We start from the raw sequence: 72089 nt of genomic DNA on the forward strand, positions 1-72089 counted from the left end.
TAACATGGCATTTACCTTCCTCACCACTGACTCAACCTGGAAGTTAACCTTTAGGGTGCTCTGCACAAGGACTCCCAAGTCCCTTTGCATCTCAGATTTTTGGATGTTCTCCCCGTTTAGAAAATAGTCCGCACATTTATTTCAACTACCAAAGTGCATGACCATGCATTTTCCAACATTGTATTTAATTTGCCACTTTCTTGCCCATTCTCCTAATCTGTCTAGGTCCTTCTGCAGCCTACCTGTTTCCTCAACATTACCTGCCCCTCCACCAATCTTCGTATCATCTGCAAACTTGGCAGCAAAGCCATCTATTTCATCATCATTGCTATACAACATAAAAAGAAGTGGTCCCAACACCGACTCCTGTGGAACACCACTAGTCACTGGCAGTCAACCAGAAAAGGATCCTTTTATTCCCACTCACTGCCTCCCACCAATCAGCCAATGCTCTAACCATGTTAGTAATTTTCCTGAAAGACCATGGGCTCTTAACTAGATAAGCAGCGTCACATGTGGCACCTTGTCAAAGGCCTTCTGAAAATCCAAATCTACAACATCCACTGTATCCTCTTTATCTATCCTACTTATAATCTCCTCAAAGAACTCCAACAGGTTTGTTAGGCAGGATTTTCCCTGAAGGAAACCATGCTGACATTGTACTATCTTATCCTGTGTCAACAAGTACTCCATCACCTCATCCTTATTAACAACTGACTCTAACGCCTTCCCAACCACTGAGGTCAGACTAACTGGTCTATAATTTCCTTTCTGCTGCCTTCCTCCTTTCTTAAAGAGTGGAATGACATTTGCAATTCTCTGGCACCATGCCAGAGTCCAATGATTTTTGAAAGGTCATTTCTAATGCCTCCACAATCTCTAATACTACCTCATTCAGAACCCTAGGGTGCAGTTCATCTGGTCTGGGTGACATATGTACCTTTAGGTCTTTCAGCTTTTTCAGCACCTTCTCCCTTGCAATGGCAGCTGTACCCACTTCTCTTCCTTCACACACTACAACATCAGGCATACCGCTAGTGTCTCCCACAGTGAAGACTGATGCAAAATACTCATTTAGTTCATCAGCCATCTCTTTGTCCCTGTTATTATTTCTCCTGCCTCATTTTCTAGCGGTCCTATATCCACTCTCATTTCTTTTTTAGTTTTAACATACTTGAAAAAACTTCTACTATCTACTTACTGTACATTCCCAAACCAAAAGATGTGGATGAACCAGGAGGTATGTCATCTGCTGAAGGCTAGATCTGTGGCATTCAAGTCTGGTGACCCAGGCCTGTGCCAGAAAGACAGGTTTGATTTGCGGAGGGCTATTTCAAGGGCGAAGAGACAATTTTGAATGGTGTTGGAGGTGATAGCAGATGCATAGCAACTCCAGCAGGGTCTGAAAGTCATTACTTCCTACGAAGTGAAACCTAACAGTATGATGTTTCACTACCAAATGAACTCAACGCCTTGTATGCCCGCTTTGAAAGGTAGAACACAACTACAGCTGTGAAGATCCCTGCTGCACCTGATAACCCTGTGATCTCTGACTCAGAGGCCGATGTTAAACTGTCTATAAAGAGAGTGAACCCTCGCAAGGCAGGAGGTCCCCGATGGAGTACCAGGTAAGTCTCTGAAAACCTGTGCCAACCAACTAGCGGGAGTATTCAAGGGCACTTTCAACCTCTTGCTGCTACAGGCAGAAGTTCCCACTTGCTTCAAAAAGGCAACAATTATACCAGTGCCTAAGAAGAATAATGTGGGCTGTCTTAATGACTATCGCCCAGTAGCACTCACATCGACAGTGATGAAATGCTTTGAGAGATTGGTTATGACTAGACTAAACTCCTGCCTCAGCAAGGACCTGGACCCATTGCAATTTGCCTATTGCCACACTAGGTCAACGGCAGACGCAATCTCAATGGCTCTCCACACTGCTTTGGACAACAGAAGTGCCTATGTCAGGATGCTGTTCATCGACTGTAGCTCAACATTTAATACTATCATTCCCGCATTCCTGATTGAGAAGTTGCATAACCTGGGCCTCTGTACCTCCTCTTACAATTGGATCCTTGACTTCCTAACTGGAAGACCATAGTCTGTGCGGATTGGTGATAACATATCCTCTTCGCTGACGTTCTACACTGGCGCACCTCAGGGGTATGTGCTTACTCCATGCTCTACTCTCTGTATCAACATGACTGTGTGGCTAGGCATAGCTCAAACATCATCTATAAATTTGCGGATATTGCAACCACTGTTGGTAGAATCTCAGGTGGTGGCGAGATGGCGTACAGGAGTGAGATATGCCAACCAGTGGAGTGGTGCCACAGCAACAACCTGGCACTCAACATCAGTAAGATGAAAGAGCTGATTGTGGACTTCAGGAAGGGTAAGACAAAGGAACACATACCAATCCTCATAGGGAGGGATCAGAAGTGGAGAGAGTGAGCAGTTTTAAGTTCCTGGGTGTCAAGATCTCTGAGGATCTAATCTGGTCCCAACATATCGATGTAGTTATAAAGAAGGCAAAATAGTGGCTATTCTTTGTTAGGAGTTTGAAGAGATTTGGCATGTCAACAAATACACTCAAAAACTTCTATAGTTCTACCATGGAGAGCATTCTGACAGGCTGCATCACTGTCTAGTATGGAGGGGCTACTGCACAGGACCGAAAGAAGCTGCAGAAGGTTGTAAATCTAGTCAGCTCCATCTTGGGCACTAGCCCACAAAATACCCAGGATATCTTTAGGGAGCGGTGTCTCAGAAAGGCAGCGTCCATTATTAAGGACCTCCTGCACCCAGGGCATGTCCTTTTCTCACTGTTACCATCAGGTAGGAGATACAGAAGCCTGAAGGCACACACTCAGCGATTCAGGAACAGCTTCTTCCCCTCTGCCATCTGATTCCTAAATGGACATTGAAGCTTTGGACAATACCTCACTTTTTAAAATTAACATTATTTCTGTTTTTGCACATTTTTAATAACCTATTCAATATATATAATTGTTTTACTTGTTTATTTATTATTATGTTTTATTTTATTTATTATTATTATTTTTTCTCTCTCTGCTAGATTATGTATTGCATTGAACTGCTGCTGCTAAGTTAACAAATTTCACGTCACATGCGGGTGATAATAAACCTGATTCTGATATTATTTGCTAGTTTGCTTTAATATTTAATCTTTTCCTCTAATGATTTTTTATATGTTTTCTGTAGGTTTTAAAAAATTAACTAATCCTCTATCTTACCACTAATTTTTCTTTCATCGTATGCCCTTCCTTTTGTTTTTACAATAGCTTTGACTTCCGTTGTCAGTCATAGTTGTACTATTTTACCATTTGAGTATTTTTGAAGAAACGTATGGATGGAGTCAGTCATCTTGTAAAGACACTACCCAGAAGAAGGCATTGGCAAACCCCTTCTGCAGAAAAATTAGCCAAGAGCTATCATGGTCAAAGACCATGATTATCCACGCCATACAACACAGCAAATAATGAAAGAGCAAACTGTCAAATCATACATTTTGGCTTTCTTGACAACACTGTACAAGGCACTAAAGACTCAGATGATTTTCCAGCAGTCTTGGGTATTTTGTAGTGTTTCTTTCTGATGACTAACCTACCCCCCTGCATATCCCTTATATTTCACAATCAAAGGCTTCGTGGTGTTGTATATGACACTATGTTCCAATCTTCCAGTCTGTTCTGTTTTCACCGAGTCTATTTTTCTCTTGATCCTACTTTTTATAACCGCCTTGGGATTTGATGCTGCTGTCAGACTTGGAAGGTTTGTTACTGCATTATTGTCAAGTTATTAAGACACAATTATTATGGTTAAGTTTGGTCCTAATTAACTCATTGAGACGTCAGTTCCACATATTGCTTTATTTGTCAAAAGTCCACGCAGACTTAATTAGACCATTAGCAACAGTGTAGTGGACCTGATTTAATACAGACTCTAATTAAGCAGTTGCTTGCTTACTCCCACTGTCAGTGTTGCCTATCATTGGGTAGCTCTTTCAGCTCAGAGTCAAAAGGTTGAGAGTTCAAATCCCACTCCAAAGGTTTAGGCACAACAATCTAGGCCGACTCTCTAGTATGCTGCTAAGGGAATGGTGCACTGTCAATGGCTCTCAACCTCTGGGCGAAATGTTAAATGTTTATAAAATATTTATTCATGTCTCTTTGTACTGCAGCATTTCTAAACATTGAGCATTTTGAGCTCCAGTGTCAGGAGTGTGGCCAAGATGGAAGATGACCAGCATGCAGGCTTGTAAGAGGATCAATAATGTCATAGAGTCACAAAGTCACAGAGCTTGGAAATGGGCCTTCCAGCACATTAAATCTGCCTTGACTATCAAGGACCTTTTTATGTTAATAAATGGTTCAAATGGTACTGTTTAAAATCAGGAAACATATGGTATACAACCTGAAATTCTTATTCTTCACAGACATCCACAAAGCGAGAAACCCCCAAAGAATGAATGACAGAAACAGCAGAGCCCAAAGCTCCCCCTCCCTCCTCCCATGCACAATCAGCAGTAGAAGCATTAATACTCCCCCTCCCCCCACTTGCACCAGCCGAAGCACTGACCCCACCCCCCACCATGCAACAACAGCAGAAGCCCCTCAAAGAGACCTTGATCTAGAGCAGTGGTTCCCAACCCTTTTTTTGGCCATGCCCCACCTAATCACCTCTAAAATCCTGATGCCCCCTGTGGTGATATATAATTCTTATTATTCAAAAAGTGAACTCCTATTCACCTGGAGGAAGCCTAAAAGACTATTAACTTGGTTTAAACAAGCTTCCAAAGAACATGGCATTCATGAAAAAGAAAAATAAAAGAATCAAAGGACTGTTAAAGTTCTGAGGAAGAAATTACTAAGAAATTGTAAAAAAAAAGAACATTAAGTGATATTAAAATAATAATAATAAATAAATAAAACCATGCCGATTCGTTTCTACAGCGTACAAAGACAGATACACCATTTAAAAGAGTTGACGCAATGTACACACCTTCACACCACCAAGAACCGAAAGCTACTGCAAAAAGCAGCATTGGCGCGACCTCGTACAAGTTTCTTACGCGTTTGGACTTGTTCATTCGTTCCTTCCTACATCAGTCAATTCATTAATTTAATTATGAAAGCCATTTGATGGTTGTAATGATGGTGATTCACTATAGATACAGTACATACGCAATTACACATGTACATACACACAAGTATTTTTATGTATGCATACTGTATATACACATATGTATTAACTCACACACATACTCATACTCACACAGACTTACTAGAAAAAATTCACTGTTAATAACTCATTCTCGAATTGCCCCCCTTAAAAATCAAATTACCCCCCTGTGGGGCGTACGCCCCACATTGGGAACCACTGATCTAGAGTCTATCAGAAACTACAGTCCATAACCCAGCACTTTGGTATCTCAGACAGGCTCTTTCTTAGCAGCAAGGGAGAAAGAGGTCATTCCTGCAACAATGAGAGCTGAAAGCAGCAGTTCGCTGTTGCAATGTTACAATCTTTTGCATCTTCTCCATGTTCCCTGACTCAAGGACTGACAGGCTCTCACTCATCATCGAGAGAGAGGAGGGAGGGGGGGAGACAGCGAGAGAGAGGGGGAGAGAGAGAGAGATGACAGAATGAGAGAGAAGAAGAGAGACAGAGACAGAGAAGGACAGAGAGAGAAGGAGTGAGAGAGAGAGAGATATTGCTCAAGTACAGGGGCCTTCTTCCAACAGCACCACCAATTGCCTGCTGACCCAATGTTTCAGTCTTCAGAGAAGCTTCAGTTGGCAAAATCGGCAAGGAAACTGGTTGTCTAGGGTGAGCTCCCCAAAGGTGCATATCATCCAGAACATTCCTGCAGATAGCGGAGCACCAGGCCACAGAACTGGTCCAAAGACCTGCTGCTCATAAAGAACTAGAGTTTAAGCTGTAGATCATGGACTCTGACAGAACCCCAGCCACCTTGAAAAGAAAAGAAAGAAGTAAGTAAGAGAGGGAGAATAAGCTGTTTCATGAACAAACTGGAAGAAGACACCAGGGTCTACAAAAAACATTGGCTCCAACTCTCCTGACTCCTCCTCGCAAATCCCATTTATTCTCCCCACATTCCTCTTGTCTCCAGCCAGATTCTACCAATCACCCCTATTTTAAGGGCTATTAGTCAACTAACTCTCACATGATTTGGCTACGAGGGGAACCCCAAGTACCCAGAGGAACCCCATGTGGTAACAGGGGGAATGTGCAAACTTCACAGAGACACAGCATCACAGGTCAGATTGAAATGATGTCAACGGAGCAGTGTGGCAGCAAGTCCATTGACTGCTGCATTGCATTCCACCTACAATTCTTACATTGCTCATACTGAAGAGAAAAGGATTAAAGATTAAAACCGCATCCACACTGTGTCATTTGCGTCAAATTAAATCAGCAAATGTTGTGCTGGACAGCACACAACTGTTGTCATGCTTCCCACACCAATATAGCACACCACAACTTACTAACCCTAAACCATATGCCTATGGAATGTGGGAGAAAACTGGAGCACCTGGAGGAAACCCATGCAGTTATTTTGAGAATGTACAAGCTCCATACAGGTAGCAATGGCAATCGAACACCGATCGGTGATTGCTAGCACTGTAAAGCCATGTGCTAACCATTCCTCTACCATGCCTTACAGTCGCTTGCTCTCAGTTTAAAAAAAATAATAAAACTTGAAAATAAATGCACCTCAGTAAATATATGCAGAGAAGTATGGCAAATGATTTACTTGCTAGGCTGTATAATTCTCTGCTCATTTTTTAAAGTGCATAGTGTTTCCAAAGCTGATTCCTAAGTCACCTTGGGGCTGAAAATGTCACTGCATCAGCTGGTCAGCTTCTCTGTTCATCTCCCAGTGTGAATATCCTCCATCTTGACAGCAAGTTGCCCTCAAGATGGTTGACGGCTCTGTTGTTATGAGATAGTGCTAATTACTTTAATGTATCTTAAGTCCTTTCTCTTATATTTGGTATGTGGTTGCTTTCAGTATTCATTAAAGCAAAAAGCCCATGGACTTGGTGTTCTGATGATGTTAAATAAATTAAGTGTCCATCCAATTTAAACTATTCCTTAACATAAAATGCCTTGATTCCTAAATGAAGTTCTAATATAAGTCTTCACTCATCTAAGAGGACCACAGCCCTGTTGTGGTTTGAAGGTTTGTCTGCCTCAATGACTTGGAGAGCCACGCAGGCTGAAGTCAGGGCTTTAAGCTTTGACTCTTGGTAGGGTCACCCATGGCAAGCAGGTCAAAGGGTAGAGGACAGAGTAAGGGTGATCCACTGGACCTCCAGGTTCTGGGGTCCAGCTCAAAGCTAACAACACTGACTGGAAAACAAAACTATTATGGGAAACAGCAATGAAGAATCCTTCTACATCTGAGTGCAATGGTATTCCCGGGACTTTCAGACTCACAGTGGTGAAAACTGAGAGAAATGAAGAAAAACTAACAAAATGAAGGAAGCCCTGAACACAGCCAGAGCTGGAGGACCTTCATTGTTGCTCTAAATGTCAGCGGCATAACAGGTGGTAAACATAAGTTTTCGCTGAAACAATGCAGATTAATACTTGCTCTGTCAAGTTCCCTCCACATTCCAAGCCCTATAGTTCCATTGGATCTATGCCCACACAACTGCTTTGGTCCCATGCTTCTTCAACGGTTTGTCAGAAAGGCAGTCTTTCAATCGAAACACTAAACCAAGGCCTTATCTTCCCTCTTGGCAAAAGATCCCATCACATATTTTAATGAAGAGATTTTTTTATTTCTCCCCCAGTGCCTCAACCAAAATTGAACAATCAGCCTCTTTTGACATCATTGCTAAGTAATGTCCATGCAGTCTATCTTGTTATCCAGTGGCCCATTGTGAGAACAGTCTCTGCATTTCCTACAAGTGTTAACACACTTCAAAAGAAAATTTTACTGCAGTGGCTATCAAGCTGCCTTTGACATTCTGAGGTAGTTATGGGAGATGTCTAGTGCAAGTCTTCCCTTCCCTTCATACACTGAGGAGTCTGGTTAAGAAGCTCCATTGTGGGAGTAGAAACCTTTGTCAAGGAGTAGAAAGCAGCTTGTTTACCAAACCAAGCAAAAGCATTCCTCGAATCTCTCTCACCAGTGAGCCTGTGAAGGGGCTAGACAGTGAGATAGTTATGAATCCCTGATTGTAAAGTAAAACAGAACATGGATTTAGAGTTGCTTAAAGATTGCCATGTTAATCTGATTTTTTATTATTATTAGACATGAGGACAAAAAAATGCTATCTTTGAATAGACACCTCCTTTGTCCAGTGAGCTCCCATCAATGGAAGGAAACCATTCATAGGAAAGCTATTAAAGAGCCTACTGAAATCCTAATGGAGAGGCTCTTTTATCTAAGGGGGAAGTGCAATTAAGATGGAATTATGATAAATCCATTTACCATGTGGTAGCAATAGTCATTTAAATTCTTTCTTCCCTCCATCTTGCCAGCTCTTAAAGCAGCCTGTGCCCCATTGCAGCCAAAGCAGGCTGAATTTAAACAAATGCCGCTGAGGCTTAAAGGGCTTTGGGAAGAAAATAAAACATTTTGTATCAAGTGCACTCCACACCACTCGACACTTAAGCCTTAAACTGCAGGGAGCCTGGGAAGCACACACTGCACTGACCCCTGATAGTCAGCAGACAAAAGGAAGTGGGGGGTTTTGAAGGCAAGGGAGATGGGAACCTTGGCCTCATTTACCAGAGCTGTGCCTCAGTACAGATTTTCTGAGAGAACTTTCCACCCGACTTTGTCTCCAACAGTTGCGTTACATCTGACCACTGCAAGAATGAAACTGAGGGGAAATACAGATGATTTTACAACATTGAATATCAAATAGTTGGCATTGGAGACCTGCGTCTGAAAGCCTAGGCTGAATCACATGTATCTAAGCCAAGTGCATGCAGAGAGGATGATAGTACACTGCTTCATTTACTGCCTGATATCCAGGGACATGGCCTATTGATCACCAGACATGAGTTCAAAGCTCACACAGCAAATGGGAATTCATATTCAATAAATAGAATGAAAAGTTAGCAGTTCATAGTTCCGACTCTGTACTGAACAGGTAGTCGTACAAACCCACTTGAGTCACTAACACCCTTCAAAGGAGGAAATATGCTGTATTAACTGGCTTGGATTTCACCCAACACCAAGCCCATGCTCTCTTACCTGCTAGCCAACCAGAAAGTCAATGGGAAGTTAGGGAGATTAACGGATGCCCTAGGTGCAAATTGAACATTGGAGAGTTCAGCAGAGGAAAAGGCCCTTCAGCCCATCATGTCTGTGCTGAGTATGATCTGAGTATGATCAAATTAATCTAATCCCTTCTCTCCATTTCTTATGTATTCCCATTCCTATTTAAATGTTGTATCTACTACCATCAACACTCCTGACAGCACATTCCATGCACTTACCACTCCCTGCATTAAAAAAAAATTGCCACACACATCTCCTTTAAATGTTCCTCCTCTCACTTTAAAACTATGTCCTCTAGTATTTGATATTTATATCCCAGGATAAAAGATTTTGGCTGATTATCCTAACCATGTTTCTTATAATTTTATATATTTCTGTCAAGTCTTCCCTCAGTCTCCGGCGCTCCAGAGAAAACAGCCCCAGTTTGCCCAACCCCTACTTATTGTATTCATCTGTTATATGTCATGTCTTATCACATGAGCAGTCATGGTATTTCCATGATCATGATTGCTGCTGGCAAACTTTTCTGCAGAAGTGGTTTGCCACTGGGAATGTCTTTACAAGACGGGTGACCCCCATCCATTATCAATACTCTTCAGAAACTGCCTGCCTGGCATCAGCAATCACATAACCAAGATCTGTGATATGCCTTAGACGCTCATACAGCCATTCTCCACTAGGTCCCATGGCTTCTTGTAGCCCTGATCAGGGGGCTAAACAGGTGCTACACTTGCCCAAGGGTGAGCTGCAGTCTGGTGGAGGGAAGGAGCACTTTACACCTCCTTTGGTACAGCTGTATCTCCAACCCACCAACCACTACTTATAGCACATAGCCTCTAAACCAGGCAGCATCCTGGTGAACCTCTTCTGCATTCCCTCCAAAACCTCTGGACCGAACTACACAAAATACTTCAAGTGTGATTAAAAAAAGTTTTATACAACTGCATCATGATTTCCCGGCTCTTACAGTCTTTATCCAAAGTGACGAAGGCAAGAGGATGATATGCCTTCTTTATCATTCAGTCTGTTAATGTTGCTACTTTCAGGAGGCATGGATTTGAACCCCCGGATCTCTGTACATCAGCGCCAATAGGGGTTCTACCATGTAATGTCTATGTTCCCCTTAAGTTTGGCCTCCCATAGTATAACAACTCTCACCCTGATTATATCGTATCTATTTCTTTAATCATAACTGTAACTGATCTATATCTTGTTGTATCTTTTCACAACCGTGTTCATTGTCTGCAACTCTAACAACTTTCTGTCATTTGCAAACTTACAACCTAACAATTTGCATTGTTATTCAAGTCATTTGTAAATATCACAAGTAACAGAGGTCTCAGCATGGATACCTGCTGAATGCTACGAGTCACGTGCCTCCAGCCACAACAACACCCTTCCACCACTTTCCTCTGCCTCCTATGGGAAAGCCAATTCTGAACCTAAATTATAAAGCCATGGTTCCAAGTATGTTTATTATTAACGGATGCATATGTCACTAAATACTACCTTGAGATTTGTTTTCTTGTGGGCATTCACAGCAAAATAAAGAAATATGATAGAATCAGTGAAAATGACATAGAAACAAAGACTGCCAAGCAAAACAATTTGTACAAAAGAAGACAAAATGTGCAAATACAAAAAACACAAATAATAATAAATAAATAAATATTGAGAACATGAGTAGTAGAGTTTTTGAAAGTTTATCCATAGATTGTGTTCAAAGTTCAAAGTAAATGTTATTATCAAAGTACATTTATGTCACCATATACAACCCTGAGATTCAATTTCTTGTAGGCATACACAGTAAATACAAGAAATATAATATAATTAATGACAGACCTCCCCCAACAGGACAGACAAACAATCAATGTGCAAAAGACAACAAACTATGAAAATACAAAAAAAGAAAATTGAAGAAATAATAATAAGTAAGTAATAAGCATTGAGAATATGAGATGAAGAGTCCTTGAAAGTAAGTCCATAGGTTATGGGAACAGTTCAGTGATGGGACAAGTGAGTAAAGTTATCCACTCTGGTTCAAGAGCCTGATTGTTGAGGGGTGATAACTGTTGCTGAACCTAGCAGTGTGGGTCATGAGGCTCTTGTACATTCATCCTGATGGCAACAGCAAGAAGAGAGCATGGCCTGGGTGGTGGACATCCTTGATGACGGACACTCTATGTAGATGTGCTCAATAGTGGGGAGAGCTTTACACATTGTGGCTGGGCTGTTTCCATTAATTTTATAGGTTTTTCTGTTCAAGGGCATGGTGCACCCAGTCAATATGCTCTCCACCACACATCTATAGATTGTCAAAGTTTTAGATGACATGCAGAATCTTCACAAACTTTTAAGAAAGTAGAGGCACTGTTGTGTTTTCTTCGTAATGGTACTTACATGCTGGATCCATCTAGTCCGTGCTGAACCATTTAAAATGCCTAGTCCCTTCAACCATAGCCCTCCATACCCCTACCATCCACGTATCTATCCAAAGCTCTCTTAAATGTTGACATTGAGCTTTCATGTGCCACTTGCATGGTGATACATTCCACACTCCAACGACCCTCAGAGGGAAGAAGTTTCCCCTCATGTTCCCCTCAAAGTTTTCACCTTTCACCCTTAACCCATGACCACTAGCTGTTGTCCCACCCGACCTGAGGAAAAAGCCTGCTTGCATTTACCATATCTATACCCCTCATAATTTTGCATACCTCTGTCAAATATCACCTCAATCTTCTACTTTCCAAGGAATAAAGTTCTAATATCCTGACAATCAATCTGTCTATTCTATACTCAATGCATTAAGCTTTCTGCCTCTTCATGCATTCACAAAGTTCAGAGGAAACCACGAAAGATTTCCTTGAAAAAAAAATTCTCCTTTGTTCCTTTCAGATGATTTAAAACAGACCTGTAAATAAAATGGAATCTATGTGAGCAGCTGACTATGCAGCAGTAAAAAATAATTTTGTTCTGTCTTGAAGATAATGCATTGTCTGTATTCTAAGCACCAGCCAGTTATTGGTCTCTTTGGAATAAAAAAAGCCACATATCCAGACAGTTCTTACTCTTGTAGCGCTCTGATCACTTTCCATTGGTTCTTTTTAATCTGTGAGATTGAAATAATTTTATCATTAGATGCAACATTCAGCTCTTGCATTATTTTATCAAAGTCTATTTGTGTAAAGAGGGTATCAAGTGAAAATAAGACCTCACTTTCACGATGTGGTTTTCCTTCTGCCTAAAGTCACGTTAGGAATGGCCACTTGAATGAACATAAGAACATTAGAAGTAACAACGGGAGGCCCTTCAGCCTCTCAAATCTGTTCTGCTGGTCATTAAGATTACAGTTGATTTTTATTTTATGTCCTGGTTTTTGCGGTTTCTTTAATATCTGCAGAGAGTTGAGAATTTAGTCAGTTCCATCAAGGGCACTAGCCTCTGTAGTATCCAGGACATCTTCAAGGAGAACTGACTCAAAAAGTTGACATCCATCATTAAAGACCCCTGGCACCCAGGACATGCCTTCTTCTCATTGCTACCATCAGGGAGGAGGTACAGAAGCATAAGGCACACACTCAATGATTCAGGAACTTCCCTCTGCCATCCAATTCCGAAATGATATTGAACCCATGAGCCCCAATGTTAGCAATAGTGCATGAAAAACTGTTCAGGTTAATTTTTGCTTATTGTGAAACTAATTGGTTACTTCCACTTAAGTTAGACATATTTTCTCAGGAATTCACAATTACATCACTACTAATTAAATTTTATTTTTGCACTACTTATTTAATTTAATTATTTAATATATACATACTTCCTGCAATTCATATAATTTTTCTGTATTATTATGTATTGCTTTGCTCTGCTGCCGCAAAGACAACAAATTTCATGACGGATGCTGGTGATATTAAACCTGATTCTGATTCTGATCCAAAAATGTATTAAATTTTCTCAAATACACTCAAGTGACTGAGTACCCACAGACCACCGGGGTAGAAAATTAAAAATTTACTAACTTCTGCTTCTTGAGTGCAGCTCAACAACACTTAACAGCACAGATACAAGATAAAGACACTCACCTGACCGGATCCCCAGTCACATCACCCTAAACGTTCATTCCCACCCCACTCACCCCACCCCCCCCCCCCCCCCACAATCAGCACCCGTTTGTCCCTTCCAAGTCACGCATCATAGAAACTTGGAAATAAACTCAGTGGCCGCTATATTAGGTGCAGGAACAGAACCTGTTGTGGTCTTCTGCTGCTGTAACTCAAGGTTCAACGTGTTGTACATTCAGACGTGCTCCTCTGCACACCACTGTTGGAACACGTGGTTATCTGAGATGCCGTCACCTTCTTGTCAGCTTGAACCACTCTGGCCATTCTCCTCTGACCTCTTTCGTCAACAAGACATTTTGGCCCACAGAACTGCTGTCCACTGGGTAGTTTTTTCTCACACCAGTCTCCATAGACTCTAGAGATTATTATGCATGAAAACACCAGAAGACTATCAGTTTCTGAAATACTTAAACCATCCTGTCAGGCGCCCACAATCATTCCAGGTCAAAGTCACTTAGATCACATTTTGACCCCATTCTGATTCTTGGTCAGAATATCAACTGGACATCTTGACAATGCCTGCATGCTTTTATGCATTGAATTGCTGCCACATGATTGGGTGATTATATACTTGAATTAACGAGGAGATGTAGAGGTGTACCTAATAAAGTGGCCACTAAGTATAATTTATCTTCTTTTGCACATTGGTTGTTTGTCGGTCTTGTTTATGCACAGGTTTTCATAAATTCTATTGTATTTTTTTGTATTTACTGTGAATGCCAACAAGAAAATTAATCTCAAGGTAGCATAGGTTGAGATACTTATACTTTGAACTCTGAATTTTAATTCCTCAGATCTCTTGGGTAGAAAAATAACAAACATTCATTAATCTGTATTTACTTTTTTTTGTTTACTTATTTATTGAGATATAGGCCGCAATAGGCCTCTCTTTGAGCCATTCTGCCCAGCGATACCCCAATTTTTTTCATTCTAGCCTAATCATGGGACAATTTACAATGACCAATTAACTTACCAACCGGTATGTTTTTGAACTGTGGGAAGAAACTGGGGTACCCAGAGGAAACCCACGCGGTCACAGTGAGAATGTAAAAATTCCTGATAGGCATCAGCGAAATTGAACCCAGGTCATCCATACTGTTAAGCATTGTGCTATTGAGTGTTTCTCTTCAGCACTTAAAAAGATTGACACAAGACAAAGAAGTTCACTTGACCAGCCACCCAACCCTACTCCCCCCACCCCTTTCACATCATCCCTAACATTCATTTCCCCCTATCAGTACTTGTTGGCTCCCTTCAAATTCCACACCTTACTAACATGGAAGTAGCTGTGCACCATCCTCTCAAGAGCAATAGTGATGGACAATCATTATTTGTTTTGCCAGAAATGCCAAATGATTAAAAAACCCAAGATCAGATTATTTGGTCATTGTTACAGTGCTACTTGTAGGATATTGCTGAGTGCAAATTTGCTCCTGCATTTCCTATTTTACCTTCAAGAGGACCACAACCTTGTTGTCGGGCTTGGAGGCTTGTGTGCCTCAATGATCTGGAGAGCTACGTTGGCTAGAGTCGGGACCTTGTGCTTTGGTTCTTGGTAGGGTCACCTATGCCAAACAGGTCAAAGAGTAGAGGCCAGACTAAGAGTGGTTCACCAGCCCTCCAGGTTCAGGGGTTCAGCTCAGGGCTAACAACCCTGACTGGTCAAACATATTTTGTTACGAAAACAGCAATGAAGAATCCTTCTATATCTGTGTGCAGTGGTAGGGACTGACCGAGATGGAGGACATTCATTGCTGCCCTAAACGCCAGCAACATAAAGGGCAGTAAGAAGATATCTTATTTTAGGGCAAGGATTACATTTCAAAAGTACTTCATTGTTAGTAAAGTGCTTTGAGATATTCTTAGGTTGTTAGATGTGCCATTGAAATATTCTTTAATATTGGCCATTAATTTTAAACTTCTCCTGAATTTAGATTTGGGAGTTCATTCATTACAAAAAAAAAGAAAAATGAAAAAGTAATGGATACATGTTAACTGCTCATTCTTGAAACCAATTTATCTTTTCAGGTTTATATAGCTATAAGCCTGCTTTAGAATTCTGATTAAAAAAACCCAACTGAATTTCTAAACATCTTCATTCTTTCATGCAACATTAAGCACACAAGTATGCACTCTATTGTCAAAGTACTTCAGACCACATAAATTGTCATACCTGGGGTACTTTGAATATATTTTTTCTCTGGCAATGTTATAGTTAATATATGTATAAATAGTCTTCTAATAATTCCGTTTGTCATCACTTCACCATTGTAAAAGCCACATCCTTAAACCCCAATTCTATCTTTCTCTCCTTGACACACTCCTTAAACTCGACTTGTTGATTAAGCTTCTGTCATTGGTCCTGACATCTCTGCACAGTGCTTAATGTTAAATTTTGCATGACAGCTTTGGTTACCACAGGGCCTAGCGTGTACTGTTATACTGAAACTGAATGTGCTGCTGTATTTTGAATACTATGTGAACAGCTACTAAATAATAAAAGATGGCTGGGATACACTGGACCACCTCACAACGAATTGAGATTTTCTCTCATTTCTATGGATCAACTGAATGATATCATTACGATAGCAAGCAGGGCTGGGACTTGTTATTATTCTGGTCACTGTACAAATGCAAATCAGTAATTAATTTTTATGCAGTTGGTAAGGGTAAAACAGAAAAGAGATTTATGCAAACCAGCATCCTGCTGATGATGTTAAACCTTTGCTATCTCATTATATTCAGTTGTTCTGCTCCAACGTTCCTCACTTGAATGGAAGAGTAGGTTTACGGTCAACCTTGTGGCTTGTCTCCACCCTCTAGCTCTGGTATTCTGGCACCGAAGTCCCGGGAAACAGTTTTCCAGGCTGATGCTTATGATCCTCATCCAATGGAAAGTTTTGTTTGAATTGTGTGGTTCTTAAAAAAAATGTCTCAATTGGTGGATGCATCCTAAATCGGGACACTAACATCTGCTCATGTTGGCCACTTGAGTTGTTTGCAAGTTGTTTCCAACATCTGTTTTGAAAGAATAAATAAAAAGAAATAGCTGGTTAATCAAAACAAAATACAGATTGAAATTAATTGGCAAAAGAAACGGAAAGGGTGATGAAGATATTTTTCATTACACGCAGAATGGTGAATTTGCAGAAGGAGGCCATTTGACCCATCAACTATTTGACTGGAAATTCTGTGACACCCAATTCTCGGTTCTTTACCCCTAGCAAATTCCCTTTTGAAAGTCTCAAGTTTCCTTTGGTTTTACAGAAAAGCTTTACAGATACCTCTCAGTTTCCAATAAGGACAATCAAAGCTGTCAGGGCTATGTCTGCTTTCGATTCAGCATTTTGTCACATCCCTCTGGTATCTATTGCCGAAACCTTCAACCACTGACTAATGGGAACAGCTTCCCTCTGTGACCCAACCTAAACCAGTCATGATCTTGCAAACTTTTTACAGGCGCAGAATCATTTTTGGTTACTTCACCCAGGCAGGCTAACTCCAAAGGTGGAGACCTTCATTGATATAAAATTCCATTGGTGCTGCTGCAAGTTTACCTGACTGGCTTTTTTACTTGCAAGCTTTGCCCGTGACCATCCATGACTTTTATTTATTTATTTGTTTGTTTGTTTATTTATTGACATACAGCATGTAATAGGCTTTCCAGCACTGTCAGCTGCACTGCCCAGCAACACCCGATTTAACCCGAGCCTAATCACGGGACAATTTACAATGACCAATTAGCCTAGCAACCAGTATATTTTTTGGACTGTGGGAGAAAACCCAAGTGGTCATGAAGAGAGTGTATAAACTCCTTACGGATAGCAGCGGGAATTGAACCCAGGTCGCTGGTACTGTAAGGTGTTGTGCTAGCCACAACACTACCGTGCTGATTCAATTCAAAGGAATTGGTTATGGCAGGAGTAAAATGTGGCTACATGTTAAAAAAATAATTTAATTCACTTTCAAGTTCTTTGGGAAAATCTTGGGGCTCCAAGACACTATCAAATTAGAAATCTCTATTTTCTTATTTAAAGGCAATTTGCTTGACCTTTCTTAGTTCATTATCTTGGACAAGGTGACCACTGAATGGACAGCTCATCTGCTACAATCAGGCAGATTTCAATTAAATTCCAGATTTTTAAACTGTACCAATGCCTTGCCATTTCTTCCAGCACTGAACTGGTTAAGCAATGTTAAGACTGTTCATCTAGGTTGAGAATGACTTGCTCCTATTCCACTTCTATGGGTTCTGGTGTGGCTGATGAGGTTTATGGGGGATCCAGATTCCAGATCACTCACTAATGACTAGGATTGTCTCGATCGTTTGCACAGGGGCTGGCTATTTATTAAAGCCTTGTTCCCTTTACTTGTGGATGGCAATTGGCAGCAAGAGGTGGAACTGAGCCAAACCTGCCTCCTCTGTCTTTGCACCCACCATGGACATCCCCTTTGCAGGATTGTTCAGGATAGCATTTAGAAGTTGGAACCTCTGTCTGGATTTCATCCTCTCCCCAACTCCTGGCTGGCCCTGGATCACAGCAACTCAGAGTAAAAACCAAAGTAATCAGAAGCTTAATGCAGATTTCCCCCGTGGTTTCTACAAGCAGGTGGAGGAACTTGTGAAGTGAAAACTTACAAAGAGATCATTTGGGAATGATGCTTGTGGTGCACACTAACCTGCCGTGTTTAGTCTACATGATTCTTGTAAACTAATTTAATTAATACTCTATATCGTGTAAGAGCATTTGCAATAAGCAAACCAATCCCTTTCTAATCAACCAAATCCTTTCTTCTTCATACAACACGCACAAAATGCTGGTGGAACGCAGCAGGCCAGGCAGCATCTATAGGAAGAAGTACAGTCGACATTTCGGGCCGAGACCCTTCTTTCAGTTAGTCCTGGTGAAGGGTCTTGGCCCGAAACGTCGACTGCACTTCTTCCTATAGATGCTGCCTGGCCTGCTGCTGCGTTCCACCAGCATTTTGTGCGTGTTGTTTGAATTTCCAGCATCTGCAGATCTCCTCATATTGCCTTTCTTCTTCATGTATGTTCCATTTAACCATGTTGCCCACATGAAAGTCCCCACAAAGAGTTAAGGGGTCTGCAATTAATAAGTAATAAATTCAGAAGAACGATTAAATATTAAAAGAGAATGCCCTCTATATTTTCTTTAAGATGCCAGAAAGAATTTTAATACTCAGCTCAACTATTGGTGCCGAAACACAAGACCTCGGTTGAGTTTCCCCTCTGAAAATTAACTTCTGTGACCATCCAGCACCTCCTCACAAATCCAATTCTCCATGTGTTGCTCAAAACAAATTCTGCATTTACTAACGTTACTTCAGTTACTGCCCTTCTGTTCAATCTATTGCCTTTTAGGCATTTTAAATTATAGTTGTCAAGTGAAGTGAAAAAAATAATCAAGTGTTAAAAAAATTAATCTCACATTAATCGCAGTATTAATTGCATTATTAAACAATGAAAAAGGTTTTGTCTTTAATTTAATTTGACCAATAAAAAATGTTGTGCCCTTTTCAAAGGAGTGATAAAAATATACGTATGTGGCATCATGAACATGTTCTCCATCGACCTGCAGCTGGCCAAGAATCCTGAGGCTGATTGGTGATCTGGAGTCAAAGGAACTAAGGCAGGCTGCAAATGGCTTTCAGGAGCTACTGTAGAACTTTATTTGGAAAGTTTAGTTTCCCCTCACCCCCCCCCCCCATTAACATCTGGTGGCTAGAGAAAGGTGAGGTGGTGCTGTGGACTTGCTCAAAAAAAAGCAGCAGACAGACAGATGGTGGGTCAGATCTTCCTCAAGAGAGCCAAGAGGTTAGCCACATGGTGACAGCTAACAGAGGATTCCGCCATAAAATGGCTCTGACTGAAACATAGCAAACCGGATTTTGGTTTGGAGAGGTATTGCATAAGAGCATGTCTAAATGTTTGCAAACCTGCCTACATTTTTTCTATTTAGGAACAGGAATCAAGTGTTAGAAACAATCAATTCATTTGCGACTGTGATAATCATGTGAGTTAGCTATGATTAGTTGACGGTGTATTTCTAGGGCAGGTGATATGGTTGTCCTTAAAAGAAAATATAATTTTTTAAAAAATGTGTCAAAAGACAGATCTTTCATTGTGGTCCTTTTCCTATTCAACTATCGGGCAAAGTCTATAGGCTCTTCATTAAGGGTGTCAAAGATTATGGGGAAAAGGCAGGAAAAAAGGGTTGAGAGTGATAATAAATCAGCAAAGATGGACAGGCAGAACAGAGTCAGTGGGACAAATGGCCTATTTCTGCTCCTATGTTTTAGGGTCTTATGGTCTTTAGTGTTGCTGTTTACTGAGGAATATAATAGAGGTGGAAGTACTAAGAAGGCAACAAATTACAAAAAATTTCACAGCTATGCCAGTGATACTAAATTTGATTCTGATTCTGATCCTGAAGTCCTTTCTTGAATGTTGTGAACACTCAACCTCCAAAGTATCTTGGACAACAATGTGTTAAAAGTCACACCACATGGTAGATTCAGTTCTTAAAGGTACACTTACATGTACGTGTATGTTGAGGTGAGAACAGTTGGCCAAGGACTTCCATAGAGTCATAGAGTGTCACAGCACAGAAACATGCCCTTCTGCCCATCTACTTCATGCTGAACAATTATTCTGCCTCGTACCATTGATCTGCAACTGGACCATAGCCCTCCATAACCCTCCCATCCATCTACGTATCCAAACTTCTCTTAAATGTTGAAATCGCACCTGCGTTCACTACTTCCACTGGCAGCTTGTTCCACCTGCTGAGTGAAGAAGTTCCTTCTCATGTTCCCCTAAACATTTAACTCTTAATCCCCAGCTCTTTTTCTAGCCTCACCCAGCCTGAGTGGAAAAAAGCTTGTTCACTGATGTAAAGTGGGATATGAGGATGGAATCAATGACAGTTGTGTAGCATGCTTCAATGAACAAGACTGCCAATATTTTCTGCTAAGTGTTAATAAAATGGGTACCCAACGTATCTCCAGTAGCATCCTTTCTTTCTCCTATAGTTCACTCTCCTCTCCTATCAGATTCCTTCTTCTTCAACCCTTGACCTTTCGCACCCACCTGGCTTCAACTATCACCTCCCAGCTAGCCTCCTTGTCCTCACCCACCTTTTAATTCTGGCATCTTTCCCCTTCCTTTACAGTCCTGAAGAAGGGTCTCAGCCTGCAATGTCAACTATTTATTCATTTCCATAGATGCTGCCTGGCCTGCTGAGTTCTTCCAGCGTTTTGAGCGGGTTGCTTTGCTTTCTTGTTCCAAATGTTTTCCTCCTTGTAAAAATTGCGTATAATTTATGTTTTTTCTTGTGAAAGTTGTCTGTATAATGCTATGTGCCTGTGATTATGCTGAAAGCCAAGATTTTCATTGCACCTGTGCATACTCGCACTTTTGCATATGACAACAAAGTCTACCTTGATTTTAAGACCATAAGATAAGATAAGATACAGGAGCAGAATTAGACCATTTGGCCTATCGAGTGTGCTCTGCCATTTTATCATAGCTGATTGAATTTTCCTCTCAGTCCCAATCTTCTGCCTCACCCTGTATCCCTACATGCCCTGACCAGGCAAGAACCTATCAACCTCTGCCTGAAATATACATAAGGACTTGGCCGTCACAGCTTCACAGCAGGTTGTGGCAAAGAATACCACAGATTTACCACTTTCTGGATAAGAAATTCCTTCAGGAGAGCACAACACACCATCATTCCCACATAGAAAACATAGAAAATAGGAGCAGGAGTAGGCCATTCTGCCCTTCGAGCCTGCACCGCCATTCAGTATGATCATGGCTGATCATTTAACTCAAAACCCGGTACCTGCTTTCTCTCCATACCCCCCCCCCCCAATCCCTTTAGCCACAAGGGCCATATCTAACTTTCTCTTAAATATAGCCAATGAACCGGCCTCAACTGTTTCCTGTGGCAGAGAATTCCACAGGTTCACCACTCTTTGTGTGAAGAAGTTTTTCCTCATCTCGGTCCTAAAAGGCTTCCCCTTTATCCTTAAACTGTGACCCCTCGTTCTGGACTTCCCCAACATCAGAAACAATCTTCCTGCATCTAGCCTGTCCAATCCCTTTAGAATTTTATACATTTCAATAAGATGCCCCCTCAATTTTCTAAATTCCAGTGAGTATAAGCCTGGTTGATCCAGTCTTTCTTCATATGAGTCCTGCCATCCCAGGAATCAATCTGGTAAACCTTCTTTGTACTCCCTCTATGGCAAGAATGTCTTTCCTCAGATTAGGGAACCAAAACTGCACACAATACTCTAGGTGCGGTCTCACCAAGGCCTTGTACAACTGCAGTAGAACCTCCCTGCTCCTGTACTCAAATCCCACAATCCTGATTGAAAAGTTGCAGAACCTGGGCCTCTGTACCTTCCTCTGCAACTGGATGCTCAGCTTCCTAACCAGAAAACCACAATCTGTGCAGATTAGTGATAACATCTCCTCCTTACTGGCGCTCAACACTGGTGCACCTCAGGGGTGTGCGCTTAGCCCACTGCTCTACTCTCTATATACCCGTGACTGTGTGGTTAGGCATAGCTCAAATACCATCTATAAATTTGCTGATGATACAACCATTGTTGGTAGAGTCTCAGGTGGTGACGAGAGGGTGTACAGGAGTGAGATATACCAACTAATGGAGTGGTGCCACAGCAACAAGATGGCACTCAACGTCAATAAGACAAAAGAGCTGATTGTGGACTTCAAAAAGGGTAAGATGAAGGAAAACATTCCTGATGCACCATCAATAACTCTCGGAGACGTGAGGTGAGAGATAGGCTTTTATTAGCTGGAAGAAAGCACTGTCAGCAGCAAGAGACCATCACACAACATCCTGGAAACTGAGGGAGACCAATCGCCTTTATACAGGGGTCTGTGGGAGGAGCCACAGGAGCAGTCGGGGGGAGGGGGTGTCCAGACAGGTATATGTAGTTCACCACAATTCCAATCCTCATAGAGGGATCAGAAATGGAGAGAATGAGCAGCTTCAAGTTCCTCAGTGTCAAGATCTCTGAAGGTCTAACCTGGTCCCAACATATCGATGTAGTTATAAAGAAGGCAAAACAGTGGCTATTCTTTATTAGGAGCTTGAAGAGGTTTGGCATGTCAACAAATGCACTCAAAAACGTCAGTACTTGTACCATGGAGAGCATTCTGACAGGCTGCATCACTATCTGGTATAGAGGGGCTACTGCACAGAACCGAAAGAAGCTGCAGAGGGTTGTAAATCTAGTCTGCTCTATTTTGGGTACTAGCCTACAAAGTACCCAGGACATCTTTAGGGAGCAGTGTCTCAGAAAGGCAGCGTCCATTATTAAGGACTTCCAGCACCCAGGGCATGCCCTTTTCTCACTGTTACCATCAGGTAGGAGGTACAGAAGCCTGAAGGGACACACTCAACGATTCAAAAACAGTTTTTTCCCCTCTGCCATCCGATTCCTAAATGGAAATTGAATCCTTGGACACTACCTCAGTTTTTAAATATACACTATTTCTATTTTTGCACATATGCTGATCTATTCAATATATGTATACTGTATAAAGTACACGGAATAAAATCTATTTATTTATTTATTTATTTATTCCATATTATGTATTGCATTGAACTGCTGCTGCTAAGTTAACAAATTTCACATCACACGCCGGTGATAATAAACCTGATTCTGATTCTGATTCATCTCCATTCTCAAAGGACTCCATTTTATTCTGAGGCTGTGTTCTCTGGTTGTAGACTCTCTCACCATAGGAAACATCCTCTTCACATCCACTCTAACAAGGCTTTTCTCCATTCATTGGGAGAAGTTGTTTAGCCTGCTGTGCTATACCAGCATTTTGTGTGCGTTTTTGTTTGAATTTCCAGCATCTGCAGATTTCCTCGTGTTTGTTCTTTTCTCCATTCCATAGGTTTCAATGAGGTTATCCCTCATTGTTCTGAATTCCAGTGAGTACAGGTTCAGAGCCACCAAACACTCTCCATATGGCAAGCCATTCTATCCTGGATTCATTTTCATGAACCTCCTTTGAACCCTCTCCAGTTTCAGCACATCCTTTCTAAGATAAGGGGCCCAAACCTGCTCATAATACAGTACTCCAAATGAGGCCTCACCCTCTTTATAAAGTTTCTAGATTACATCCTTGCTTTTTTTATTCGAGTCCTCTTGAAATGAATGCTAACATTGCATTTGCCTTCCTCTCCATGGACTCAACCTGCAAGTTAACAAATTAACCTTTAGGGAATCCTGCACGAGGGCTCCCTAGTCCTTTGCACCTTAGATTTTAGTATTGTCTCTCCATTTTGTATAGCATCTTCTATGAATGCCATGACTCTTTCATAACCTGTGGAATTCTTTGCCACAGATGGGGTGGAGGCCAAGTTACTAGGTATATTTAAAGTGGAGGTTGATTGGTATTTGATTGATAAGTGTGTCAAAGGTTATGGGGTAAAGGCAGGAGAATGGGGTTGAGAGGAAAAATAAATCAGTCATTATTGGATGACGGACAGACTCGATGGACTGAATGGCGTAATTATGCTCCTATGTCTTATGGACTTCAGGATGTCCATTAAATACTTTTACTTATGGTCAATAAGCAGTGTAGCAGTCAATTTGCATCCAGCTCCCTATTCCACAGCTGGTGTTTAAGACCACAAAGGTCCTCCATCTCTGGAGGTGATCAGGAAGTTATATTAATAACTTCCTCTCAGTTTTCACTACCGTTGGTCATGTAAGTCCTGGTTGAAGACTCAGGAATACCGTCCCACTCAGATGTACATCACTCAAACCAAGCTTCCGTCTTTGGACTCACTTTACACCGCACGCTGTCGGAGCAGTGCTGCCAGGATAATCAAGGACACGACCCACACAGCCAACACACTTCTTTGTCCCTCTTCCCTCCGGGAGAAGGTTCGGGAGCTTGAAGATTCGTATGGCCAGATTTGGGAACAGCTTCTTTCAAACTGTGATAAGACTGCTGAACAGATCCTGACCCGGATCTGGGCCGAACCTTCCAAATATCCGGACCAGACTTGCACTACCTTACTTTCCCTTTTCTATTTTCTAATTATGATTTATAATTTAAATTTGTATTATATTTACTTTGATTTATACTTCAGGGAGCGCGAAGCGCAGAATCAAATATCGCTGTGACGATTGGACGCTCTAGTATCAATTGTTTGGTGACAATAAAGTAAAGTAGAAGGACTCTTCATTGTTGTTTTCAATACAATTTTGTTTTACCGGTCAGGGTTGTAGGCCTGAGTGGAACCCCAAAACCTGGATGACTGGTGGACTACCCTTAGTCTGGCCTCTACCCTTTGACCTATTTAGCATGGGTGACCCTACCAAGAGCCAAAGCATGAAGCCCTGACTCCAGCCAACATAGCCCTCCGGGTCATTGAGGCATGCAAGCCTCCAAACCACAAGGTTGTGATCCTCATGGACGATGCATACAGCAGACTTCCAATCATGACTGAGTAGAATTGATAGTGGGCAAAATATTGCAGACAGTAGAGAGAGCAACTCTGCACTTCTTCAGGTTGTACGCTGCTGTTGTATTTATTACTACTACCTGAGAGAGCAGGTGAGCCCTGGGTTTAGTGAAACCAAGTGTAGTTAATGAGATTAAAGCAGGGACGTGTATGTGGGACGCCTGTTAATTAACACATTTCCAAAATCTGGATGTAGGAACTGGTTGTAATTTCTCAGACTGGCCATTTTCCTGGCATTGGGTTGTGCAGCCCAGTCTCACTTAATCGCAACCACAAATTCGCATTTGCTATGCATTTACCTCTGAATTATTCAGTGAAGATAATGTGGAGTTGACCCAGGCTGTTCGGTTGCAGATTCTAATCATTTCTCCATCGAACACCTAGAGCACACTCACATGTGAGAAACATTAGGCAAGCACAAGCGTTGAGCAGCTAATTTAATACCACGCACTTCAGGCACAAGCACCAAGCTGGGCAGCTGTGAGGGTATTCTTAATCAGGCATAATCCAAGCCCCATTCTGTATGTATTAACACATTTTTTTATTAAATGGAGCTTTTAAGTATCAAAATAATAACAGAATTATGATGTAAACAGACGTTAATTGTTTTCCCGTAGCCTCAGTTACAATCTCCTTTCCATTATGAGAAAGAATGCAGCAATTTTATGCCTTTGTATTTTCCCAGGCAAGTTTTCTCTGTGAGGGAAAGACACTGAGGTTAGACATGAAGTCAAGTCTAGGCGGCAGGAGAAATGTGGAAAGACATAGTGATGAGTAATAGAATGGAGAAGTACCAGAAAGAGAACAAGTTAATGGCAAGATAGGTGGATTACAGAAACTAGGAATGCAGCATTATACAAAGCCGATATTATGAGGAGCTATAATCAGAAATAATTTATATGGTAACGTGTGGCTATATTACTAATGTAATAACTAGTTGCCCTAGCTGTTGATTTGGACATAAAAATTTATGTAATTAAAATCTGGAATGGAAAAAGCCTGCTTCCATAATGACAGGCATGACACGACAGAGTTAACTTAAAAACCCATTTGGTTACTAATATCCATTACAGAAAGAAATTGGCTAAGATTATGCAGTCTGCTCTTCTGATCCCAGGAAAAAGTAAATGGAAAACTAAGTGAAGTCAAGGAGCATTTCTAATGCAAACAGTAGTAAAAATTAGTAACTTTCTTTAGCTAATGGCAATCGAGGCTGATTAATGTTAAATCTGAGATTGATGGATCCTCCCTAATTAAAAGGTATATGACAGAGGCAAGTGTATAGTCAGCTCACCATTCAATCATCTCATTAAACAGTGAATTAGGGTTGAGAGACTGAATGCCCTGAAGTTAAAAGATTAACTTTAGTTGTCACATGAGCATCGAAACACCAAATCATACAGTGAAGTGCATCATTTTGCGTCAATGACCAACACAGTCCAAGGATTGTGCTAGGGACAGCCTGCAAGTGTCACCACGCTTCAAGTGCAAAATAGCACGCCTACCGTCTCAATGGGACCTCCTCTCATCTCTATGGCCTTGAAGTAAAAAGCTGTAACTGGCAGGAGAATGTGGTGGAGAGGGATAACAAATCAGCCTTCATTGAATGGCAGAACAGATTCAACAGACTGAATAGCCTAATTCTTATGGAAAGCTCAGCAAAACAGAAATTTTGCTGATCTTTTCTTTCCACAGAAATCATAAGATACAAACAAGAAAACATTTGATCACTTGAACCTGAACGCTGGTAAAATGGAAGGCTAGAATTAAAACTATCCTTTCTCTGACTGGGAGGACGATGTGAGCGCAAATGCACAAATGGTCTTGTGGTTGAGAGCCCTGACAACTACGATAGAGAGGAGACATGCAAACCTGCAGATGCTGGAATCTGGAGCAACAAACTATCTGCTGGAGGAACTCAGCAGTCGAGCAGCATCTGTGAGGGTAAAGGAATTCTCAACATTGCAGGCCAAAGCCTTGCATCAGGAATGATGGAGTTTAATAAAATTTAATAAAAACAGATTTTGTTTCAGAGTTTCAATATTTACTGCGTTCTGCTCTTCACTGTTACAGTATGCTTTTTGTTTGGCTTTTTTAAAATTCTCTCTGTGGCCACCTTCTTTCATCTATTAAACAGGAAGCTCCAATAACATTATGTCACCTGGACAACTTTGACCTGCCTATCTCCTGTTATTCTCTCTACCAATCCCCCTGTTTCCAATCAAAAACATACTTTTCCAGTTCTGATGGAGAGGCATGGACCTGAAAGGTTAAAGGTATAATTGTTCATTGGTTGTGTCTTTATTGCGATTACAAGATGCTGCTGAGTATTAAGAACATCAAGTACTGCAGGTCTACTTGCTCAATAGTATTGGAGCTGGACTTGTTTTGCAGTGTGTTTCCGCCTTCTACTTGTGTTGGCGCGTGACCAAGTGGTTAAGGCATTCATCTAGTGATCTGAAGGTCGCTAGTTCGAGCCTTGGCTGAGGCTTGCGTGTGTGTCCTTGAGCAAGGCACTTAACCACACATTGCTCTGTGCCAAGCTATATGGGTCCTAATGCCTTTCCCTTGGACAACCGTGATGGCGTGGAGAGGGGAGGCTTGCAGCTTGGGCAACTGCTGGTCTTCCATTAAAAAACACCTTGCCCAGGCTTGCGCCCTGGAAACTTTCCAAGGTGCAAGGTGTATCGGGAACTAACGGAGGCCTACACACCGCCTTCACAGGCACCCATGGAAGAAGGTGTCAGAAGTGGTGAACTGACTATGTTTTTTGCGATCTCAAGGTACTGTTGGACATCAGTAATGTAGAATACTGCAAGTCCACTTCACTGGTTCATTGGTATTCAGTGTGCTGTCTGTGATTGTTCACACTGTGTTCTGCACCTTGGCCCCAGAGGAACGCTGTTGTATTTGGGTGTAGTCACATATGGTTGAATGAGAATTCAACTTGAACTTGAACTTAGTTGTTTATCCATGTTTGTTTGTGTGTAGTTTTACATTGATTCTTTGTATCAATTGTGAATGCCTGCAAGAAAATTAATCTCAAGTGATGTGCACGTACTTTGATAATAAATTGTCTTTGACTGTTTCAATTTTTTTAAAGGTAAAAAGTCTTGATTTCTGCAGAACAACCACTGCAATCTTCCTGGCTGGAGAAATCAAAAACATAAGGCGCATTACTTCCTTGTTTTGATGACTGTAGTTTTGTTTGAATCTATTTGTGTGTGCAGTTGAATGACAATTAAATTTGAACTTGATTTTTCTCTCTCTGCAGAATGCTGGATGTTTCAAGTGCCTAATGTTCTGGCAGTTTTTCTTGGCACAATACTTGTCTGATCCCTATACCTCAGAATAAGTCTTCTTTCCCCATTTCATTATTTCAATCAATACATTATGCTGTCCACGCCTTCATCCTGAATGCATTCCCTTTTCTGAACTTGGATGTGTTAATTGTAATTGAAGTGCTCTGTTCCATACTGTGCAAATTAATGCTGACAAATTGACCCATGACCTCCTAAGAGCAGTATTGAGATATCCCAGGTTAATTTAACCAGACTCAATAAATCTGGAAAAATTATTAACAAAAAGCTGCTGAAGTTTCATTAAAGATGCAATTAGTCCTTAAGGAACCTTCTCAGCTCAACCTAACCTGGCTGATTTTCATTTCCAGAATGTAAAGTTGCAATAAGGCCAGTCTTCTGAGTTAATAATCTGGAGGAATGGTCTGATTTTAATTTCTTTATTCATAGTTTAGAATCTAGGCAACAGCTATTATCCATCTCTAATTGCCCTTGAGAAGGTGGTGGGGAATTTGCTTCTTCAATTCAAGCAATCACTCTTTTAAATACTTCCACGGTGCTATCAGGAAAGAAGTTCCTGGACCCAAGGCATAAATTTAAGTCCCTCCAGAGCCCCCAGGGAGTTTAAATTAAGTCAATCAAAGAAAGGATTTTTAACAAAAGAGAATCAGTAACAGTGACGAAGAATGTGCTGAATTGTCATGAAAACCTATCTGATATCTATGAGAAAGGAAAATCTGTTCCTACGGGCATATTCTGGAGTAGGGGTATATAGCAAATATTAAGTTCAACAGCAGTATTTGGGAGTCAAGCTGCATGGGAGTGATTCAGATTTGAAGGTGGATTGCAGATTGAATTTAAAATGCTGCTCTGAACAATGAGTTTCCTGGAGCTGCATGTTGGGATCAATTGCAAAACAAAGAATCACTTCACTTGGACCTCAGATGCCTGCATATGCATGAATGTGGCCTGGAGTCAACGGGGATTAACATTTATTTTGGGTGTCAGGAGCGTGGGCGCGAAGAAGGAGGTGAAAACTATATGTAATTCAAAGGAAGCGTTATAGATACACTGTAACTGTAAAGTTGTCTGGCTGTTACCTTTGATCTTTAGCATATAAAATGTCAGGTAATATTGGGTCGAGCAGGCCTCTTCTTCTAAGAATGTATCAAATTATGATGCCTGTTGCTCGTTTGTGTTAAATAAACACTTTTACATCCATTAGCTTCAGTGTCCCTCGATGACTTTGTTCGCATCACAACAGCCTGGAAAACACATGACCCTAGAATCACTCCCATATAGTTTGACTCCCAAATACTCACTGAAATAGCCCAAGCTCATTTAGGGACAGGCAATAAACACTGGCCATGCTAATAATTTTCATACAGCTTTGCTAGATTATGTTCTTCGGTGCAAAACGCTATGATTACTAGCCTTGGATAATCCCATACTCTGGGGCTTGTGGTCAAATGAGACAAGAGGTTCCATGTCCTAGATAACTGTATGGGGTGGGAGATAGTCAGCAGATAGGAGACCATTATTTCCCTCACCCTCAACCCCTTACCTCAAGTTCATGTTTTTTCTCACCTCTGTGACAACCTCTTATGCCAAGTGTATAGTGACTGGCTTTGGGATTTTTTTAAGAGCTAACTTGCTTCTATGAATTCAGTGTCATAGTTACCAAGCAACTTCACCAGACGTTGGGAAAATGCAAATACAGTCTTTGTGCATAATTTCAAGGTTGAAACTTTTCTGATTGTTGTTTATGTAGATATTGTACCAGCTTGCTGCATGTAATATTTTGCTGGTTAACCAGTTCATTCCGAGATGGATTTCTTCTCCATCTTCTCAACTTTGACTTCTTTGCCAAGGGGAACAGAGTCTTTCAGATTCCCTACAACATCCTTGCATTATACTGTTAAATTTTTCATCACTTTACTCTAACTCAGCACCAGCCCATTCTATTTGACCTCCTGGATATTGTTGGATTGTAAATGGAACAATCAGATTCTGTTCTCTATGTGGTTTGAAAAATTTTCTATACCTAAGCTGAAGGTAGCTCAAGTATTGTAAATCTGTTTGGAGATGTCTTGGAAAATTCTACGTGCTGTGAAATCACTTGTTCAGTAATTCATGGTTTAAGTCTTATTTGTGGTATGCAGGTGATGTTGGAAAGACCACCAATTCATTGTCCATCGTGAAAAGTCCTTGTGAAAAGAATGGGGGAACACCTTGACACAATTGAGTCACTTCAGAGAGAGTTAACAACATTGCTGTGGATCTGAAGTCAGATACAGTATATACCAAACCAGATAGAAAGACAAATTTCTTCCCTAAAGGTCAGGAAGAAGATGTTTTTTTTTTAAAATGAAAATATAACTAAACACTCTTTGTGCCACCAGCATTGTTATATTTATACAGGGAGGAATTAGTCTTGAGCTGGCATGTTGAATCACATGTAACATCTGTGGGTTTTTTTGTGTGGTGTATTTCTGTATCATTTGAGACCAAACAGCTGACAGAATACACCAATCCAGTGACAGCCAAGAGTCTTCCCTTTAAAGGTGTTTCTCTTCCCACTCAGAATGCTCAAAGCCCTCTTGGTTGTACCAGTCTCTGAAAGGTAGTTAAAAATAACAGGCACCACAGAACTGGAATCGATGGACAGAACTGCTAATCCCTTTCTCAGCTCATGGGTTAAGCAGGTGATATAAGCAAACCTCCACATATATCCTCTGATTTTGATCAAAAGTAAGTTTCTTGAGCCCTTTGATTCTCCCCATGTTTGCAGTAGGCTTATCTAATGATAACCCAATGCGGTTTTCCCATGGAAATCCTTCCTTCCAAGAAAAAGTCACTCACTAGGTTAAAAATTCCATTTGCTGTGTAATCAATACTACAAGTTAACACATCCAGCATTCCCAGTCTAATTTCTCCCACAGAAGGTGGAATAAAGCAAACCAGCAAATGATAGAGCCTGTCTCTATGTATCTTGTGACTTCCATCAAGGTATACTGTAAAGGGAATACCTTTAGTCAATTTGATAACAGCATCACAACACTGTGACAAATGAGGATTGTTAATTTTAGCTTCAATCTTACAACTACATGCATGTTGCTTCGTGATACTAAAATCATTGATTCTTCTTCTATATACTGTTCTTTGTCTGATCCACTGTTGTTAATGGGACATTGTACACAATTAAAACTCAGTAAACATTGCTGCTCCTTCAAGTGTCTTCTGACTGGGTCATTGTTGAAAGTTTCACTATTGCTCTGCAATTCTCTGCCAGTGACTGTCTCTCTGTTGCATGTGTTACGTTCGCCATTGCTTTATTGCCGCTATATCAAAATCCAGAATTTAGCAGAAGAAACCTCAATAATAATAATCTTATTGTTCACAGCAGTTCAACATTCACCACCACCTTCAAAGGCAATTGGGATGGAGATTAAATGCTGGCCTGTCCATACCCTGCAAGTGAATAAACACAAGGTCTCCAGCATCCTAGTGTCTGGTGGATGCATTCATTTTATAGAAAGTTTTAAATTTACCTCAGTTGATAACTCTGAATAAGGTTTGAAGGTTTGATTCCAAGGCATGAAATATGAACTCAAAAACCCAGTGCTTAAATCTCCAGCTGACTTGTTGTGTAAATTTATCAGTAATAACAAGGAACCTGTCACAGGAAAGTAGCGTCCATTATTTATTTCTTTATTTATTTATTGTGATATTTCTTCCGACCCTTCAAGCCGTGCCACCCAGTTTAAGCCTAGTCTAATCACAGAACAATTTACAATGATCAATTAACCTGCCAATTGGTACAGCTTTGGACTGTGGGAGGAAACCCACGCAGTCACGGGGAGAGGGTACAAACTCCTTACAGGCAGTGGTGGGAATTGAACCTGGGTCTCTGGTACTGTAGGGTGTTGTGCTAACCACTATGCTACCGTGCCGTCCTACTACACTGCCATGCTGCCTTCTTCAAGTATCCGCACCATCTAGACCATGCTCATTTCTCGTTACTACCATCAGAAAAGAGGTACAGGAGCTTCTCCGTGGATTGTCACCTTGTCGTGGTGGAGAAGCTTGTGTGATCCTGAGATTCCGAGAGCGATGCCGTCTGGAACTATGCTCCTGGTAGGGTCACCCATGGTGGTAAGGTCGAGGGTGAGGTCCCTGACAAAGAACAATCCAACCAAGACCTCAGTGGCGGACGAAGTTACTTCGAACTCAACAGCTGTGAGGGCAGATGAAGGCTGCAACAAATCCATTAGCTCCAATTGTTGTGGTTTCCATTCCATTGGAATCAGTTGGTTAATTTGTGAAGTATCATGTGCTTCTTGGAGTGCAACATCAAGTACATGTTAAACAAATACACGTACAGGTGTCTTCGCTCTGTGGAAACGGAATGAAGACCATTATCCTTGACCTTGAGGGATAGCCACGATGACAACAACAGGAGCCTTGGGTCCCATACCACCAGGTTCAGGATCAGTTATGATCCCTCAGCTATCAGGATCCTGGACTAGCATGGATAAACTTATGGACTTTCTTTCAAGGACACCACAACTCATGTTCACAATATTATTTGTTGTTTATTTAATATTTTGTTTTTCTTTTGTATTTGCGCAATTTGCTGTCTTTTGCACATTGGGTGTTTGCCTGTAATTGTGTGTAGCTTTTCATTGACTCTGTTGTGATTCATTTTATCTCCTGTGAATGCCTACAAGAAAATGAATCTCAGGACAGTATGCGTACTTTGATAATAAATATACTGCAAATTTTGATGCAACTTCTGTTACACTGTATGCCAAAGAACTCTTACCCCTTCCTCACCTTCTCTCTCATGCAGAGGTAAAGAGATGTCAAAGTGTTATTTTGATGAAAGTTATTCAGAGCCCTGCTCAAAATTTATCCAGAAATCACCCTCACTGAAGCAAATTATCTGTGTCTTACCACACAGCAATTTGTGGATATGTTCTACATCCAAAATTACATGACAAGTTTCTGAGGTCACAATGATTACATTTTGAGGCAACTTCACTGGCTTTAAAGCACTTGTGTCAAGTGCCTTGATGTCAACTGGTTCTGCATTTAATACCCAAGAAAGTATTGCTATGTTTTTCAGTTTGTTTGAGTATTGATTGAAGAGAGAAATATCAATTCACTCTCACCTTAAGATAAGTCTCCCAATAACCAAACACTTTCCTGTCCTAATCCTTGTGCCATGGTTGTCTCTCAAAGTTCCATATTTATATTTTGTAGTTTACAATGTGGGTCACCTACTGCAGGGCTAAACTAACTCAGAACAGTGTATCACACTTTAACCAATTTAATTAGTTAACCTCTTAACAGTTTAAAATATTCATAGTAAAGCATGAAAGAGATTTGAGCACCGGTCCGGAACAGATTAATTGAAATAGATCAAACTTAGCTTACATGACAAAACTCCCAGTTACCCATACCAAAATTAAACCCAACACTACCCAGACCTCTCGCAAATTCGGAGATAATTCCTTATCTGTCACTTCATATCCATCTATTATTTTTATTCCTTCCATCTCTGCGATCTCCTCCAGCCCTAAAATCTTTAGTCTGACTCTTTTCATTCTGACAAGGTCATTCCTGAATTCAGTCTCTTTCCCACTGGTGCTTTCAGCTGCCGAGGTTCGATGATCTGGAAATCTCTCTCAAGTATACTTCTGAGGTATAGTCACAGTCAAGATGTGGAAAATATAACAATCAGTTTGTATAAAACAAACTGCTATGAACAGTTAGTTGGCTAATGATCTGTTTTGGAAAATAAAGATCAATCAACTTAAGATAAATGAGGACCAGACAACCAGAGAAAACTTTCCTATTCTTCTTTGGAAGAGTGACATGGGACCTTTCACATGTCCTGAACGGGCATTGAGTGGCCTTGTTAATTGAAATTTCATCGCAAAGATGGCCATTTTGATAGTACAGTGCTTCCTACACTGTGCTATGAAAAGTGAGGTCGATATACGTTGGTGAATCAACCTAGTTTAATTTTGTACTTACGATTCTTGAGTTCAATACAGATGGGAGGGGAATTAGAACGTGGTCTATATTTGAAGCCTGGTAAAGCAACTACTACTACAATGGCTGTTACGCCATTGGTGTTTAGGGAAGTTCCTTCATCTCTGTCTGTCCTTGACCATCTTCTCCACTGTGCTCCAAGTGTAGTTCAGGGTTCTCAGTTACACACAGATAGAGAAGGATTATTCATTGTTGTTTCTGTAACATTTTGTTGACCAGTAAGTGTTATTAGTCCTGAGCTAAACCCCTGAACCTGGAGCACTAATGGATCACTCTTAGTTTGGCCTCTACCTTTTGACCTGTTTTGCATGGGTGACCCGACTAAGAGCCAAGGCCCTGACTTGAGCCAACAAAGTTCTCCGAGTCATTGAGGCACGCAAACCTCCAAAGCCTAAGACAATGTTGTGGTCCTCTTGGAGGGGGTGAGGTAACAGAGAGTGAATAAGCCAAGATGTGCAAACACAATTTTGTCCCTACTTCAAAAATCAGATACTTTAGAGGGCAATGACAATTTTGGACTTACCTTTGCAAATTCTGATTTTAAATTTGAGATGGATAGTTTTTGATAGCCCGAGGTATTATGGCATATTCACAAAGGTTTGAACAGTTTGATGTCAGAAGCTGAGTAGACTCGGGCCTGGTTAAGAGAGACCACATAGAACGGCAAAGTGCAGGGGGAGGGAATGCAGGCACTTTGCCTGATGGTCAAATACAATGTGTAAAAAAAAATGTTGCAGTAGTCTGTGTATTGAGAAAGGGTGGACAGGTGGAGTTGCCTCACAGTGAATCATGCAGCAGGTTTGAATGATTAAGTGACCTCTTCATGTCCTAGTGATAATCTATGTTTTATTAAAATGTGTACACTTCAGAAGTTACTCACTCTAAATTGCTTTGGGAATGTAGGGTGCCAATGATGGAGTGGTTAAATTCAGGGATGGTCAAGGGGAGTAGGGAATCAGAATCAGGTTTATTATCACTGATATATGTTGGGAAATCTGCTGTTTTGCGGCAGCAGTACAGTGCAGGACATTAAAAATTACTATACATAACATAGACAGAGATAGCTGGATCATGCAAAATCACAGAAGGGTAAAACAAAGATAAGAAAGCAGTTTTCTCAATCTGTATGAGGGCAAGAAAGTTTATTTAATTATAGTGTGAACGTTTGTTTGATTTGCTGTTAAAGTTTATTTACTTCATTTACGCTGTTCAGTACAGGTTAGAGTTCAAACCTCCTGGATCCATCAATGTGGCAGGTTTAAACTGTTACGTATTAGTTAGTTAAGCTGGTAAAGTGATCAAGCCTTAAAGGTAGAAGTGCATCTTCCGTGGGCAGTGATTGATGAAGGACATAGTATTCCACTGGCCCAGATATTTGCGGAAGTGCAGTCACACCTCAGTCGGCGTGTTACAGTCGCAGGTATGGATTCTCTTGATTGGTGTCCTGTCATTGTTTATTCTGCACTTGTGTGTGTCATCTTGATTATCTTACCACCCAATATTCATTATCCATCACTGAGTGCTCCCTCTAATGCTGCCAAAACATGAAACAGTTACAGTTTTAATTAGTTTTTCTTCCACTCTTCACTTCCCAGGGTGTCTCTTCGGAAAAAGACAAAAGAGGGTGTATTAATTAAATGCAAGAGCTACAGTTCTCACTTCATGTTTCAACAGACTGGCTTTAGAGGCATTAAAAGATTAATTTGACTGTGATTCATTTAAAATGCAAATGCCTGTTTATTGCAGTTAACTAGAGGCTGCATCGAGAGAAGTGAATTGAGGGAGTTGCAACATTCACCATCTAGTGGTGCTGGTGAGGTACTCTACAGTGTGTGTGTGTGTGTGTGTGTGTGTGTGTGTGTGTGTGTGTGTGTGTGTGTGTGTGTGTGTGTGTGTGTGTGTGTGTGTGTGTGTGTGTGTGTGTGTGTGTGTGTGTGTGTGTGTGTGTGTGTAGGCTCCAGAGTTGAATCTCTGTTTATCATTTGAGTATCTTATCACAGGTTATTGTATTTTGTTATATGGGGCTATAGGAACTAGAGCCTCAGGAACTCGCACCACCAGGTTCAAGAACAGTTACTACCCCTCAACCATCAGGCTCTTGAACACAAGGGGCAAACGACACTTTCTTGCCCATCCGTTGAGATGTTCTCACAATCAATTATCTCACTTTATGTTCTCCTTATCTTGTTATCTCATGTTTTTGTCATTTGTTGCTATTATTTATATTTGCATTTGCGCAGTTTGTGTCTTTTGCACTCTGGGTGATCTTTCATTGATCCTGTTATAGTTACTATTCTATCGATTTGTAGAGTATGCCTGCAGGAAACTGAATCTCAGGGTTGTATATGGTGGCATGTCTATACTTCGATAATAAAATTTACTTTGGACTTTAAACTAGTACCAATCTCACCTACAAGTCAGTAGTTTCCAATATGCATTCCAAGAAACCTGAAAGCACATAAAAATAAAACAAGAGGTTTTGCAGATGCTGGAAGTTCAGAGCAACACACATAGAATGCTGGAGGAACTCAGCAGGAAAGGTAGCATCTACAGAGAGGAATAAAGAGTCGACATTTCAGACTGAGACCTTTCATGAACACTGGAAAGGAATGAGGAAGAAGACAGAAATTCTGCAGAGTAACACACACAAAACACTGGAGGAACTCAGCACATCAGGCAGCACCCATGGAAAGGAATAAAGAGTCAGCATTTCAGGTTGAGACCCCTTATTAGCACTGGAAAGGATGGGGTGAAGAAGGCAGAGGTTCTGCAGAGCAGCACACACAGAACGCTGGAGGAACTCAGCAAGTCAGGCAGTTTCATAGAGATGGACATGGCATATTTGTAAAGAAGAGCAGAGGAACCATATCAGTGAGGTAATCAATACTTATCCCTCCTCAGAAAAAAAGAAAATTTGCTTGATTTACTCTGGGCTGTACATGGAGCTCACTCGGCACAAAATGTCTGCTGCCTTTCCTAATTTACGACACTGACAACACATTAAAGGCGCTTCATGGCTGTAAAGTCTTTTGAGGAAATCTTGACAGGGACAAGGAGATCAGTAGAGTTGCAAGATTTTCTTTTCTTTATTGATGATATTTACTTTAATTCTTCCCATTCATAAATATTTATAAAGATTTTGCCAACTGAAACAAGAATGGTTGAAATACTGTTATATATACAGTCATGCTTGGTTGCATAAAGGAAGATTTGAAGTTCTATAATACTTTGCACAAAATCACAAAGGTTTAAAGTTCATTACAATCAGAGAAGTACTTTTGAAGCGTCATCATTGCTGTAATGAAGGGGGAAGGAAAATTTGCGCACAACAAACTCTCATAATTAGCGTTGTGATAATAAGTAGATTATCCATTCTAGTGGTGTTGGTGGGGAACAAGTCTTGACCAGGATAACTTGCCTTCCAAACAATGTCCTACAGTATTCTACATCTATTGGTGTGATTCTACAACTATCTATTTTAATTCCTCACCCATTCCTCATCCTTCAGTAATGGATCATCAACCTGGGTATTCAAACTTTTAATTTCCTGATGTGGAATTGAATCCATAAATTCTCATCCATTGAATCCATTGAAATCTGACACCAATTGAGCCACAATTAGCTTTTCAGAATCAGATTTAACATCACTGACATACTGCATGTTGTGAAATGTGTTGTTTTGTGGCAGCAATACAGTGCAATACTCAAAAAAGCTATGAAGTACAGTAAGAAATATATATAAAATTAAATAAACAGTGCAAAAAAAAAGCAAAAATATTGAGGTATTCATGGGTTGGTTCATTGTCAGTTTAGAAATCTGAGAGTGGAGGGGAAGAAGCTGTTTCTAAGATGTTCATTCAGTAAGAACATATGAGAAAGGAAATAAGCAAACCAGAAGTAATTGTCTACAATGAAGAGTGGTTGAGGGAGGTTTACAGCCAATGAAAGTGTAATAATAAAAGAAGTATGAATAGGCCAGTTAGCCACTTGAGTATGCTCTATCATCAATGGCCAGTCAAAGAATGCCCTCAATATCAGTGATCTCCCTTGCAGTTCAAATGTCAGTCAAGCTCCACCTTCAATGATCCATCTTCTTAGCTATCTGGGCAAAAAAAAAGCTTGCAAGATTTATGAACCTCCAAGAAATTTCTCCTCAGCCCTGTTTGAAATTATACTTCCAACGTCAGATATCCTCACTGAGGGAAATATTGTCTCACCATTTTAGGTCATAAATCCCTCTCAGAATCTTGTATTTCAGTAAGATTTATTCTGATTTGTCTACGCTCCAACCTGGTTATCAATCCCTTCAAGAATCAACCATGTGAAAGTTCTCTGCACCTTTGAACTCCAGTTGTAATCTAGCCAATGTCTAGTAAATTTATGTCAACGCTTCCTTATTTTCAACTTCTGCATCCCTTGCTTTAAACACAAACAATCCATTAGCTTTCCTAATTACTTGCTATTCGTGCATGCTTACATTTTATGTTTCTTGTGCTAGACTCCCAAGATCCCTTTGTACATTTTGTAGATAGATAGATACTTTATTGATCCCAAAGGAAATTACAGTGTTATAGTAGCATTACAATTGCACAGATATACAAATATACAAATATTAGAAGAGAAGTAAGAAAGAGTAAAAAAATAAGTTACCTCAGTCTAACGGCGGTGGTGGGGGGGGGGGGGGAAGGGTCATCACTTCCCCATCTAAAGTTTGACTCATTATAGAGCCCAATGGCCAAAGATAAGAATGACCTCACATAGTGCTCTTTGGAGCAGCGCAGTTACCGTAGTCTGTTAGTAAAAGTGCTCATCTGTTTAGCCAAGGTGGCATGCAGAGGGTGAGAAACATTGTCCAGAATGGCCAGAATTTTCTGTAGGGTCCTTTGTTCTACCACAGCCTCCAGTTTGACTCCTATAACACAGCCAGCCTTTCTAATCAGTTTATTGAGTCTGTTGTCATCGCCCACATTGATGCCATTTCCCCAGCACACCACCACATAATAGATTGTGTTGGTGACAACAAGCTGGTAGAACATGTGAAAGAGAGGCCTGCATACTCCAAAAGAGCTCATTCACCTCAGAAAGTAGAGGCAATTCTGGGCCTTCATGTTCACAACCTCTGTGTTGGTGTTCCACTCAAATCTGTTGTCCAGGTGCACTCCCAGTACTTGTAGATCCTCACTACATCCACATTCTCACTACCAATAGTAACAGAGGGCAGTTCAGGCTTAGTCTTTCTAAATTCCATCACTATCTCCATTGTATAACTGATGTTCAGCTGCAGATGATTCAGCTTGCACCATTTGACAAGTCCTCCACCAGGGCCCTGTATTCATCCTCCTGTCCTCCCTTTATACACCCAACTATTGCTGAATCATTAGAGAATTTCTGCAGATGACATGACTCAGTATTGTATCTAAAGTCTGAGGTATACAGTGTAAACAGGACGGAGGCCAATACAGTCCCCTGAGGGGCCCCAATGCTGCTTATAGGCATATCTGACACACAGCTCTGAAGCTGCACTAATTGTGGTCTGCCAGTCAGAGTAAGTCCATTATCCAGGATACAATGGAAGTGCCAACCTTCATTGAATGGAGCTTCTCCCCAGGCAGTGAGGGCTTTATGGTATTGAACACACTTTAAAAAAATCAAAAAACATGATCAGAAAAATGGATTGTAGCATCAATTCATTGAAATTTTACAAAACATGATTTAAAAAATTATCAAAAATGGATTGTAACATCAATCCATTGAAATTTAAAAAATATATATGTTACTGTTAAATGCCAGCAAAGTTTCATCCTTCTCTGGCACCATCTTAATTGAAGGAGCTGCCCCAAGAAGGTAAAATTTATCATCAAAAACCCATGATCCGAGCCATGCCATCTTATCAGAGACGATTGAAGATCCACGTCACCAGGTTCCATAACAGTTACTTCCCTTCAACCATTCAGTTCTTGAACCAACCAGGACCACACTAGCCACTAGAGTACAGCAACACTATGACATTTTGATCACTTTGCTCTACAATGAACTTTGCATTTTTTGTTCTAATTGTGTTCTTTCTTGTATAATTTATGTTTATCTTGTGAATGCTGATGCCATGTGTTTGTGATGCTGCCACAATTAATTTTTCATTGTGCACACATGCACTTGTGCGTATGATAACGAACTCGACTTTGACTTTGACTAAAATAATAACTTGTTCATGCATTCATCCTTCGAAGGTAGATAATCTGAAATTTATTCCCATTATGCTCCCTCTGCCAACTACTTGCCCTCTCACTCCCAATATCTTCGTGTTCTTATAACTTACGCCTCAACCTTCAGGCTCCTCAAACAGAGGGGATAACCTCAATCAGACCAGCAGTGAACTGATTCTGCAACCTATGGACTCATTTTCAAGCACTCTATAACTCATGTTCTCAATATTTATTCGTTTATTTTTGTACTTGCACAACCTGTTGTCTTTTGTACATTGGCTGTTCGTCCATCTTCGTTTGTGTGAAGATTTTCAGATTCTGTTGTGTTTTTTTATATATTCACTGTGAAGAAAATGAATCACAGGGTATCATATGGTAACATATATGTACCTGGATAATACATTTACTTTGAACTTGAACTTTACATGTATTTGCAGATTTTGCTATGGTAACCACCCTTGTCCGTAAGGAGTCTATGGGTTCTCCCGGTGACCACGTGGATTTCCTCCAGGTGCTCCTGGTTGCAGCCACAGTCCAAAGATGTACTGGTTGGTGGGTTAACTGGTCATTGTGAATAGTCCCGTGATTAGGGTAGAGTTAAATAGAGGGTGGCTGGAAGGCACAGCTCAAAGGCCCTATTCCATGCTGTATCTCAATATGTAAACAAACTTCATCCAGCTCATCAATATAGATTACTAATAGTTGAAACCCCATCACTGTGGTGCGCCATGAGTTACTGGTTGTACTCATTTGCGCCAAATCTGGCTTCCTTCTTTCAGCTCTGTTATGAATATTTGTTGCCAATTCAAAAAGTAAATCAAAAAAAATCTAAAGCAAATGTCCAACCCTGGATTATCTGTAATTCTGGCTTTGGCTGTGTTTAAAATTGCAAAGGCACGATCTCCTCTTTGAAGTTGTAGTCAGCACCTTTGCTCTCGTCATTCTGAGCATGAAATATTAATGAGCAACAAACTGCCCCCAGGAAGGTATTAACCTACATTTAGGATAGTTCTCCTCATATCTTTTCTGTGCAGTCAACAAAATCTCACCAACACAGCCGTGTGCAGTAAATCTCTGAATTCAATGAAAGATTTATTAAGTAGCAAGTTAGCTTTCCTACTTAGCTTCTTATCCAATCGTTCATTGATCTGGTCAGGTAAGATGGCATGTTATTATGTTACTAGTTCAGCATTCCAGAATATAAGGTGACCAGATCCACCAGTTTAAAGTCCTGAATTCAGCTCTAAGGGGAAACTAGCAGTTTGCGCAACGCTCTTACAGCACCAGCGACCCGGTTTCAGTTCCGCCACTGCCTGTGAGGAGATGTGTGCTCTCCCTATGACTGTGCGGGTTTCCTTTGGGTGCTCTGGTTTCTTCCCACATTCCAAAGACATGTGGGTTAGTAGGTTAATTGGTCACATGGCTGTAGGGCGGAGCAGTGGCATAGTGGTTAGCACAACGCTTTACAGTACAGGTGACTGGGTTCAATTCCTACCGCTGCCTGTAAGGAGTTTGTATGTTCTCCCTGTGATTGTCTGGATTTCCTCCGGGTGCTCCGGTTTCCTCTTACGGTCCAAAGGCGTACCGGTTTATAGGTTAATTGGTCATTGTGATTAGGCTAGGGTTAAATTGTGGGACTGCAGGGCGACACAGCTCAAGGTGCAGGAACAGCATTTCAAAAAATAAATAAATAAAATAATTAGGCTGCACTGGCTCATTGGGCCAGAAGAGCCCATTACTGTGCTGTACCTCTAGATAAATAAAATAGTGTCAAATGTTAGCTCACTAATGCCCTTTATTTATTAATTTTTAATTTAGGGATACAGCATGGTCACAGGCCCTTCTGGCCCAGTGAGCTCACTCTGCCCAATTACACCCGTGACCAATTAACCTATTAACCATAAGTTTTTGGAATGTGAGAAGGACTCTCGTGCGTACAAACTCCTTACAGACAGTGGCAGGGATCGAACCCTGATTGCAGATGCTGTAAAGCATTGTGCTAACCGCTACGCTACCATGCCAACCTTTAAGTCATCATCATCATCGTCATTATGTGCCATGTCATATGACGTGTGTGATTATGGCTGATGACCATAATTATTCGTGGCGAAGTCTACAGTAGTAGTTTGCCATTGCCTTTTTTTTAGATAGTGTCTTTACAAGATGAGTCACCTCAGCCACTATCAATACTCTTCGGAGACTGTCTGCCTGGCGTCATTGGTCACATAACCAGGACTTGTGATATTCACTGTCAACTCATACGACCATCAACCTGCTGCTCCCGTGGCTGCATGTAATCATGATCGAGGGGCCAAGCAGGTGATAACACCTTGCTCAAAGGTAGTCTGCAGGCTAGCAAAGGGAAGGAATGCCTTACACCTCCTTTGGTAGAGATGCATCTGCACCCTGACACCCTTTAGGTATCCACCACAATTGACCTAAACCAGTCACTGCTCTGGTCTATGCATATGAGCATATGCTTAGTTACTCCTCAGCTTACTGAACGACAATTATGCTGCCACTTCCACAGTTAGTTTTTTGTGAGTAAATTGCCAAGTATTTCCATAGACTCTACAGTCCAGCAAGCACCACGATGTGCTTGGCAGTTTCAGATCAGCGGTGCTCTCCGATTTTATTGGGAAAGCTGACAAAGATGGCAGTTGAAAGCTGAAGGTTAGACAAAATGAAAATGTTGGTGGTAAAGTGAAATTAATAAGGGAGAAAGCCAATGCACTGGTGAGAAATGTGACGGAGGGCGGAGATAGCACCTAACAACGACTCCTTTACTTGCATCTTCGGAAACAGCTCTATTTCTATCTTTAATAACTCTTTTTTTCCCTTTTTAGGGTTCTTTGGAAGACCCTGACCTGGAGTTACTCACTGACTTTGGTTCTTTGTAGGAATGGGACCCGCTCTCAGGGCCTCACAACTGGCCATTTTTCAATATGCCGAGGATACGGCCTGGAAGACTAGTGCACCTTCAGGGTTTTTGTGGCTCTGGAGGTGGGTGGATTCCAGGTCAGTGCCGCTGTGGTCTAATGTGTCCTGAAGGTACACGGAAGATTGAAAGCAGCTAGCTGGCTGCTGGCTGTGTGCCTAGAGACCCGAGTTCATTGGGCACAGAGCTTGGAAAAAGTGACACAACATACTTTTAACACCATAAATCAGTGAGTTGTTTTTGTTATGTCTCCCCTCTCACCGTGAAACGGCGGCACCTCTTTTTCCCTTAATAGGGAGAGAGAGAGCCTGTGGTATGTCAAATTACCGGATGAACAAGTAGCCTTTGAGGTATTGCATGTCTGTGTCTTTATTAATGCTTTGCTGCACACTTGAGTGCTTGTTGGGGGTCGCCAATGCTTTTTTGCTGGTGGGGGGCAGTCTTCACTTTGGTGCTGATAATGCATGTGAGGGGAGAGCTGGGGGGCACTTTGGGGTTCTAACATTTAACGGTCAGTCATTCTTTGTGGCACTTCTCTGTTTTCATGGATGTTTGTAAAGAAGAAGAATTTCAGGATGTATATTGAGTACATTTCTCTGACATTAAATGTACCTATTGAAGAAATGATCTTAGCACAGTAGATCATGATAAAGAGTTTGAATCAATGCAAGTTGAGCTAAGAAGATTTTTGGCTGAAAATTATGAGTTATTTCCAGGGCACCAATTAGCATTAGCTTTGGCTTATTATTGTCACATGTACAGTGCAAAATTTAGTCAAGCCATCCATAACAGATTATTTCAAAACATAAGTATTTTGATGTAGTACATGGGAAATCAATAACAGAATGCATAATATAGTGCTATATTTACGGTTCCAGAGAAAGTTCTGTACAGGTAGAAAATAAGGTATAAAAGACATGGCAAGATAGATTTTGAGATTGAGAGTTCATCTTTATTGTACAAGAGGTCCATTCAAAAGTGGGATAAATGCTGTTCTTTGAGCCTGCTGATACATATTTTCAAAGGTTTGTGTTTCCTGCCCAGTGGAGAAGAGAGAATGTCTATGTTGTGAGCTGTCTTTGATTATGCTCTCCCAAGGGTAAGATAAAAGTAGACAGTCTCCATGGAGGGAGTTTGATTTGCGTGATGGACTGAACTGTGTCCGAAGCTCAGCTGTAATATTGAGAGCGGCATAAATCAGGAAATTAAAGGGTATGTAACAGTCATAATACAAGAATCATGGAGCAGTGGGGATGGTTCTTTGTTTAGAAAGTCCAATTAGCAGTAACTGGTTAGAAGATAAATTCATGGGACGTATTACCAAAATGATTTTCCAAATCAATGTGATGAAGAATAAACTAAGGAGAAGGAAAATTTGACCTTGCTTTTGTGACGAGAAAGGGTTAATTTGTAGTCTTATTTTGAAAGGATCTTTAAAGGCGAGCAATCATAATGTGATAGAGTTTGGTATTGAGTTCTAAGATAATGGAATTTGAGAATAACAAATGAATATTCTCAAGGATATCAATGTGAAAACTACCCTCCACCGACTTCCATAAACGCCTTCACTGTTTAGGAAAGGAGGGAGAGTGTAAAAGGGGAACTACTGACCTGATAGACTAACATTAATAGCAAGAAAAATATTGGAATTGATAATGAATAATGGTTTTGATGAACATCTTGAAACAAATAATAAGTGTATTTTTTTAAAAGGAAGATTATTTAATTATTTATTGAGATACAGCATGCTATAGGCCTTTCCAGCTCTTTGAGACACACCGCCCAACAATCACCTGATTTAATCCAAGCCAAATCCCGGGATAATTTACAATAACCTGCTAACCAGTATGTCTTTGGACTGTGGAAGGAAACTGGAGCACCCAGAAGCAACCCATACAGTCACAGGGAGAACAACAAACTCCTTATAGACAATGGTGGGGATAGAACCATGTCGCTAATACTGTAAAATGTTGTGCTAACCACAATGCTAGATAAATAAAAACTTGTCCTGATGAAGGGCTTCGCCTGAAACATCGACACTTTATTCCTTTCCTTAGATGCTGTTTAATCTGCTGTATTCCTCCAGTATATTGACAGAGAAGATCAGAGGAGATTTTGATTTATGGCATTACTGGCTTAATACTATCACATACATACCAGCACATGCAAGAGAAGACTGAGTGTCTTTGGTGGTCAGGTTGAACTCAGAGTCAACCAGAGAAAGGCTGAGACTATGACCATCACTGTAGAGGCTCCTTCTCCCGTCAAGGTATATGGCACATGCAGATTCACCTACCTGGGCAGCATCATTTGGTAGGATGGTGGGACCAAAGATGACATTCAGTGTAGACTCAGCAAAGCTAGGAATGTCTTCAGATCAATGAACACATATGGGGATCAACCAAGAACAGTGTCCACCGCAAGGTGAAGCTGTACTGGAGCTGTGTTCTATCCACACTATTGTAGGGGACAGAATGCTGGCGTATGACAGAGAGCAACCTTGCCAAGCTGGCGCCTTTCCACACCATGAGCCTCTGGAAGATCCTCCATATTTTCCGGCTAAAATCTTGGACCACGCCCTGCTCCTTCAGTGTCACCAAAAGGACATGTCCAGAATCATCATGAAGAAACATTGGAGATGGATTGGGCATGGGATAAGAAGAGAGGCCAACACCAACATCAAGAAAGCACTTCATTGGACCTCCGAAGGGCAGAGGAAACATGGGAGACCAAAACCAACTTGGTGCTGCACTGAAGAGGCAGAATTGAGGACCTGAACAATAGGTGGGGCACAATAGAGAAGAGGGGCAAGGACAGACAGAAATGGAAGACATTCATTGCTGCCCTAAACACCAGCATCATAACGGACTGTAACTAACTAACTAACTGCTACCGGCTTAAAGGGCTGGAATACCTTCTTGTGTTTCTATTTCTTGTGTTCTTATGTTTGAGTATATAAATTCCTGTGTAATACAGTAGATGGAGGATAAACCTAGTACATAAAATTAATCCCAGTCACTTATTGTAGAATGCACAAGCATAATTGACAAGGGAATTGCCTAATGAACACCACTCTGCCTGACTATAATGGTGTTACCTTCTGCAGGCATACAATGAAGACTGGGATTTAGATAATGGATTGGACATTTAGTTCCTAGGTCAGAATACTAAAACAATTTACCCACTTAGTGTATGAATACTTATTAATACACAGATTTGGCAATTACGCCTGTGGTTTGCATTGAACCATCTGATCACATTTAAAGTGATGATTGGTGGCTTCTTGCTCAATAGGAGGTCACGAAAGTGATGGTGTTTTAAAGAGGACGACTGACAGTGCTGTTTCCACAAACAGGGAGAAATCAAAACTAAAGACAATGACATTAATACAGGGGTTCTTAACCTTCTTCATGCAATGGATATTTTTGGCAGTCTGGTGAAGTCTATGGACTCTTTCTCAGAATAATGTATTTAAATATATGAAATAAAATACGGATTACAAAATAAATCAATTATATTGAAATACAATTATCAAAATATTAAAATTGAAATTTGTGATATAATAATGTATGTACTTCTTTAATAATACATGAAATAACAAAATCATATGTTTAAAATATAGGCCAATTAAAATTAAGTTTTGTTTTTTAAAATCATATCAGTGTGAAGGCTGTTGTTGCTTAGTTTCAGAAAGAATATTATACTGTGGGGTGCTCTTTGACAAAGCAACACCCATGTTAAGTTGGATATCCTATCCCAGGGCAGCCTGATAGTTGGCCAGGTACGTTGCAGGAGCATCTGCAGTCAGGAAGGCTGCGAACACGTCTGATCCAGCCATGGGTCTAATAACTATCGTAATTTCAAAGTAGTGATGAGCATGCTGTAAATGATATTTTGAGATATTTGTAACAATTGTAATGAGATATGAAAATATCTGTGATTTCAATTGGTGATAAAGTCACAGGGACTGCTAATACTACTGTGGTTTGTTGCCTATGTTCATAATTGAAGGAAATACTAAATTTCAGAGGCTAGTGAAAATAAAGATGTAAATTTTCTCCCATTCAAGTTCATTGGCTCTGTGATTAGGAATCCCTGCACTAATACAATGACTAAAAAGTCCCAAAAAAGTCCAGGAGACATAGAACACTACAACACAGTAACAGGCCCTTTGGCCCATCAGGCCCATACTGCCCACACCTAGACCATAGTCCTCCATACCCCTCCCATCCATTTACTTAACCAAACTTCTCTTAACTGTTGCAATCACACCCACATCCACCACCTCTGGCAGCTTGTTCCGCACACTCATGACCCTCTGTTTATGGAGTTCCTCCTTAAAGCTCCCCATTAAATATTTCACCTTTCGCTATTAACCTATGACTTCTAGTTCTAATCTCACTCAACCTCAGTGGAAAAAAACCTGCTTTCATTTACCCTATCTATACCCCTCATAATTTTCATCTCCTTCAAATCTCCCCTCATTCGCCAATATTCAAGGGAAAAGAATTCCTAACCTATTCATCCTTTCCCTATAACTCTGATCAACAAGTCCCAGCAACATCCTTGTAAATTTTCTCTGTGCTTTTCAATCTTATTGATATCTTTTCTGTAGGTAGGTGACCAGAACTGCACACAATACTCCAAATTTGGCCTCAGAAACATATTGTACAAGTTCAACATAACATCCCAACTCCTGGACTCAGCAGTCTGTTATCTCTTGAAGCTGCTACATTACTAGTGCGCTATCAGACGCCACCAGATAAACTTCTACTTTTGAAACCTCAATGGACTGACTAGACTTCTCCTGTGCAATGCTGCTGTGTGGGTCAAAGCCATGAATAGAATCAGAATCAGAAACAAGTTTAATATCATCGGCATACGTCGTGAAATTTGTTAACGGCAGCAGTACATTACAATGCATGATAATGGAAAGAGAAAAGAAAACTGTGAATTAGAATAAAATTGTATATCTGAGTTAAGTTAAATAAGTAATGCAAAAAATAGAAATTAAAAATGTAGTGAGGTAGTGTTCATAGGTTCAATGTCCGTTCAGAAATCAAATGGCAGAGGGGTAAAAGCTGTGCCTGAATCGTTGAGCGTGTGCCTTCAGGTTTCTGTACCTCCTTCCTGATGGTAGCAATGAGAAGAGGACATGTCCTAGGTGGTGAGGATCCTTAATGAGGAACGTTGCTTTTTTGAGGCCCTACTCCTTGAAAATGTCCTGGACACTAGAGGTTAGTGAATAGTTGAAGAGTTGAAATTTTTTGGTCATCTGTAGCACAGTTTGCCTTGGACATCAATGCATTATCAGCCCAACACAAAAGTCTAAAAGCATCTGGAGGTCTAATGTGGTATACCTGGCCTCCCATGCTGTTGCTATTCTCACCACTCAGCCCAGAGTTTGTGGACCAGTCGTGTGTTGAGGATGGGGGCTAGAGGCACTGGTATCTGACTCTCAGGGCTGGTGTAAATTGGAGACCCAAAGAGTGAGTCTGCTGACCCTGAGTTAAAAGGCAAGTGACTATCAGAGACATCTCAAGATCTTTCAAAACTTCTTGATGGCAACAAATTGTTAAACACCACCTGAACCATGGAACACATGTCTGCCGTCCAGTCACCACTTGGAACATTAGCATGGTGGGTGGTTTTTACTTCTTCTCTTCCAGAGAAGCTAAGTGATGGGAAGCACAACAAACAGATTCTAGCAGGATCTAGCCCATTGGTTCACTGATCTGGGCCCATACAATATATGAACGGCAACTAATTAGACAAGGTACTGAATGGTGCCTGTTATACCAGAGTGATGGTGTAACACACTCACATACACTCATTCACTCACACACGAACATTGCCTTGTCATTCTGCTGTCATTGTGATGAGTGTAGGCACTTCATTGTCTTGCATGGTATATTCTCATAATCAACCTACTGTTACCCCTTGTGTTGTGACATACGTTCAGAGTTGGGTGTCAAAGTTTAGTTTAATTTTCAAAATTCAGAGTTCGAAGTACATTTATTCCCAAAGTGTGAAGACTAAAACAAGCTTGAGATTTGTCTCCTTATACACAGCCACAAAAGAAACCCAACAGAACCCACGAGAAAAGACCGTCAAACTCCCAATGCTCAGAAAAGAAAACAAATCATGCAAACAATAAAAATAGGCAACTAGCATTCAAGACTGAAGAACCATTCCTGAGTTCAATCTGTAAGCTGATTTCATCCATAAGACAGAAATGTCCTTTTTCAATAGTAACCCACATTAATTCTTTTGAACTTAACTGTAAGTGTGTGATATGTTGAATGTTCTGCTGTTCCACAAACAAGAGAAAATCTGCAGATACTGGAAATCCAAGCAACACACATAAAATGCTGGAGCAACTCAGTAGGCCAGATAGCATCTATGGAAAAAAGTACAGTTGACATGTCAGACTGAGCAAAACATCAACTGCACTCTTTTCCATAGATTCTGCCTGGCCTGCTGTTCCTCCAGCGTTTTGTGCGTTCCGCTGTTTCACACTGTCATGTCCCATCAGTCACATGGTGCCACCAGGTCCTAAACTGAGCTGACGTGCTCAAGTTGGCTTTATGGTGCCTTTCCTGCCAGACACAGCAGAATATTCTATTTCTTTTGTAATGTGGATGTGTAAATATATATATGTTATTTGTATACTGTATATAAGCTAAACACTTCTGTTTATTTTCTAATATGATTGTAACTATATGTTGGGTGCATTATATTCTAATTCATGTGTAGTCTTAAGTTAACTTTGTGGGTAGTTAAAGATGGTACGTCCTGGTGCCTAGTAAACAGGGCTCATCATCCTCTGTATGAAAGTGATTTGGGCTGCCAGGAGTTTACACTGGGCAAGACTAAGTACGAGACCATTATTATGTTTTCTTGTAGGTATCATATTGTAAATAATAGCATTATTCACAAATTTTCACTAATTGTTGTAAGTTTGATTTTTGTCACACCTAATAAATATCATTGCACAAAAATGCTAAGTGACTCCAGCTATTTTTTTTGTTGGTCATAACTCACATATCTAACACCCTGGTACTACACTCCAGCACAGTGGCACAGAGAGGAGAGCTGTTATTTCAAAGTCTGAGTTCAGTCCAAACCTGTAGTGTTGTCTGTGTGAAGTCTGCATGCTCCCCCTCCCCGTCTATTTCCTCCAGGTACTACACTTTACCCCTCCAGTACGGGTGAAGGGTGCAGAGTGAGTGAATGGAAATGCAGAGAGAATAATGGGAGTAAATGATACACCTAGAGGTTCTGCAGATGCTCTTAATCTTGAGCAAAACACACAAAATGCTTGAGGAACTCTGCAAGTCAGGTAAGCATCCATGGAGGGGAATAAACAGCCAACATTTTGGGCTAAGACCCCTCATCAGGACTCAATGTAAATGATTTTGCATGTCAGCGCAAGTGGGCTGAAGGGTCTATTTATGTTTTTATGACTATGAGAAACCCTTCTAACTGAGATCACCATTAGACAGCTTTCTAGAATTTACCATAAACATTTAGTCCAACTGTATTTATGCTCCACTTGCCTCCCTTTGGTGTCCACCCCTATCACCGCAAACTTATATTAATCTTTCTCCCTCATGTACCTCATTAGCTCCAAGTTAAGTGGCTCTACTTCTTGCCTCTACCTTCTTGATTAATGTATGATAAGAAAACCACCAAAAAAAACGTTAATCACAGAAGTTAATTATGATTAATTAACAGACCAAAAAATAATGTAAAGGGCCCTAAAAGGGATGGGCTGAGGAGAAAGATTACAGAAGCTCAAGCTATTCATTCCAGAAGCACAGTCACCAAGGGAACCTTTGCACATAAAATATGTTAAAGTGAGCTCTCTCGCAGCACTGCTTATAGTTGATTGCGGTAGAGGATAGCGTTCTGTGTGCAAGACATAAATTGAGCAGACATTAGCATTTGTTAATCAGAAGTCTGGGTTGAATTCAGAAATAGAGAATTCTTTATTTCATTTACCCTCAAATGACTTTTAGAAAGAGTTTTGGACCTCTCTGCAGAACCTTTGTGAAGGCTTCTCTCATCTCAGAAGAATTTTCAAAGATGAATTTTATTAAATTTCCTTTTACTAAGTTCTAATGGAGGGTCTCGGCCCAAAAAAAGTTGACAGTTTCTTCTTCTCCATAGGTGCTGCTTCACCTGCTCAGTTCCTCTGGCATTCTGTGTGTGCTTCTTTGGACTGTGTTTAGGGATTTTATTAATAGTTGAAAAGGAAGGAGAGGTTTACGAGGAGAAACAGCAGTTTGTGTAAAATGAATAGTAATGTTCCAAAATGGCCAAGATAAGAATGATGGAAGGCATGGACTCCTCCTATGTGATCTATGGGCCAAGAATTAGGATGTTGGCATATGGCTAATACAGCTGCATCACTGGTCCAGGGATTTCGGTTCAATCCTGACCTCGGGTAATGTCTCGGGCAACATCTTGGTGCGTGGTCAAGTGGTTAAGGCTTTGGGCTAGCGACCTGAAGGTCGTTAGTTCGAGCCTCAGCATGAGGCAGCGTGTGTGTCTTAACCACACACTGCTCCTGCACGTTTATAGCCCAGTGGCGGCGGTTGGTGCAGTATGAACAGGACAAGACAGCTTACAGGTACTCAGTGACTGCATAGGTTTCCCACAACAGCCCAAATAAGTGCTGATATGTTTATTGACTTCTGTAATCCACCCCTTAGTCTAGATGAATGGTAAATTAAAGGGGAGTTGATAGGCATGTGTGAAACTGATCAAGTTGCAGCTAAGCAGGGTAATATGGACAAGGGGAACAAGACCAAAAGTATTGCTCCCCTAGAAACTGGCATGGACAATGGGCAGCATGGTGTTGTCATATAAAACTAGTAACGTTAGTTTAACATCAACTTTTTGCAGGAATTAACACAGGAGACCGATAGGCCTTCTTCTGTGCCACAAATTTATCTAATATCGTTAAGAGAGAAATTTGGAGATACCAATCCAACTAGCTTCTTCAGAATAGTCTTAAACCAAAACACCTACTACCAGCAGTGAAAGGTGCAAAGAATATGTCTTCCATTCCACAACAGTGATGTGGTCTCTTTCCTACCACGGCTCAGTCCTGTCAGGCAGTGCTGGCTAATGAAGGCTATGACGCACTGGCATTTCCTAACTGAAACAGCGAGACAACCGAACTGCTACTGACAGAAGGATTAGGACTGGAGAAGGACTTGAAAGAACAAGTGAGTTTACAGGAACTAGACCAAGCTCAGGAGTCCCGGCCAGGTGCTGTTCGTGGGCACCAGCCAATTCAGTCATGACTGGGGTGGTTCTCATCGGAGCAACAGAGATGAAGAGGATCAGCAGCTTTAAATTCCTGTGTGTTGCTATTTCAGGTGACCTACCCTGCACCCAGCATGCAAGTGCAATGGCAAAGAAAGCACAGCATCACCTCTACTTCTTTAGGAGCTTGAGAGACTCTGAATGACATCTAAAGCTCTGACAAACTTCTATAGATGTGCATTGGAGAGTATGTTGACTGGGTGCATCACAACCTGGTATGGGAAACACCAATGCCTTTGAATGGAAAATCCTACAAAAAGTAATGGATTTTGCCCAGTACATCTCAGGTAAAGCTCTCCCAACCATCGAGCACGTCTACATGAAACGATGTTGTAGGAAAGCAGCATCCAGCACCAGGGATCCCCACCACCCAGGTCATGCTCTCTTCTTGCTTCTGCCATCAGGTAGAAGGTACAAGAGCCTCAGATCTCACATCACCAAGTTCAAGAACAGTTACTACCCCTCAACCATCAGACCTTTGAATGAAAGTGGATAACTACACTCAAATTCACTTACGCCAACATTTAAATGTTCCCACAACCAAAGATCTCACTTTCAAGGACTCTTTATCCTGTGTTCTTGTTATGTATTGCTACTTATTTGTACTTGTATGTGTACAGCTTGTTGTCTTCTGCACTGTGGATGATTTTGATTGATCCTGTTATAGTTACTATACTGTAGCCTTATTGAGTATGCCCACAAGAAAATGAATCTCAGGGTTGTATATGGTGACATATATGTACTTTGATAATAACATTTACTTTGAACTTTGAACTTTTTGTACTCTCCTCTTGTGTTAAATAAGGCAGAGAAGTTTATGCTGTAGCTACAGGAGCTGCAGAAAATGAGAACACCCAAATGAACACCTAAATGAAAGGTCTGTTGCTGGGACCAATGCCAGAAAATGCTCCTTGTGGCTGCCCTGAAAATCCAGGCTGAGCCCTCAGCGGAGTTGTGAGAGAAAGCCGCTCTACCGGTGTGGTCTCCTTTCACAAGAGCTGTTTCACACACTGAGGGCTGGTATGGAATGATTGGGCAGAGGGAACTGGTTCAGTGGAATGATAGAAGCACTGGAGTCCATTCATCCCATTGTATTCCTTCTATGCTGTCAGGTGAATATTAAAGATCCCACAGCAATAATTTGAAGAAAAGCAGAAGAGGTCTTTCCATTGTCATAAATAACAGTTCATTTGCTCACCATTACTTTGGAAGCTTTTTGTGTGAAATTTCATACACCACAGCACTGATTATAGTTCAAAACCACATGCATTGGCTGTAGAGCGCTTAGAGCATCATGAGAGGTGATATACATTCTTTTTATTACAGTGACTTAATTGACACACTGGAAGTGGCCAAGGTTAGCATTTATTGCTTAGAAGCATAGAAACACAGAAAAACTACAGCACAATACAAGCCCTTCGGCCCACAATGCTGTGTCAAACATGTACTTACTTTAGAAATTACCTAGAGTTACCCATAGCTCTCTATGTTTCTAAGCTCCATGTACCTTTCCAGGAGATTCTTAAAAGACCCCATTGTATCTACTTCCACCACCGTCGCCAGCAGTCCATTCCACGTACTCCCCACTCTACGTAAAAAACTTACCTCTGACATCTCTGTACTTTCTTCCAAGCACCTTAAAACTGTGTTCTCTCATGATAGCATTTCAGCTCTGGGAAAAAGCCTCTGCCTATCCGCTCGATCAATGCTTCGCATCATCTTATACACTTGTATCAGGACGCCTCTCATCCTCCATCACTCCAAGGAGAAAAGGCCAAGTTCACTCAACCTATTCTCATAAGGCATGTTCCCTAATCCAGGTAACATCCTTGTAAATCTCCTCTGTACCTTTTCTATAGTTTCCACATTCTTCCTGTAGTCATGTGACTGAACTGAGCACAGTACTCCAAGTGGGGTCTGACCAGGGTCCTACATAGCTGCAACATTACCTCTCAGCTCTTAAACTCAATCCCATGGCTGATGAAGGCCAATGAACCATGGTCTTCTCAACCACAAAGTCAACCTGCGCAGCAGCTTTGGGTGTCCTATGGACTGGGACCCCAAGATACCCTCCTATCCTCCACACTGTCAAGAGTCTTACCATTAATACTATATTCTGCCATCATATTTGACCTACCAAAATGACCCACTTCACACTTATCTGGGTTCAACTCCATCTGCTCCAATAACTTAGCTGAGGTAGCTCAGGGGATATGGCATTGGACTGGAGTAACAAATGATTCAGGACAGCAGAATTCCTTCCCTAAGAAGGAATTGATAAACCTGTTAGCCTTCACTGATAATGCAGCAGCCTTGTGGGGACTTACAAGAAGATTCAAGTGTGCTTACTACCATCTTTTTTGGGTGGCAGGTTGAAGATACAACTCTACCAAAGGAGGAGTAAGGTGCTTCTTCCCTCTGCTGGCCTGTTTAGCCCCACCCCCACCCAATCAGGGTTACAGGAAGCCATGGGAGCAGGTGGTAGATGGTCGTATGAGCAGCTGGTGCAAATCACAAGTCCTGGTTATACATTCACTAGCGCCAGGCAGCCAATCGCTGAAGAGTATTGATAACGGCTGAGTTCACCCATCTCGTAAAGTCGCCGCCTAGGAGGAGGCAATGGCAAGCCATTTCTGTAGAAAAATTTGCCTAGAACTATCATGGTCATGGAAAGACCATGATTGTCTATGTCATCTGACACAGCATATAATGAATAGACCATAAGACCACAAGATTTAGGAGCAGAAGTAGGCCATTCGGCACATCGTGTCTTCTCCGCAATTCAATCATGGGCTGCGTCACTTCATCCAGTCATCCCCACTCCCCTGCTTTCACCCCATACCCTTTGAAGCCCTGGCATCAATGAATGAATGATCATCATTCTTCATACACAAGTATAAAGGAGAACAAAATGATTATTACTCCAGATCAGATGCTGCATAAAAAAATACAATAAGCATAAGAACACAATAAAAAAACTTAATAAATATAAATAAAAATAATACTGTAAAACACGATGTACAATTAACTGTTATATGCACAGACTGACTGTATGTATGTACATAATGTGATGCTAGGTGTTTATGTAGTGGTGGTGTGGTTGGTTATTGGGTGGAGGTATTAATCAGCCTGGGGAAGTTACTGTTTTGAAGTCTAGTATTCCTGGCATGGATGCTGCATAGTCTTCACTGATAATGGAGCAGCCTTGTGGGGACTTACAAGAAGATTCAAATGTGCTTACTACCATTCTTTTTGGGTGGCAGGTTGGAGCTACAACTCTACCAAAGGAGGAGTAAGGTGCTTCTTCCCTCTGCTGGCCTGTTTAGCCCCACCCCCACCCAATCAGGGTTACAGGAAACGGTGGGAGCAGGTGGTGGATGGTCGTATGAGCAGCTGGTGCAAATCACAAGTCCTGGTTATACATTCACTAGCGCCAGGCAGCCAATCGTTGAAGAGTATTGCTATTGTTACCTGTTATTTAGTTCCCAACTTCTTTTAATGGATTGCAATCCTCAACAAGCCAAAGTGCCATTGCAAAGATAGAGTTCTTGTGTCCCCGTACTTTCCATTGTCTTTATTTGTGCCCTGTTCATTATTACACATGAAACCAGGTTGGTGGGTGCAAGAAGTAAGCACAAAATGAGGAAGAGTTAGTTTTCACCATCATCTGCATACTGCAAGGACTTGGGACCTGTCACCATTCTTCTATTCTCTCTGAACAATAAATAGTCCAGAGTTTGGAGCAGGTATCAGCAGTATCAGCAATATGACATCCTTAGGAAATGTTGGTCTTGACTTGGGAAAATCCAGTAATTTATAAAATGATTGGGGCTCTAGAAACTTCTGCTTAGGAGATGCTCAAAACTTACTAAACATCTCCCCCACTTACCTTGACTCCCCACAGTTGTTCATACTCAGCTCTACAGGTGCAACTCTGCATTGCATCAGAGTGCAAGGACTAGGAAGTCCCAGAGTTCGAAGGCAGCAGCTTACAATACTGTGGTCTCAGCAAGGCATCACATAATCCCCAGCTCTCCAGGGTGAAGGGCAGGAAACCTATACTGTGTCAGTGAGAAGGCAACGGAGAACCACTGATTTCCCTTGTCTGAACCTGAAACTTTGGAAGGGCTTTTTGTACTTAAAGCAGGGTAAAGTAATGGAAGGATGCTCTCTGGCTTGTTCCAATACATCATATTGTACTTGTTCTGTGTTAAACTTTATTAATGACATGTGGTTCAATTGAAAGCAATGAAACTGAAATTTTAGAGCATTGTACAAAATGCTATAATATTGTATGTTTCACACGGTAACTAAGGACGAAATTCCAATCGGGACTGCTTCACATTTTGAATTTGAAGCACTTGCACACCTTTATTGGGCACACCTGTACATCTGATCACTAATGCAAATAACTAATCAGCCAAACGAATGGTAGCAAGTCAATGCAAAAAAGCATGGTCAAGAGGTCCAGTTGTTGTTCAAACCAAACCTCAGAATGGGGAAGAAATGTGTTTTAAGTGACTTTGACTGTGAAATGATTGTTGATGCCAGACAGTGTAGTTTGAGTATCTCAGAAAAGAAACAACAGAATCGGAAATAAATGTAATCGAAGCAATTTTTACTGTGGAATAATTGCTAGTGCCATACAGTGTGGTTTGAGTATCTCAAAATCTGCTGATTCCTGGGACTTCCACACACACAACAATCTCTAGAATTTACAGAGAATGATATGAAAATCAAAAAACATCCGGTGAGCGGCCGGTCTATGGGAAAAACAACCTTATAAATGAGAGATATCGGAGGAGAATGACCAGACTGGTTCAAGTTAACAAGACAGCAGCAGTAATTCAAACAACCATGCATTACAACAGTAGTGTGTGGACAAGCACCTCTGAACACACAACACGTCGGACCTTGAGATGGATGGGCTACAGCAACAGAAGACCACAAACATACCCTTAGTGACCACTTTATTAGATACAGGCACTAAGGATGAATTGGCACCTTGGAACATTCCGTATTTCGAAGATGAAGTATCTTCCTGTTTTTAGCGGTGAAGGAAAGTTCCAAAGTGCAGTCAGCATGCATAGGAACAATCATCTTCTCAGTTCAGAAGGCACTTCTCTTACCTTGATTGACTTGTTTCATTGCTGTTCACCGAACTAGTGCCTGCTTTAGTATGAACCTTCTATAGCAGTCTTGAGGGAAGTAACTGTCACACAAATGTCTTGTCCTGCTCTGTGTGGAAACTAAAAGTGGACGATTAAGACAAGGCCAGCACTTGATAGCATTCTATGTTGTTTAAACGCACAGTACGGACCCAATTTAAATCTAAATGATCTAATGCCTCCACTAAAACCATGTTGTACAAGTACTTGGAGCTCTGTGCTCACTTCACCTGCAGTAATTTCGGAAAACATTAGAAACACACAGAAGGCCAATTAGCCTGTAGAATTACATCAGGATAATGGTGAAGAATCAATCTTAAAGTATAAAGACCTCTTTGTCTTTATAAATGCTGCTGAACATTTTCAGTCATCTAAGTTCTTCTAATTCACTGTAACATATTTTTGTCGAGATGTTATGTTTTTAATATTGGAGTTTGCAGCTTTGAATCATGCTGGGCAAAATTAATAATGAATGTGCTTAATGTATTCATATGAAGTCCCTTTGTCTACTATGCCAATGGAGGTGATAACCCAATAAATATCTGTGGCTTACAGACACTCATTGCAATATCAGACACAGGGAAGCTTCATGCAGACATATTAATGAATTTGTTATGAACATTATACTGTCTGAGTTTATTTGAGAACATCGAGTTGCTTTCCCCTGTTTTCATCGAGCCAGCTAATTAGTAATCTTGGCAATTTATCTCTTCGCTACAGCCCTTAATGATGAATTGCATTTCATCTGGTGGTTAACATCAGTTACTGTGAGCCTGTGTGGCAATACACTGGAGAGAAGCGCACTTCATGGTAGATCAGTGTTTTTCTATGAGGAGAGATTGAGTAGGATGGGCCAAAACTCTCAGGAGTTTAACAGAATGAGAGCCTCGTCACAACACCCAGGGAGGGATTGACTGCAGAGCTTCTGAGAGGCCACTTCTCTTGTTAAGCATGTGGAATCTGAAAATTGGAGGAACCCTGACTCCTGATAAGGTGTGGGCTATTGTAGTCCAGAGGGAGGGAAATTTCTTCACTCAGGAGGTTTGAAAGTCTGTAGCCTTGTGGATAGTCCATTAATGAGTATATTTGGCATTGTCAGCCAATAGGTACGTTACTGGAATATTCTTTGTCTGGACCATTGCCTGGAGACATGAGTTTGCCTGCCAGCAGAGCCACTGAGAAATTCAAATTAAAGCAATTAAATAAATCTTGAATTGAAAATGTAATGGGGATCTTGAAACACCTGTTGTGTGCATCTGTCTGGTGTATCAATGTTCTCCAGAAATGTAAATCTGTAATTACTGAGTCTGGACCATATGTAACTCCAGACTCAACAGTGGGATTATTTCTTACCTACCCTGTGGAATGGTCCAGAAAGTCACAAGCAGCTGGGGGATGACAGTAAACACGACAAAGTCTGCAGTTGCTGGAAATCCAAGGCAATGCACTCAAAATGTTGGAGGTACTCAGCAAGTCAGGCAGCATCTATTGAAATGAATAGATAGTCAATGTTATGGGCCAAGATTCTTCTTCTGGACTGGAAAGGAAGGGGGAAAATGCCAGAATAAAAAGGTGGTGGGAGGAGAAGGAAGCTAGCTAGAAGGCAACAGGTGAGAGAAGATAGATGGGAAAAGTAAAGGGCTGGAGAGGAAGGAATCTGATTGGAGAGGAGAGTGGACAATAGGAGACAAGACAGGAGGAGGAGACCTGGGGTAAGTTACAGGCAGGTGAAAAGGGATAAAAGGTCAGAGGGGAATAAATTAAGTAGAGGGGGGTAGATTTTTTTTTACCAGAAAGAGAAATTGAATGCACGCCACCAAGTTAGAAGCTATCCAGAGGGAATATAAGGTGTTGCTCCTCCACCCTGAGGGTGGCCTCTTGGCACAAGAGGAGGCCATAGGCCAACATGTTGGAATGGGAAGGGGAACTGCAATGAAAATAATTGGCCTAAGGAAAATCCCTCTGGTGGAAGATGGAGCAGAGGTGCTGGACAAAGCGGTCCCCCAATTTACCATTGAATTTAGGAGCCAAGAGGCAATGTTGCAGCTATATAGGACCCTGGTCAGACCCCATTTGGAGTACTGTGCTCAGTTCTGGCTGCCTCACTACAGGAAGGATGTGGAAGCCATAGAAAGGGTGCAGAGGAGATTTACAAGGATGTTGCCTGGACTGGGGAGCATGCCTTACGAGAATAGGTTGAGTGAACTCGGCCTTTTCTCCTTGGAGCAACAAAGGATGAGAGGTGACCTGATAGAGTTGTAAAAGATGATGAGAGGCATTGATCGTGTGGATAGTCAGAGACTTTTTCCCAGGGCTGAAATGGTTGCCACAAGAGGACACAGGTTTAAGATGCTGGGAAGTAGGTACAGAGGAGATGTCAGAGGTATATTTTTTACTCAGAGAGTGGTGAGTGTGTGGAATGAGCTGCCGGCAAAGGTGCTGAAGGTGGATATGATAGGGTCTTTTAAGAGACTTTTGGATAGGTATCTGGAGCTTAGAAAATTAGAGGGTTTTAGGTAAGCCTAGTAATTTCTGAGGTAGGGACATGTTCGGCACAACTTTGTGGGCTGAAGGACCTGTATTGTGCTGTAGGTTTTCTATGTTTCTATGTTTCATCCTAGGCTTGAATCAGGGAGCCTCCAATGGCATCGTAATGTATGGAAAAGTAATGGATGGAAATATCTGCATAATTTACCACCACTAAAATTAAGTTGGGGTTCACTTTACAAGGCTGGTCTGATGTGATGATGTAATGACGTGAAGTTGTTCACCACACTTTATTTTCTGTCATTTTGGTTGACAATAAGACCATAAGATATAGAAGCAGAAGTAGGCCATTCGGCCCATTGAGTCTGCTCCGCCATTCAATCATGGGCTGTTCCAACTCTTCCAGTCATCCCCACTCCACTGCCTTCACCTCATACCCTTTGATGCCCTGGCTAATCAAGAACCTATCTATCTCTGCCTTAAATACACCCAATGACTTGGCCTCCACTGCCTCCCTCGTCAACAAATTCCACAGATTTACCACTCTCTAACTAAAGTAATTTCTCCACATCTCAGTTCTAAAAGGACGTCCTTTAATCCTGAAGTCATGCTTTCTTGTCCTAGAATCCCCTACCATGGGAAATAACTTTGCCGTATCTAATCTGTTCAGGCCTTTTAACATTCGGATTGTTTCTATGAGATTCTCCCCTCATTCTCCTGAACTCCAAGAAATACAGCCCAAGATCTGCTTCATACGGTATCCCTTTCATTCTCAGAATCATTCTTGTGAATCTTTTCTGAACCCTCTCTAAAGTCAGTGTATCCTTTCTAAAATAAGGAGCCCAAAACTGCACACAATACTCTAAGTGTGGTCGCACAAGTGCCTCTTAGAGTCTCAACATCACATCCCTGCTCTTATATTCTATGCCTCCAGAAATGAATGCCAACATTTGCCTTCTTCACAACCAACTCAACCTGGAGGTTAACCTTTAGGGTATCTTGCACAAGGACTCCCAAGTCCCTTTGCATCTCTGCATTTTTAATTCTCTCCCCATCTAAATAATAGTCTGCCTGTTTATTTCTTTCACTAAAGTGCATGACTATACAATTTCAAGCATTGTATTTCATTTGCTACTTCTTTGCCCATTCCCCTAAACTATCTAAGTTTCTCTGCAGGCTCTCTGTTTCCTCAATACTACCCGCACCTCCACCTATCTTTGTATCATCGGCAAATTTAGCCACAAATCCATTAATACTGTAGTCCTACTCATTGACATACATCGTAAAAAGTAGCGGTCCCAACACCGACCCCTGTGGAACTCCACTGGTAACTGGCAGCCAGCCAGAATAGGATCCCTTTATTCCCACTCTCTGTTTTCTGTCAACTGGCCAATGCTTCACCCATGCTAGTAACCTCCCTGAAATTCCTTGGACTCTTAACTTGCTGAGCAGTCTCACGTGCGGCACCTTGTCAAAGGCCTTCTGAAAATCCAAGTACGCCATGTCTAACAATAAAGGAGTTATTACAGTTTCCCTTAAACTTAAAACACTCCTGCAAATTTGTTTATGAAAACCTACAATACCATTTATCCTGAGCACAGAGTTAGCTAAGATTTGTCTGCCCCACGTGTGTGTGTGTGTGTGTGTGTGTGTGTGTGTGTGTGTGTGTGTGTGTGTGTGTGTGTGTTGAAGCCCTCAATTTTTTCAATCCATCTTCTAGTTACAGTTACATTTAACACTTTGCAAACCAGCGCAAACTGTGCAGATGAAAAACACAAGAGACAGCGGATGCTGGATTCCAGAGCAACAAATTATCTGCTGGAGGAATTCGAGGGGTTAAGCAACATCCATAGGGAAAATGATTCCTGAAGAAGGGCCTTGGCCCAAAATGTCAACTGTGTGCTCTTTTCCTTAGATGCTACCTGACACTGCTGAGTTCCTCCTTCATTTTATGTGTGTGTTGCTTTGGATTTCCAGCATCTGCAGAATCTTTTGTGCTTGGGAAAAAAAGAATTGTCAGTGTTTAGGATTGACACCCTGCATCCTGACCTGCTGAATTTCCCCAGCTGACTGTCGGCTGATGAAAATCCTTTAAATTTACATTTCAAATGTGCACCATACTGCAACAACGCCCCTAAAGGATGACATGTAGTTTTGCTAGGAAATAAACGTGAAAAAAAACCCAAAAATACTATATAACTGAAAAGGGCAAAAGTTTAGCTGACTTTCATTTTCTGATTTCCTTTGAAACAATATCCTAGCAATGCTTGGTTGAGCACAGAACAGAGAGAAAAAACAACCAGCTCTGGGATTGAAGGTTTAGATTTAAGGAAAGCAAGAAAACAATTGGGGAAGGCAGCTAGAGACCCTTTGCCAGGACTCTTTGGAAATTCAAATTGGGCTTCTGTCCTCAAAGCAATGGCTCAGGACAGGGATCAATGGGGTCTGGCTGTGGCCTTGTGTTTAACAATATGGGATTGTCTGTCAAAGGTGGGAAATTGAGTTGAGAATTTGTTTCTCACACTGGTTATTATGGCAGGAGAATGCATGTTCCGCTTGAATTAGTCTTGGTAGTTGTGTGTGTGTGTGTGTGTGTGTGTGTGTGTGTGTGTGTGTGTGTGTGTGTGTGTGTGTGTGTGTGTGTGTGTATGTGTGTGTGTGTGTGTGTGTGTATGTGTGTGTGTGTGTGTGTGTGTGTGTGTGTGTGTGTGTGTGTGTGTGTGTGTGTGTATGTGTGTGTGTGTGTGTGGGTGTGTGTGTGTGTGTGTGTGTGTGGGTGTGTGTGTGTGTGTGTGTGTGTGTGTGTGTGTGTGTGTGTGTGTGTGTGTGTGTGTGTGTTTGTATTCTGGAGATGGAAAGAACAACCAGAAGACAGCAGAAGGGAGCCAGGAGAAATGCAGCCATGGTTGTCATCACCACCACCACTACCACATATATGTCCCACCTGCAATAGAACTTGCAGGATAGGACTGTATTGTCATCAAAATCTCACCGTTAAAGGAGAGGACGTCGTCATCAGATTCTGATGGACAATCGAAGAAGAGTGTGTGTGTGTGTGTGTGTGTGTGTGTGTGTGTGTGTGTTTGTTTGTTTAACCCCTTAAATGTCAGAGGGGTCACGATCAAATGCTTGGCTAAGAAAGCAAAAATAAGGAGTGCAGGTTCTGAGACTATTAAACAATAGAACTGTCGAATTGTTCCAGCGCAGAAAGTGGTCTTTCCATTGAGTCTGCTCAGTCCCACTCCCCTGCTCAGTCCACGCAGCTCTACAACTTACTCTCCCAAGTGCTTGATCGGTTCTCTTTTCAAAGCTCTGATTGACTCTCTCCTTTATCCTCACTGGCAGAGAGTTCTGACAGTACCAAGTACATACAGGTACAATGTAATTGCTCAGCAAGACAGGAAAGAAGCAGACTTGCATTTCTATGACATCTTTCATGACTTTGCAGTGGCCTGTAACAATTGACAGCCACTGGCATCGTTTCAAAGCGTAACCACTGTTACAGTGCAAAAAATGCATTGCCCCATTTGTGCACAGCAAGATTCCACACACAGCAACATAATCACGGCCACATCGTCAGTTTCAATTATAGACAATAGACAATAGACAGTAGGTGCAGGAGTAGGCCATTCGGCCCTTCTAGCCAGCACCGCCATTCACTGTGATCATGGCTGATCATACACAATCAGTACCCCGCTCCTGCCCTCTCCCCATATCCCTTGACCCCGCTATCTATAAGAGCTCTATCTAACAGTGATTGAGAGATAAACGTCAGGCAAAACTATAGGTGAATGTATCATGTATTCAGAATATCATTCAGCATTACTTACACACATCTGACAGAGTAGGTCTTACACTATACAATGCAGAAACAACCATCAGTTCCATTCTGGCTCCTGGGTATACAAGTTCAAGTTTAATTGTCATCAACCATACAGGAATACAGGAAAATGAAACAAAGTTACTCCAGGGCAGAGGTGTTAAGCACAGTATCAACAGTCACACACAGCATAAGACACATACGGCACATGTAAGTTATCAGTAAAATACAGTCACACACAAAAAAAAAGCCCAAGTCCCTGAGTCCATTTATGTTGCAGCAATCTGCAGGCAAGCACAATGCAGCTTGTATTTTGCTGAGCGAACACTTGGCGGGGGTGGGAGGGGCAATACCGACTCCAGCTTTGATGCTGTGCCACACTGCCTCTGATGGTGGGCATCGACTTTGATGCCTCTCTGCTGGGCGACAGTAAACAGGTGATACCACTTGTTAAATCCCGGGCAATCCCATCAGATCCTTTACCCTGTCCTTATTTCATTGCACCAAGAAATTATTTAGTCTCACATCTCCCCATTCATCCCCTTTAATTATTTTTGCTGTTAACCTGCACTAAGGGGTAAATTACCGCAGCCATTTAAACTACCTGGGCAGCACATAAAAACTGCTGGAGGATCTCAGCGGGTCAGACAGCATCTATGGAGAGGAATAAACAACCAACGTTTTGGGTGGAGATCCTTCATCAGGAGTCCGACTTTATTCGGGTCCTATTGAAGGGTCTCAGTCTGAAATATTAAATCTTTATTCATTTCCATTGATGCTGCCTGGCCTACTGAATTCCTCCAGCACAATGTATGTGTTCCCGTGGATTTCCAGCACCTGCAGAGTATCTTGCATTTAAACTAACAGAATGTTTCTGGGGTGTGGGTAGAAACACAGAGTGCAGTGAGAACAATCACGAAGAGATTGTTCAACCTCCACACGGACAGCATCTAAGGCCAGGGTTGAATACAGACCACTGGAGCCCCACACCTGATTCACACCTATCAAAGGGAATCCTGGACAAAGTAGCAATCGGACTGAACTGCACAGAGCACTTACTCTGGTGTTATGTGGAGTTTGAACACATGACCTGATTGCAGAAGAGGAAGCACCAACTCAATAAAGTTGTCCAGGGCACAACTGCTGTCAGTCATTGGTTCCCAGGTAACACCTTACGTTTGACTCAGATTCCTCACAAAAAGGAGTTACGGACTAGTCAAGACACCAGGGACCATTCAGTAAGTGGAAGCTACGGACTGTTCAGGCTACTGTAATATAGTTCGGGTCTGGGCACCTGGGTGTAACATAGACCTCATGGACACCTTGGTCTGGACACCATGGACCAGCCTGGAAGGAGCTTGGTCTGGATAGCAGGGAACAGCCAAAGAAACCGACACCAGCCCACTTTGACCTGTACACAGTGGAGCATCTTGGGCTTATGCAGATCGTTAGCATTAACTGCAGCTTCAAAGAGATCCTTTAAATAACTGCTACTAGCATGATGGGGCGGAAATGTCCTTGAATTACCAACCCTGCCATCGATGAAGCTAGTTGAATCCTGACGAATATTGTGGCCGGATTGGGTCTGTGGCAGCTAGTGAGAGAATGACCTCAAATTACAAAATACAATCTTAGATTCATCAGTCTAGTTGCAGAAAACACTGTTGTTCAGGACTGTTGTTAATGCATGTGGAGATAACATCAACCCAATCTGCTAAAGTCAGAGTCAAGTTTATTGTCAAATGCACATGGACAGTATGCACAGCTACAATATGAAATTTACTTGAGGAACATCAAAGTACATAAGGAACATTTATAAGTAAAGCATAAATCAAATATAAGCCATACACAATTTTTATAGAAAATAACAACTGGAACAAAAAAGATCATTTTCAAGTCAAATTGAGATAAAATGAATTTATTATCAAAGTACATTTATCTCACCATATAAGACCTTGAGATTCATTTCCTTGCAGACATTCATGGGATAATATAAAAGACAATAAGATTTATGAAAAACTATCCATAAACAAAGACTGACCAAAAAATGTGTAAAAGAAGACAAAATGAACAAGTAATAAAAAATAAGTAAATAAATCAAACTGAGAAAATGAGTTGAGGAGTCGTTGAGAGGGAATCTTTAGGTTGTGAAATACATTCTGACTAGTGGTGAGTGAAGTTATCAATGCTGGTTCGGAAGCCTGTGTTCGCAGGGTGATTAACTGTTCCTGAACCTGGTGACTTGGGACCTCAAGCTTCCATAATGCGAAGTGCTCAGACAGTGGTCATAGTATTGCTAAACTTAGGGCTGCCCACCTCACCCTTCCTGAAGTCAACAGTCAGCTCTTTAGTTTTACTGACAATGAGCAAGAAGAGGTTGCTATTGCAAAACCACTCAGCCAGATGTGTCCTACCTTGCTACTATGCTATTCAACAGTATCCATTCACTAACTGGGATAGATTCAGAACTGATCCAACAGCCTCAGATCATCTCAAATCATTTGAGAATTAATGACATTGTTTTATAACATAGGTGAGTCAGGGTCGACCATGGATGTCGTGTTCTAGCTCTCTCCATGATACGCAGGCCAGGGCAGTTCAATATGGAGAGCAAACCGTTGTCCATGTAGCAGACTCCGCTCTCTGTGTAGCTGATGAATCCAAAGGAATGACAGAGGCTGATACAGTTCAACACCAGTGGCACACAGGAGTTGCCCATCAGTGTTGAACTCAACGTAGGACAGCCTTAGGGACTCCAGCTCTGTATTTCTCCTAGGGTTTACTTCCCCATGAGTAGGTATAGACACAGGGCAGGGGAGGTTTGAGATTAGAGTTTTCCTTCTCCCTGAGCTAACAAGCCCCATCTGGCCAAAGCGACTGGTCTAAAGGTGCCAGAAACTCACCTTTGCCCCTTCTCCTGTCAATTGAAACAGTTCCACTGGGCTTAGTAGTTAAGCCACATGTGAAGGCCAGGAGCTGGACATGGTTGTCAGAGGCTGTTTGTGATGCACACCATTGGAGCATTTAATAGGTAGTGGAAGCTTATTCTCACTACTTCTCCTGTCTATAACCACCTTAAGCAACCTGTAACATAGCCACTAACATAAAAATGTCACAATTGTACACAACATGAGACCAATGTGATAATGAGCAAAACCATGTTTATCGGTTGTCAGATGAGGAATAAATATTGACCAGGAGAGTGGGAAAAGTTCCACCTCTCCTCTTTGTTATGTTTATTATAAATAAAGACAAACTTAGCCTGTGTAAAATTAACACATATTTATTCACAGAATGTCTTCGTCTGACACGTGCGCCTGCAACCAACTCACCAACATCATTTCCGGTTCCGGGTGAACCATCTGCATTGCCCCCTGGGAACTGCAGTTCTTCATTATGTACACGCATAGTAATGCACTCTTCTCATTGGTGTTTTGGGACTTTTTGTTCTCCCTGGTGGGAGAAAAGGTGGTGGGCTTAAAGGCTCATCCAAAAGAAGGCACCTCCAGTTAAATAGCATTCTCTCAGTTCTGCACAGAGATTTTCGTACCTCTGTCTCTGGGGGAGATTTAACCAACAACAAAGCAGTAAGCATACTTGCAGAACGTATTCAGAAAAGGCTCAGTATTTACAAAAGTGTCGGCCATGACATTCTGGTGGTTTTTTTTAAAAATCCAACTAGAAACTAAAGCAATTTCATTTCATTCATGGGTTACTTAAACAGCATCTGGGATCACCTCACAACTTATATGAATTTAGTAAATGAACCTTCAGATTGAATGTCCAGATTTAACTAAATAGGTGTAGGCTTTTATTCCAAGGTTTCTCCCTCACTGTCAGTGGTGTTATTCCAAAACTGGAAATTAACTTGATATGACACCATCAGTTTCTCTTCAGGGGCTGAATATTTTCTCGAGCTTTCAAGATACGAATACTTGGCACCACTTGAAATTCAGTTTCTGTAAATTGCCACTGCTTATGGGAATTGGAGATTTGCGGGGTCCCCAGAATATTTATCTTGTCGCAGTGTTCTCAGAGTTATAGCTTTCTTTTCTAGATCTTTTAAATATTCAGTCCAAAAAGAAAACTTTCCTAAGTCTTCGCAAAGTATTTGTGCTGAGTCGAAAACTCTTGTCCCTGCATAAGTCCATGTTTAATAGGGCTACGTTTAGGGCATGCAGGAAAAAATGAGAGGTGAACTTTAGGCTCAAGCTGGATGTGAACTTTCTTCTTTAACAATAGACACTAATTGATTTCTATACATGGGATTTTGGGAACAGTATCATTTGTTTCAATTCTTAAGAAGTTCCTTACCTTGGGTAGCTAAGAGACCTTTCAAAATCTTGTAAGACCTACACAATCCTGTCTTCGCAGGCAGCAAGAATGAAAGGTCATCCTACTGGAGCATATACAATTCTGAAAGGGATTGACAGGGTAAATGCTGAGAGGGTAGTTTCTATTATGAGTAAATCAAATTAGGAGACATAATTTTAGAATAAGGGATCACCTATTTAACAGAGACAATAAAGATAAAGATTAGCTTCATTTGCCCATGAAACAGACATAAAATGCAAATCAGCAAGGATTGTGCTGGGTTGCCATGTTTCTAGTGCATGCCAACAATTTACTAATCCATACTAACCTGGATACTCTTAGAATATGGAAGGAAAACGGAGCACCCAGAGAAAACTCACATGTTGACAGGGAGGATGTACAAACTCCTTACAGGCAACGGTGGGAACTGAACCCTGATTAGTGATGCTGGCACTGTAAAACAATCTACACCCACTGTTGTAATTTCCAATAACTCTTGGATAGTCACAAATCTTTAGAATTCTCTTCCTCTGAGAATTACGCAGATAGAGTCAATGTATCTATTCAAGGCTGAGATAGCTGGAAATCAGGAAAGGCAAAAGAAAGTCAGTTGATGTTGGAATTCTTTGAGCAAGTAACAAGCAGGTTAGTCAAAAGAGAGTCAGTGACGTTAATTATTTGGATTTTCAGAAGGCCTTTGACAAGGTGTCACACATAGAGACTTCTAAACAAAATAAGAGCCCATGGCATTACAGGAAAAATACTGACATGGATATAAGATTAGCTGACAGGCAGGAGGAAGAGAGTGGGATTAAAGGGGGTCTCCTGGTTGACTGCCAGTGACTAGTGGTGTTCTATGGGGGTCAGGGTTGGGACTGCTTCTTTTCATGTTATATGTCAATGATTTGGATGTGGAATTGATGGCTTTGTGGCCAAGTTTGCAGACGATACAAAGATGGGTGAAGGGACAGGTAGAGTTGAGAAAGCAAGGAGTCTCTAGAAGGACAGACAGATTAGGAGAATGGGCAAAGAAGCAGCGGATGAAATATAGTGTACCATGCACTTTGGTGAAATGAATAAATGGAAAAAAATTCAGAAATCCAAGCTGCAAATGGACTTGAGAGACCTTATGCAGGATTCCCTAATGGTTAGCTTGCAAGCTGAGTCAGTGGTAAGGAAGACAAATGCAATTTTAGTATTCATACCTGATGCACCATCAATAACTCTCAGAGATGGGAGGCGAACAATAGGCTTTTATTAGCTGCAAGAGACCACGATTAGCAGCAAGAGACCACCACACAACATCCTGGAGACTGAGGGAGGAGCAGTGCCTCCAACCACCTTTATACAGGGGTCAGTGGGAGGAACTACAGGAGCAGTCAGCAGAGGGGCTTGTCCTGACAGGTATACATAGTTCACCACAGTACCGAGAGGACTAGTATATATAAGTAAGGATGGAATGCTGAGGCTTTTTAAGGCATTGGTCAGACTGCACTTGAAATATTGTGAGCAGCTTTGGACTCCTTATCTAAGAAAAGATGTACTGGTGTTGGTGAGGATCCAGAGGAGGTTCACGAGAATGATTCTGGAAATAAGATGGGTAACTTATGAGGAGCATCTCATGGCCTGGGCCTGTAGTCACTGGAATTTAGAAGAACAAATGGGAGATCTCATTGAAATCTACCAATACTGAAAGGGCTGGGTAAAGTGGATGTGGTGAGGATGTTCCTAAAGTGGGGGGAGTCTAGGACCACAGGGCACAGCTTCAGAATAGAGGAACACTCCTTTAGAACAGAGATAAGGAGGAATTTCTTTAGCCAGACAGTAGTGAATCTGTAGAATTCATTGCCACAGATGATGGTGGAGGCCAAATTATGGAGTATGTTTAAAGTGGAAATTGATACTGTAGGATCTTGATTGGTAAGGGTATCAAAGGTCACAGGGAAAAAAAAGCCAAGGGAGTGGGGCTGAGATGGATGATAAATCAACCATAATGGAATAGTGGATCAGACTTGATGTGCAAAGTGGCCCAATTCTGCTCCTATGTTTATGATTGAACTGACAGGAAAGTAGAGTAGGAGCCAGCTGTGGTATCATTGAATAGAGATGGTGCTCCATGCATCTAACACCTGGCAAGCCAATGCTGACCAAACATTAAGCAACATTTCTAGTTCAACATCCATGATGAACCAGAGGGCATTTTAAAGAAACTTTTAAAATTTGGTTGTCAGGTGATGAAACTCCAAGAAAGATTTTTTTCTTCACAAGCAAGACTGAGTCAAGGAGTTATTTTACATTATCTGCTTTCTCCACAGACCCTGTACAGTAGGTCTGCGCTGTAAGTTTCCCAGGTGCTAATAAGTTTAGAGATCTTTCCCTTCAAAATAACTTCAAAAGAAAATTTATAAGTGAGAATTAATGCAGGATTAATTGGATCAAGTAATTCATGGACTGATAAAGATAAACTGGGCGCAGTTAGCCGGGGAGGGTGAATTCGTATTAATCAATTGTTATAGATGTAAATGTTTTGTATTACATATGGTGGTCTATTGCTCCAGGCCAAGGCCTGGAGCGATTCACTGCAGTGGACCCTGGGTCCTAATGCAAAGCATGATCCGCTGTTTGGACGATTTAAGCGCTGGTCATGATAGACAGGGAAAGGCAGGGTGTCAGGATCAGAGGCAAGAGTCGGGCTGATTTCGCTCACTTTGCCGCGATGATCTCTCCTCTCTCTGAGACTCTGAGGCTGAGAGACTGCCCCATTTGCTGTGCTTGGTGTCAGTGAGCAAATATAATGAACTGAGACTGAGGCTTTGGGCCTAATCCGGGCTGCTCCAGGGATTCAGAACTAAGGACCAAATCTGGTTCGGAAAGCTGTTCTTTGCTTCTGTTGGTTGCATAATTTATGTTTGCTCTCTTTCTTTGTGCATTGGGTGTTGGGTTTTATCTTTTTTTTAATTGAGTTCTTTTTGGTTTCTTGCTTTGTGGCTGCCTGTAAGCTGACAAATCTCAAGCTTCTATAATTCATACATTCGTACAATCTTTGGATCTTTGGTTACCGGGGGGGGGGTGGGGGGTGAACCTTGACAATGAGCATGGAATCAGCAGACAGGTTTGATCACCCATACAGGTGTGGGTGGAGTTTGATTAATCATTAAGGTGAATTGGGTTTGGAATCGAGGGTACACCGAATAATGTGAGAGTTGAAATTACAGCTACAGCTAAGAGTTAAAAGCTGTGCAAGATCATTAGAGGTCAAAGGTTGTACCAGCACAAACTATTTGTGTCAATTCTTCAATATCTTCTGTTATTTTATTTGACTTGTTTCATTGTACAGTGCTTGTAATGTTTACTTAGTCTTAATAAAGTTTTATAGAGAGTTCTGGTCTGGGCTGCACTGAGAGCCTAATTTAACAATAAACAGATGATTTCAGGCAAACACATATGCTAGGGATATAATGCAAGACTACCTACAGCAGTGCAGGCTAAAACAGCCATATGGCTGACT

Source organism: Hypanus sabinus, chromosome 16 (genome assembly GCF_030144855.1).
Source record: "Hypanus sabinus isolate sHypSab1 chromosome 16, sHypSab1.hap1, whole genome shotgun sequence".
In the NCBI taxonomy this organism is placed as follows: domain Eukaryota; kingdom Metazoa; phylum Chordata; class Chondrichthyes; order Myliobatiformes; family Dasyatidae; genus Hypanus; species Hypanus sabinus.